This window comes from Amborella trichopoda, chromosome 13 (assembly GCF_054954075.1).
Source record: "Amborella trichopoda isolate Santa Cruz 75 chromosome 13, AtrichopodaSantaCruz75HAP2 v2.0, whole genome shotgun sequence".
Lineage (NCBI taxonomy): Eukaryota > Viridiplantae > Streptophyta > Magnoliopsida > Amborellales > Amborellaceae > Amborella > Amborella trichopoda.
Window position 1 is genome coordinate 2,733,034 of NC_142348.1, and position 72,089 is coordinate 2,805,122.

Sequence of the window (72,089 nt, forward strand, 5' to 3'; positions counted from 1 at the left end):
ATAAAGTCCCCAAAAAATATAAAAAAAATAAATAAAAAATGAAAGAAGGGTTCATGGATTGTGATTTTTTTATATTTTATTTTGGTTAAGTATAATGATTTTTTAATAGACCCAAGAAAACATTGAAAATCCTAAAGATAGAAAAATATCAATTTAGAGATAAAAAAAAAATTGGGGAGGGGGTATCATAGAAATCAAAAAAAAAAAAAAAATTTGGGGTTTCAGTGTAGGTGGGGTGCCAAGCCGTATCAATTCCTTCTTGAAACAGTTTCGGTCCTGGTTGATTCCCAATCCGAATCAAGTGATTGTCAATCCAAACACACTTTTGAACATTAATCTAAACACACACAGAGGAACTGGATGGTCTTAAAACACACACATGGAGACTGGATTGTCCCCAGAGAGAGAGAGAGAGAGAGAGAGAGAGAGAGAGAGAGAGAGAGAGAGAGAGAGAGAGAGAGAGAGAGAGAGAGAGAGAGAGAGAGAGAGAGAGAGAGAGAGAGAGAGAGAGAGAGAGAGAGAGAGAGAGAGAGAGAGAGAGAGAGAGAGAGATTTTTTTAAAACCTTTGTAAAGTATAACAATTATGTGAAGACTAATGGCGTTTATAACATCAAAGCAGATAGATGGTAGGGATTTGCTAATCCTAGAAAGTATAAGTGGAAAAAGAAGCATCCACTTGAAACATAGATACCTCATCCATCTCCCTCTGTCAAAAACATTGCTGGCAAATCTCACTAAAGATTCCTCATCAAAACACATGCTAAAAAGAAGCTCAAAAGCACTTTGCTTTCATCCTATACTAGTTGAAATTAAAGTCTCAAAAGTTTATAATTATTCAAAATGCACATACTGAAATACATTATTCCTCTATAATTAACATATAAAATGGTGGACAATCTAAAATTAAAAAGCAAAAGGAAAATATGTTAATATCTATTACAATTTGTAGTATTCAAAAAAGGATAAAGTTTATGTAAGGTCGTAACCTTAAAATATAGAATTAAAGTGTACATCAAAAATCCATCGGAAAAGGTTGTTTTGGTGTTATAAAACCCTGTAATTGATCATCTCGACATCAGATGTATGAATATGTGAAAAAAGAAAGATTTTGAGTCCCAAAAATAGTGCATCTTTGAGCATGTTATACGGGCCGCTCATTTTCAAGATTTTCATATTTTTATAAGTGTACTTGTTTTGATCTTTTTTTATAACTAGATATGAAAATGAATTATTAGGCCATCCTACAAATATTTGCACAAAAATTAGCTCTTATGAGGTGTACCTTATTTTGATTGTTTAAGGTTGCAACCTTATACAAACCATACCCTTTAGAAAATATTCAAATGTCTTTCATATTTATAGGTTAATCTACTATCATTTTTTGTAATTTTTATATTTCTGATACCCCTATTCGGTATTATCAGTTCTAATGAGCAGTAGGAAATTAATAGTTCTCATTTTGATCTATCCTTTCATCTTCACAAAGAAGGGAAAACCTTCTACGTTCCCCTTACAATATATTCCCCTTACAACATAGAAATTCTATCATCCTCCTACCATCCAGTTGTCCATTTTTTATCAAGGGAATCACTCACCGTTAGATCTTGGATCCATATTTTATTTTTAGTTTTTTTTAATACAATTTTTCTGAATATGAAATTTGGTATGTGTCATATTTTCATTGGGGTGCAACTATAAAAAATATGAACAATAATTTTTCGATAAAAAATAATGACCAAAATACCCCTTGAAATTTTCAAAGGTATTTTGGTCATTTTATTTATTTTAAATATTTTTTATATATATTTGTAGTTAGTGCGAGTTTAATAGAAGAATGGACATCCAAAATTTGGTATCAAAACAGTTCATAAAAAAAAATTTAAAAATAAAACAGTGTTGAGATGTGACATTGTGATTGGGGCAATCTTAACCCTCCATTAAAAAGTAGACGGTTGGATAAGGAGGAAGATAGAACTTCTATGTTGTAGGGAGAACATAGAAAGCTTTCCTTGCAAAGAATCATAGCGCTTATAGACTGCTCTAATTCCATTCAAAACAATTAATATTAGTTCTGAATTGCTTTTCATTCTCTTACAATAAGCGGTCCGATAATAGTTATAGTATGCTTTGATTCCTAGTTCATAGCCATTGAGTCCAATATATAGGTATTTTAGGAAAAATTTAAAAAAACAATAAAAGAGGAAAAAATATTAGGGCTTATTTCGTGAATAATAAGCACACACATATAGTTAGTTGCCTTCTAATTTGTATATTAAGAAACATTCATGGAAAGTTCATAATCAACTTTGTATCACTTTATGTGCTGGCAATTATTCATTTGTGAACCAAAATGTTACTTGAAAAATATTATGAAGGCACTAACCCTGTAGTGGGTAAGGGTGGCAATGGACTTGGACCCGACCTGGGACCTGAGGGGTAGATAGGCAGGGTCCGGGTCCGATAATATTTTTCAAATCCCAATATATAAAACATATTTAAATATAATTAAGTACATCGATATATTAATTTTTCAGTCAAGTTCCGTGAATTCAAGTTCGATCGGGTCTAGGTCTGGGTTTTTTGAGGTCCAGGTCATCCAACCCGACCGGTTGCCACCCATATATAGTGGGTGATAAATGCAAAGTAAAGTCTATGTCAAATTAAGTGGGGCCTACATATGCACAGTATAAGTAGGCTGACTTATAGAAACCCCATCCTTTTACTTAATGCACCCAACATTTTTGCAAAAAAATACTAAATTTTTTTTTTTTGTCAAATTTGTACAATGAGAGAGGAGCATGTAATATCAAATTTTAATAACTTCACCTCTCATCATTTCTCTGTGCTTTCTATGCCCTTCTCTCTTTTAACTCTTTAACTCCTCTCTCTCTCTCACCATGTCCTTATTCTATCGAAATTATGTAACCTTGCCCTTATTCTGTCTAACCCTTATCACTCTAATTGGTGCCCTTTCTCTCTCTAACTCATTTCCCTATTTCTCTCTATTACACCTCACTCTCTCTAACAATTTATAAACCTGACGCTTTCTCTCTCCAACAATTTATAAACCAGACGCTTTCTCTCTCCAACATGCCCTTTTCTCTCTCCAAATCCCCTCTCTATCTCTATGTAATCACACCCTTTCTCTCTCTAAATCCTCTTTCCAACAACATCTTTCCTCTCTCTAACTTCTTTTTCCCTTTTTCCAAGTCCTTACTCTCTCATTGTGCCGTTTCTCTCTCCCATTATTGCGCGTGGAATTTATGGGGTGCGATGAAAAGCAATTCTTTATCGGTTGCAAATGTTATCCATTAAGCGGAGCGAAATGGTAATAAAAATAGGGGTTTTTCTACAACATAGAAGTTTTATACTCCCCCTACCATCAAACTGTTCATTTTTTTATCAGAAGAGTCACTCACCGTTTGATCTTAAATCTAACATCTTAAAGTATTTTATTTTTATTTTTTTAATACAATTTTTTAAAATATAAAATTTGGTATGTGTCATCTTCTGATTGGGGCGCACCTATAAAAAATATTAACAATAATTTTTTGATAATAAATAATGACCAAAATACCTCTTAAAAATTTCAAAGGCATTTTGGTCATTTTTTTTATTGAAAATATTTTTTTTTATATTTTTTGTTAGTGTAAGTTTAATAGAAGAATGGACGTCTAAAATTTGGTGTCAACATAGTTTATAGAAAAAAAATTAAAAATAAAATAGTGTAGAGACATGACAATGTAATTGGGGCAATCTTAGCCCTCCATTAAAAAATGGACGGTTGGATAAAAGGGATGATAGAACTTCTATGTTGTAGGAGGAACATAAAAAGCTTTCCCATAAAAAAAACAGAAAGATTATTCTCTTAATTATTGTAAAAAGGGACTAACATGGATCAACTACATAGCCATCTAGCCATTAATAACTACATTATTTCTAGATAATAGTAGATGGAAGCAATGCTCACAAGGGTTCTATCAAAACCAATAAATGTAGGTGGGCCAGCAATTTACACCAGAATTGGAGTTTTTTTTAAATTTTGCTAATGGAAGAATACCTCGTAGTGATAGGAGACGGAGCTATCCCTCTCCAAGGCTTCTCATTCTCTAGATTTTTTCTCTCTAACCTTTGTCTCCCTTGTTTTTTTCTCGGAGCTATTAAGCCTAATCTCTGTGAAGCTTTGTTAGACAATGGTGGAGCTTGATCTCTATATTAAAAAACTCTTAGGCAGTTTATCAAATAAGTTTTTCAACAATTTTAGATTTTAACATTTTTAGCTTCCACAAAGCTAGAAGTTCCTAGAATCCTAGCTTTTGATTACCAAGCGTGCTTAACGTCCCATCTGTTTCATAAAGTCACGAGAGAGGGAGATATTTTCTACTGGTTTTTGTAGTTGTCTACACACACACATCTAGTGTGGCACCAATAGATGATAAGATGAGAGAGAATAAACTTATGTGGCCTAATAATATGTGGTGTATACCCAGTTAATATCTATTAAGAGGTACGAATTAGTTCAAGTCGAATGCTAAAAAAACAAAAAGTATACTTAAAAAATAAAAATTTTTAAATAAATATATATATATATATCGAGATCTAAGAATTTATGCATGGGGAAGTTGGTCGAGTGGTGTGACACTTTGTTTGGATAAGGGAGATGGCCCTCGTGAAAATCAAGCTAACCTATTGAAAGTAATATACTAACACATCAATAAAGTTCTTGTGTTTGCATTGCAGTCAAGAATATTGACATTCGATACCTAAAATTTTAACTTTTAAGAGAGAGATTTCTCTCTCTCTCTAGAATATGATCAATGGGAATGTTTCCTCAAAGAATCAATATTTTGGTGGGTTTGTAGATAGATAGAGGTTCGAATCTTGGACTTCTCCCCCGTGGAAACCAAGCTAACAAAAGGGAACATATATTTGTGGTGTTTATATTTATTAGATTTCATTGAAGAAATTTAAAAAGAAAAGAATTTCCAAACTTAGTTGAATGTCTTATGCCAAGAATATCTTATGCCAAGAATATAAGATGCCGGAGAGAGAGAGAGAGCTGTAAAGTATGAGTGGCAATGAAACCGGACCCAACCTGGATCCAGGTATGGGTCCAAAAGTTGAACCCAACAGGCGGGTCTGGGTTCAAATATTGGACCCAAATACTATTTAGGTCCGGGTCCAGGTGGACCCGACCGTGTTAATATTTAAATAATATTTAATGTACAATAGTTAAATAAATATAGGGTGTGGTTTGCATGATGTTACAACCCTAAACAATCCAATTAAGGTACTCTTCTAAATTTTATTGTAAATGTAATTTTGATATAAAAAATTCTTAGGATGGCTTGAGAATCTATTTTCATATCTAATTATAAAATTTTAAACTCTAAAAATGGTTCAAATCAAGTAGATCTATAAATACCTGTAAATCTTGAAAATAGTCAGTCCAAATAATGTGTTCCAATATACACTATTTTGTGGACTCGAAATCTTTTTTTCGTTTTATAGTCATGCATCTTGATGTCGAGATGATCAATTAAAGGGTTTTCCTATTGGAAATATGGCCTATCAGGCCCTTTATCCTGAAAATTTATTTTTCAATAATGGTACAAAAGTCAAATTGTATAAAATATGTGAAATCCCATGTGGTTGACATAAGGCAATGCCATATACTAAGACCCATTTTGGAATTTTTATAGGATATTGCATTGTAGGGAAAATCCAGTGTCACTGGAGGGAAAACCCAATGATATGTTTGGATTCTTTGTAATAATTGTTTTTTCTATATTATAGATGTACACAATCATTTAATTTGTAAATATTTTGTATCAAATTGTAGGAATATTTGAATGACATTCTATTATGTGAGTCATTAGTGCACTAATGACAATTTAACTCATTATATAAGATTAATAGTTTGGTGACAACTCGTTAATCCTAATTGGTTGCACTTAAGGGAATTAAAACGAAAGTTATACTTCGATCTCAATTCCTATAGACCATGAATATGAGAGTTGCAAAAGATGATTCTCTATAAAAAGAGGTTAACCCTTCAAGTAATATAACGAGAATGATGGAAAATTTGTGAAGGTGATTCACTAAGAGGACTCTCAAGGTAGCCTGTCACCGGATGGCTTGGTGTATAGGTTTTGGTATGGAACCTTAAGTCCCTCGTGTGATTTAAAGACAGATCCGAGTAAATTGTTTATTGTTTTTATTTATTTATTGATTTTCATTATTGGGACTAACATTTCCAACGTTCAAACAACCTTTTACAATGGATTTTTGAAGTGCATCTTTAATTCTACATTATAAGGTTGAAACCTTATGTAAACTTTTTCCATAAATATAACCATATATTGTTAGTTATAATATTTAAATAATACATGTATATATTTAAATATTTGGGTCAGGTCCAATCTGGTCTAAACCTGAAAATGACCTGTTGCCACCCCTACTTCAACGCAAGCCGTGATTCGAGAGAGTGTATAAAACTAAGTTCATTGCTTGGTTTTTGGTATAAGAATGATAAAGGAATGCTGATTGATTGAGGAAGAGAGACATTGAGATTACTTTCTTTGCCTATAGTTGACATAAGAATGGTAAAGGAATATAACAAGAGTTAGATAGAGAAAGAGAGAGAGGAATGTAATTAGAGAGAGAGAGAGAGGAATGTAATTATACTTAGAGAGAGAGAGGAATGTAATTATACTGTGAGAGAGAGAGATTGATTTTCAGTCCACCCCTTCATTTTTTCATCAAAAAGTGCTGTGAACACCTAAGGAAAAGCAAAGCACAATTGACATGTAAAGTAAAAGAATAAGAAGCTGCAAACACTTTTGGTGGAGTTATCCGCTACTCGCAAGGGTATGTCATAACTTCTTTGTGCTGATCCTTACTGTTCTACCACGGTGAATCATGCAAAATTAGTAGGGGTGTTGGAAGGTTTGAATATGATTTTGACAAAATTTCCCTCTATTCATTTTTGTAATAAAAGGGGATTCTCTTAATGTAATCTAGTGGTGCAGCAAATATTACTATTTTGGAACTATTCCAACACAATGCCATGTGTTATTTTATTGGATTTTTGAAATCAAATCAAAATATGTGGGCAAAGTGTTAAATCATAAACTCTTATGGATAAATCGATAATTTTTTGTTGATTTTTTAGCATTGATTGGATCGCAAATTCGGATTGATCGAATCAGATGTTGGAGTTGGGTTTATGTGGCTTTTAAATGTTTTATGAGTGTGTAATGAAAAACATTTATTATAGTGGAACATAAATAAGTGGGAATGTGATCCCTCGAGAACCATACTAAGCAAATGATATTTGCTGATACCGGACTGTGCTTGCTGATCTAGGCCAGACGTTAGAAAACCCAAAGTACCTGGGCATAAAGAATTAACCGATGAGGGTTTTGGGTTAGCCCTTGATGATGTCGGAGCTTATGCCTGGATGAGTGAGCCGAAGGACTGTGTGACCCTTGTGTGTGACGGTAGCCTACTGAGACGGGGGCCAAAACCTCATCCATGTTCCATCACACGGCATACATATTGATATATCGTTCGGGAAAGCCAGATATTTACCTTTAGGTAAATCGTATGCATGTGCTAGAGATACCCCTATGCACCATAGAGATGTGGTCGCATCAGGTCGTGGTGACCTTGACTCGTCTCTAGAGGAGGACTTGTAATCCACAAAATAGGATTGCGACCCTTTGGCTTATCTGCCAGACTTTGGTGACCCGCTAATGAGCATCTGTTTGGACTGTGGGTTATGGGAAACACTGGGTTGGTTTGATAAAACAAGTGTGGTCTGTAATCCACAGTTGAAGGTGGAGTACCACATGATCGTTGATAGAATTCTTGAACCATATGGATCCACTTCCAATCATATTAATTTAATTGTATTCATTTTATTATTAACTTATTTTAGGTTTAGTATTTGAATTCTTATAAGTCATTTGATATTTTATTTCTTATTTTTGGACTATAAAATGAAGTTATTAATTTACAAAATTATAATGTTTTAAAATTCATCGTATCTCTTGGAAGTTGAAATTGTTGGGCCTTCAAAGCTTGGACATTCTACTGTGGTTAACTCTTTCTTTCTAACATGTCTACAGAGAAGAAAATATGATGGCGGACTCGTTAGCTAAAAAAGGAGTTTCTCTTTTTGAGGTGGTTGTTGCTGATGATATTTCGGCTCTATTGTAATCTTCGTTGATTATTAATAAAGTTATATCTTTTTGTCAAAAAAGAAGAAGAAGAAGAAGCTGCAAAAACTTCTAACTCTAATAAAAAAAGGAGGAAACATGATCATTACATAAATTTTGTAAGGGTATTTTAGATGGGCAATGTGATATTATGGAAAAACATAACCAAAATATTTTATGTTCCCGAAGGAGCATATTTTCCATTCATCCCTTGGGTGAAAAGCACGTTTAAGTGACGCTGCGAATTCCAAAAGTGTAGCACTTGCAATGTTTGTTAAGACGGAAGTGCAACGTCGTTTTGAAAAATATGCGTTCTTGGAGAAATCATGGCTTCCATGCTACCATGTAGAAGTTGTGGCATTGGAGTTGGTAGAAGACGTTGCTTTGGCAAGGGCCTCTTCGATTAAACAAACACACTATTATAATACTTTAGGACTTCAGATTTTTAGGATGGATCTTTCTTGATCTAGTGACCAACCTCAAAAAAAAAAAAAAAAAAAAAAAAGATCACAGTTTTTTTTAATGTGTCTATGTGTGCCCAATAAAAAGCAGCCTCCCTATATATCTGATGAAAAGTAATACGCTAAGATTGAATAGAGACTGTCTAATTTAGAGTCAAGTTTCCATGTACTGAAAATTCATGCTTTTAAATACTCATCTTTCAAAAATAAATCCTATAATTTAATATATAAAAAATATCTTAATGTTTTCATTCGAGAGAATAAGTGTACAATGTGCTCCTACGAGAGTACATCTAACACCACGAAATATAATTCTATATTAGATCCTTTTAAAGGGAAGAGGGGCTTAAATGTTACAAAGTATTTTATTTTATTTTTTGAAAGGAAAGCATGAAAGAATAATCAGAATCGAAGCAATGGATAAAGAATTGCCCAATGAAAAAAAAATATTGTGCCCATTCTTTCCTAAAATTGATTAGTCTATTGAATGCGAACAAGAGTCCAATGCTCCAAGAATCGTAATTCAGACCTTAATGCTAGGAGATTGATAATTTCATCGCACTATTCATTGATCTAATGGTGCAGCTTATTAAAAACCCCAGAAAATAAAAAACATAGTGACTGTGGACATTACCCCTTGGGGTGACTTCTCACTGAGTTCTTTATATCACATCCTACATGCTCATGGACAATGGACCTTGGGGCATGTCCTGCATGGGATGCCATAGTCCATACTTCATAAAGTTCAAGCATTTTCCTGGCGTGGGCTAACTATAGTTATCAACGACGAAACAGACCGATCGGTCTATCTAGTCGCACTTTTGATTGATGCCTTGACGTGGTTAATTTGATCCAACACAAAAATTGAGTTTGGTTGAAAAACGACCAAAACCAATGCTTGACTGGTGAATTGGCTAGTTTTGATAGTTCAACTAGCTAAATAAAGTGAGGCAAATTGTTTGAATATATTTTATATATTCTTAAACTATTATGTCCAACCGATTTGACCAATGGTCAGATTAGACCAGACTCATCTCTGATTCATTGACTGGTTTGATCTTGATAAAATTGGAGCAAACTTCCAATTATATATAACCTAAGCAAGAGAGGCTTTATAATAACCAATACCTGTCTCACGTGTGAACATTTGGGGAGACTTGCAACTACAATGTTTTTTTAGTGAGATAAATTTGGGTTTGGGCCAGCCAATTTGTTCATTGGCCAAGCCCAAATAGTATGACAATGATGATGAATTTGCTTGGTTTTAAAAATCCGTAGGATGTTGCAACGATCTATTTTTATATCTAATTATAAAATTTTGATATCCAAAATATTTAAATCAAGCAAATCTATAAACACATGAAACATTGAATATGGGCAGTCTAGATAATTTGTTGCAATATGTATTTTTTTAAGACCGGAAATCTCTCTTCTTTCTCCATATCTATGCATCTTGATGTTGAGATGATCAATTATATGTTTTTCCAATATCAAAACCATATTTTTCAAATGATTTAGAGGTACACTGAATTCTACATTTTAAGGTGACCCTACAAAATTAGGGCATTTGGCACAAAATATGACCCGAACGCTAGGCCGATCGCAATTATGAGAATAATATGAGGGTGTTTACGGTATTTTGTATGCATAGACCAATAGTAGAAAATGAGAAGCAAATATTGAAAAGAAGGAAAAAGCGAGGGAGTTTAAAATTTTAAATTTTGGGAAAAGCAAAAGGCCGAAAGTGAGAATCAAATTACTGAGTCATACCCACGCAACTTTCTCTAATTTTCTCTCTCTAACTTTCTCTCATAAAAACCATTCATTTTCTCTCTCATCAACCATTCAATCTCTTCCCTCTCTCCTCCCAAAGCTTTCATCTCTCTTATCCTTCCTCATCACCCCTCTTAACTTTCTCTCTCCTCAGTATCATTTTCTCTCTATATTACCCCCCTCTCTCTCATCCTATTATTTTCTCTCTCTTTTCTTTAATTCAAAATTTTAAAAAATTGTTCGGCTTGAATCGATCTTACTGGATAATCGATTACCGATTCCAATTCTATGTATATTATATAGAAAAACGATTGAGTTTATAAAAAAAATTAATGGTTTCAGTAGTTTCGTAAATAAAAATTGTGATTATTTATAGTAAAACATTGATCTAGACCTTTTGATTTACTGATCTGATCAGATCCGATTTGATTGTTTTCCTTGTTCACAATTTTTTGATTTGTTTTTTTTTTTTTTTTTGCTCAGTCTCCCAACTGAGCCACTTGGTCACTGTTCGTTCCCCCTCTCTTCTCCAACTAAATTCTCCCTTCTTTCTCTCTCTTCATCATCCAACTGTTCCCTCTGCCTACCCAAATTCCCCATTTTTTTCTCTCTTGACCACCGACCTTTACTCTTTAAGCATCTCTGCTTCTCTCTCTCACTCCATTCCCATTCTCTCTCTATCTCTAACTCTCTCTACAACTGTTCCTTCTGCCCACCCAACTTCCCCTTTTTCTCTCTCTTGGCCACCCACCTTTACTCCTTAAGCATCTCTGCTTCTCTCTCTCTCTCTACCTCTAACTCTCTTTCTCTCTCTAGATTTCCCATTCTCTCTCTTTCTCTCTCTCCCTCTCATTCTCTCTCTCTCTTTCTTCGTGACCAAGTATCCAATTTATGCTATCTTTCTCCTTTTCCTTCCTGTCCTCTGCAACTCATTCTTTGCGTCCAGCTCCATTTCCATGGGGACATCTCCTAAACGACTCGACTTCTCTCCTCAGCGATTAGTTTCAGACATGGCGTCTCCTACTCCATCTCAAGTGAAAAATCAGAACAATGGTAAGTACCCTCACTTCCTCCTCAAAGGCCTCTTCATAGCCGTAGCCGTTGCCTTTGTCCCCTTCCTTTCTTCGCTATCTTCTTCTCAATTCTCTGACCAATCCTCCCTGACCAGAAGCTGGGAGCTTCTGCACCTTGTTCTCATTGGCCTCGCCATCTCTTATGGCCTCCTGAGTAGAAAACACAGTGTTTTAGAGAGAGAAACTGAGACCCAACAAATCACAACTCAGAATTATGTCGCCAAACTCCTTCAGGTTTCACCTGTTTTCGATGAAGAGATAGAGAGCTTTCATCGTTCTGATAATGGCAAGGTCTCGACATGGAATTCTCAGTATTTTCCTGGTGAATCTTTGGTCATGGTGGCTGATAAAGACCAGGGTTTCTCTGACGAGACCAGGCCATTGCTCCTCCCTGTAAGGAGCTTGCGATCGAGCCTCTCAGACCCGAAAACCGTGGATTTAGATGATGGAGGTGCACACTTTCCGGGTTCTGATTTCGTGGGTTTTGAGGGCGGGTGCAAAAATGGTGACGTGGGTACTTTTTCTAGGGTTTCTAGTGGTGGGGAAAGTTGCATTGATGGTGAAGTTGGCTCTGGTTCTAGGGTTTTTCGTTGGGAAGATGGTGAGCTGGGCTCACGTTCCAGACGTTTTAGCTGTGACAATAGTGAATTGCGCTCTGGTTCTAGGGTTTTTAGCAGAGCAGATGGTGAATTTGGCTCTAAACCCAGGCGTTTTAGCAGTGACATTAATGAATTAGGCTCTGGTTCCAGGGTTTCTAAGGGCGGTGATAAGGTGAAAAATGGGGAAACTGGTTCTGATTCTAGAGCTTTTGGTGAATTGGGTCCCCCTTACAGGGTTTCAAGTGGTGGTGATAAGGTGAAAAATGGTGAAACTGGTTCTGGTTCTTGGGTTTTTAATGGAAATGGTGAGATGAGTTCTGGTTCTAGGGTTTCTGGTGTTGGGGAGAACGCCAAAAACGGTGATTCGAGCTCTAGTTGTAAGGTTCAGAGCAGCGTTGAAAAGAGCAAGCGTGGTGATCTAAGGCATTGTGATATGGACTCTGGTTTTAGGGTTTCTAGCAATGGTGATAAGATGAAAGATACTGATTTGAACTCTGGTTTTAGGGTTTCTTCCTCCCCCAGAGGCGATAAGATCAGAAATGGACAACTGGGTTCTGGTCATAAGGCTCCAAAGAATTCTGATAGGGTAAAAAGTGGTCCTTCGTATGGGGTGTCAAAGAGCTTTGATCCTCTGATCCTGAGAGAGAGACTAGAAGAAACTGTTCTTCCTTCTCCAGTTCCATGGAGATCGAGATCGGGAAGGCTCGAAATCACGCCTGCATCGATCGAACCGGAGTTGCAGAGCTTTGATGATCAACCCTTTCGATCCCCAATTCCATGGTCTTCTCGTCCTAGTTCCTCCTCATCTCCATCTCCTAAAAATCTCTCTCCTTCTCCCTCTGTCTCTCTGGATTTTGGATCCAAAAACACAGAGACCGAAGTGAAGAAAAAGCCACCAACCCCCCCACCCATGCCACCAAGCCTTGCTACATTCAAATCTCAAGCTTCTCCAAAACCCTCTCTTCCCAATAATTCTCCTCCATCTGCCTCTGATCTTTCTAAGAGCCCAAAAGAAGCACAGAAGAGTAAGAAACAATCATTTGATTCAGTAAATAGGGATTTCGAGACAGAACCAAATAGAGCCGAATCTCCACATGCAGGGAAATCGGTGAGAACAAGAAGGCTAGGTAAAAATGAAGCTTTAATGGAAGAGAGATCAGTGAGAAAAGCTGGTAAATTTGAAACTGAATTTACAGAGGAGGCGAAGAGATTTGGTGAGACTGAGTATGTCATGGTGGAGAAACCGGGAAAAAAATGGGACCAAGTTGGAGTTTCAGGTGGCTCAAAGCCTCCTCCTCCACCATTAGAGTCTGATATCGAGGAGGAAGAATTCAATTACTACGAGAATAGAAAGAGAGAGAAAGCGAAAGAGAAAGCGAAGGAGATAGAAGACGATGGTTTTGAGAGTCCCGGAAATGTTTCGGTTCGGAAGAGAGAGAAAGCAAAGGAGAGAGAGCAGGAAGGTTTACGTGGCTATTCGAGCGGTGGGATTCTGAAAGTAAACGCGAGAGACGAGATTGAGAGGGTGACAGTCGAAACCGATGAATCTGATGGCGAAGATGTTTCGAAACATGTTGAGCCTGATTCAAATGAGGTTGATAAGAAGGCAGATGAGTTCATAGCGAAGTTTAGGGAGCAGATTAGGCTTCAAAGGATTCAATCTATCAAGAGATCAAGTGGCCAACAAAGCAAGAACCAGAGGTAATTCAAACTCAAAAGAAATTGAAGGTGGGTCTCATATTTATTAGGCTGGATCCACCTGTGTTGATTTATTTTGATATGTAGTGCGCTCTCTCTCTCTCAATTGTGGGTATGTTGTGAGTGTACATGGAATTGCAGTTCTTTAGACATATAGCTGAAGACTGGAGAGTAAATCATCTCCATGAAGGGGAAAAATGTAGTTGTAGTTCAAGATGAACCAATCCCTGTACATTCAATTGATGTACCCTTTCTCTCTGTCTCAACTTTGGTGCTATACCAACAGGATCGGTCTCTCTATCTATCTCAACTTGAAAAATGTAGTTGTAGTTCAAGATGAACCAATCCCTGTCCATTCAATTGATGTACCCTTTCTCTCTGTCTCAACTTTGGTGCCATACCAACAGGATCGGTCTCTCTATCTATCTCAACTTTGGAGTTATACTATCAGGATCTCTCTCTCTACTTTGGCATTATACTTATCAAGGTCATTTGCACATATGAGGAGATGGGAGAGTTCATGATTTCCATGAATTATGAGAGAATGAAGTGAAGATTTTACAGATGCCATGTTTAAATCCATTTCTAATGTTTGCTTTTTCTTCCTTTGTTTATGATATGATTTGGTTCTCTTTCTATTTCTTTCCCCACCTATCCCATATTTGTGGGGACAATCATTCCCTTGTGTGCATCTAATGTCTTATATTGGAAAATGAATTTGAGAATTTGTTCTCAAAAGGATTTTGATTGCCTTTTTGTAATAGACATGGAAAGGTTTGGTTCTCTCTCAAAATGTTTTTCTAGGATTTTTTGAGAGAAGTTGACCTCTAAATGTTTGTCTAGGTTTGCTTCTCTCTCTAGATGTTTGTCTCAATAGATGGATGTGTGTGTGAAGAATAGCTCTGTGTTTGGCTTGGTTCCCAAGAGAATTTATGCATATAGATGAAAATTTGATGAACAATCAAGAGAGAGAGAGAGAGAGGGGTGCTCCTTAGCATAATATATTTTGGGTAAATTTTGATAATATGGTCAAACTACCTCAAAAAAAAAACTAGGGTTAAATTAAGAAATTTTTTTTATTTAAGGGCTCAAACAATTAAATTACGGCATACCTAAAAAATTCACTAGAAGATGGTCCTACAATGCCCAAAAATCGTCAAATCGATCATCTCAACTTCAAGATGTATGGACATGAGAAAAAAAGATTTCAAGTCATGAAAATAGTGCATCTTGTAATGTATTTTATGGGCCGTCAATTTTCAAGATTTTCAAGGGTAAATAGATATGCTTGATCCGCACTATTTTAGAGCTTTGTATCTCTTTATTTTTTTTGGAAAGGTTAATAGAGCTTCTTATCTTATAATTAGAGATGAAAATAAAATTTTAGGCTATTACAAAGATTTTTTATAGTAAAACATATACTGACACAATTTGAAGGTGTGCCTTAGTTTGATTATTTGGGGCCTCGGCCTTATACAAACCACACCCTTAAATTAATTAATTTAGGAGTAAAATGATTTTTGTTTGTTTCTTTTGTTTTTAAGGAGAAAAGATTCCATGAATAAAATGTTGTTTTTAAAAAAATTATTAACTGGGTACTATCTCAAATATTTTATTAAAAAATGCTTAAATTGAGTTGTTTGACATTGGAACCTCAACAATTGAGAGCATTTTGGTAATTTGGATACTTACATGATTTGATTTAAATGACTTAAATTCCCCTTCTTTTTTTTTTTTTGGGTCTTAGAGGTGGAGGATGGGTTTTTCATAGAAATACTTTTTATGGGTTTGAAATTTAGAGTAAGTGTGGGATTTAGGTCTTTAAGGCTCCAGTGACTAAAATAAGGCCAAAATATTTGAAATGCTCATGGTGTTGAAAACGTGAACAAGTTTTTTGAATTAAAAATTTAAAGCCTTGTATAGGTAGGGGTAATTAAGTCATTTAATTCAAAAAAATCAAGTCGGTTAAATTACTAAACTGCGATAATTTAAAGTTACAAACCTGGACTAAGGGTAAGTTAGCATTTTGAAAAAATCTTGAGGAGGTAGTTAAATGAAACAGATTTTAAAAAGCGGTTCATCATCATCAGATCATTTTCCTAATTATTTGGGGTCAGCTATACGAATCTTGGTATGCCATTTTGATTTATCAATGAACATATCTTCAGTGAGGCCATAAGTTCTCATGTATATTTTTTTCAATATTACCAACCATCTCTTTTTATGCTTATCTCTTGCCCTTCTTGAACTTTTTACTTGAACCAACTTGCTTCTCCTAATAGATGTTATATTGGGTCTGTGCTGCATATGTCCAACCTACCTAAGTTTACTTTATTTCATCTTATCCCCTATTAGAGTCATATTTAAGTTCTCCTTAGTGTATTCATTTCACATTCTTATCCCTTCTCGCCTTGTCATTCATCCATCCCAACATCATCATCTTGGCTCTACTCATCGTATAGTTGGTTGTTTTTTGACCATCCAACACCGCAACGCTAGTCTTACAACTATCCTATAAAGCTTATTTGTCAACTTCATTAGTATGCGGTGATCACATAAAACTCCGGTTGTACATCTCTACTTTGTCCATCCAGCTCTAATTCTGTATGCGACATATTTTTTAATCTCTTTAATTTATTGAATTATCAATCCAAAATATCAAACGTGCGATCTTTTTGGTATTTTTTGACTGTTAATATGAACTACTTCATTGTTATTATTAAACTTGCATTTTAAAAGTGACTATCATCTCATTTATTTTTTTCTAATTTTTTTTTAAACTGATGATGTGTTGTTCTAGCAAACATTTTTTTTTAGTTTGGTTATCCTTGTCCATGCACTCTGGCCACATTTTGGTTGGATATATGCACATTGAAAGGCATAAAAAAGAGATGAAGTTTATAAATGATATTAATTCCAAGAGAAAAGAAAGAAGAGAATGAAAAAAAAGAATTATTAGGGAAATGCAACAAAAAGAAAGATGATCCATTATGTGATTGGCCTAAAAAAATATATATACCCAAAAAAATGACCCACCTTGTTGTCTTTATATGTTTTTCTTTTGTATTAACCGTGGCAGGACCATTAAATTGGACAAGTGCCATGCATCCATGTGTAGTATGAAACAATGCTATTAAATTCACTTTGTTTCGATCGCTTTCGGATTTAAGCATAAACCGAAGCAAGGATAAGCGTAGTGCTACTGCTTCGGTCAGATTTGGGTCGCTTTGGGCTGCTTCGGTTAGAACATAAATACCTATATATATATATATATATATATATATATATATATATATATATTTAAAAGTTGATTTTTTTTATTTTAAATATTTTTTACTTTTTATATTATATATATAAATATTTAATTTATTTCTCTTAAATTAAAAAAAAAAAATCTGAAGTCTTCTCTAGAATCGGCTGAAGCACTAAATCGTTTCATTTTTCTCACCAAACAAAAAAAGACTCTGAAATGCATCCGACAACATTGGTATGAAAGATTGGAGTGAGTTTATGAATTATTGTTTCCAAGATGTCAAAGGGGGGAGAGTGAGAGGGAGAGAGACCCCCCCCCCCCCCAATGTGTCAAATGAGAGAGAGAGAGCTCCCCCACAATTGTAATGTATGCCATTCACAAAGTATTCAAGAGTTCAGAGAGGGAGTGAGCTCCCCATCATCAATGTATGCAAACAAGGAGAGAGAAAAGGGAGCAAGGATTTAGAAGTTATAACTAGAAAATTTATTAAGGGGGAATTTGTCAAAATACACTTACTACATTAACTATTTAACACTTTATTTATATGTTTGATTTAACTTCGAAATGCCCATCAATTATCTAATATTTCATGATATGTACAATTTGATAAATTTCAAAAATTCATAATATGGGTTATTTGGTGATCCATTTGATATTTGGAATTAAATAAAAATAGATAAAACATGTTGTTAAATAGTTCAACTCTTATGTGTGATTTGATAAATCTTCTATTAAAATTATCAAGCTAATTCAAAGTAAAAATTAGATTTGATAATAAAAGTATAAAATAACATTTTGCTAATCTGACTAGGTGATTCTGACAGGCTAGAATGGCTAAATAATACGAACAACCATTTTACATTTATTATTTTTGTGTTATTTGATTTGTTGAAATATTGTCAAACAAGTTTGACTTAGGGCTAGATTGGTTTTTGGGTTAGATAATTCTTCACCAGTTCGACAACGGGTTAGCCGCTTACTTTGGATTTTATAAAGGCATTTATGTATGTTAGGTATAAGGCCTAGCTATATGAAAACAAAATAAAGCCTCACCTCAAATCCTTGTTTAGAAAGCACTATTGGTAACAAAGATATGTAAATCAAGTTATAATACTGAAAATAAAATTTGAAACTAAAAAATGGTACGGATCTTGCGGACCGATGAACGTTTATTTTAAGGATGAAATGAACGGTTTAGATAATTTCTTACATTATATACAATTTTTAGAGCTTAAAATCCTATTTTTTTAAATAACTAATATGTTCAAGTTGAAATGAACAATGTAAAGGTTCTCCAATATTTGAATTGTGGTTTTCAATGAATTATGAGGTGAAGATAGGCGCAGATTAAACTAATTTTCTTTCATGCTATTACATAAAAAGAAAATAGTTCGATAGGGTTGCAATCCTATCAAAATAAGTAAAGCATCACTTTGTAACTCGTTGAAATTGCAATTCAAGTATTGAAAAACTTTTATATTAATCATTTCGACTTGATCATTATGACTGTGAAAAAAAAAATCTTAAGCTCGCTCAAAATATATTATATATTGCAATAAATTATCTAAACTATCTATTTCACCCTAAAAAATAGTATATATTGCAATAAATTATCTAAACCATCTATTTCACCCTAATAATAAGGGTTCATATATCCACAAGATTTGTATTATTTTTTTAAGTTTAAAATTTAATTATTGATATTGGAAATTGATTTTAAAACCGATGCCGAAAGCGCTTAGACGAGGAGTTTGAGGTGAGGGTTTATTTTGTTTTCGTAGAGGCTAGGTCTTATAGAACTTCATCCTATAGAAAAAAACTAAATAGTATTACATAAAACTATCACTCTCCGCCTCGGTCTTTGCGGTTGGTTGCAGAGGAGTAAAGCAACCAACAAACAACTGCTTCAAAATTAGGGTTCCATTTCTGAAAAGGGAATTAGGTTCCCATAAAGGATCATCGCAAAAAGGGAAATTAGGGTTCCGTGACAGCTTCTTAAAGGGGAGATTAGGGTTGTAATAAAGCTCCTGGTAAAGGGGCGTCAATGAAAGCTTCTTGAAGGGGAAATATAGGGTCTGTGAAAATTTCTGAAAGGGAGGAATTAGGGTTTCACGAAATGGGAAATTAGGGCCTCGGTCTCTTGAGAGGCTTCTTGAAAGGAGAAATTGGGGTTTCATGAAAGCTTCTAAGAATGGCAGGAGAAGAAAGTTTTGTGGAGGTGGATCATGCAGAGGCGATCATAACTAGGATAGAGCACAAGTCTAGGCAAATTGAACGCTTACTCAGACTGTAAGTCTCTTTTTTAAACATTTTTTTGTCTCATATTTTCATTCAAAACTACAGTTCTCTGACCGTGCAAAAACTCCATTTGAATCATTACTTCTTTTTTTTTTTGCATGTTTTCGCCTGAAAGCAGTAATTTCTATAAAATTTATGTTTATGAAGTTTTATTTTGTTCTTTTGTTTTTTTCTCCATTTACTTGTTTGGTTATATTTGAAATTTCTATTGATATAAATAGATATTATTGATTTGTTTATTTGTTAATGTCGGCACTAGATCTAGGCCTGTTGAGGCACTGAAAACAGCTCTTGAAGGCTCCCCTCCAAAGACCATAGATGAGAGGTGCAAGGTAAGTGATAATTTAAACTCTTTTTGCTTTATTTTTGTTTATTTATTTTATGTTATAGAGTTTTCCTCGGTGTTACATGGCTTAATTTTTAATTTTGATAATTTTACTGGTCTCTCTTGCCTTGAATCTAGAGGTCTTTAGAGAGTTAGAAAGCTCAAAACACACACCCCCCCATACTCACTGATGAAGAGGAAGACATAAGTTTCTAGGTTCATTGACAATTGGAAAAAGAACACAGCATCATAAATTCCTTTATTGAATTTCTCTATCTTGTGATCCCTTTTTCTTAAGTATAAGAATGATCGTTTTGATTAGAGTGCCTTCAAATCAATGTGAAGCTGCCTCATATTTTTGAATTTGGTGATGGTCCATGTTACTTAGACACAGATGGATGTGTGTATCTTCTGACACTGATATGAGTTTTGGAAACCACAATGTCGAAATTAGCCTTTCAGACATGACATATCTGAACATAATTTAAAGAAGGTGGGAGGTGGGACTTTACGTGTCATTAAGTACTTTTATTGTGAGATTCAAGGAGAAAGGCTAAAGAAATGTGTCTAGGTTTCTCAAGTGTCATACATGTGTGTAACATTCTTTGTGTGTTGACATGTGCAAAAAAATGGATACGTCGCATCCATGTTAAATAGGTTAATACCTGTTTGTCCATTTCCTTTTTTTGATGATTGACCCATTTCTCCTTTTGATGAAGGAATTTATCGATTGGTTAATTCAGTGGTAGGAATTAAAGACATATTTATTGCTGATGTTATTTGAAAGGTAACATGTCATCTGTGAAACAAAAGTAGATATCTAGTTGCACACATTGCAAACTAACAAAAGCATATACAACAAATTCCTCATTTGATTTGAAGCTTTAATATCAAATCAGATATTTGTTATTGATTTTCAAGATTCAAAAGAAGATTATTGAATTTCTCTTCAATCTTGAATAATAAATTCAAGGATTAAAAAAAACGGATCGCCTGGCGCCTAGGCGCCCACCTAGGGGCCCAAGGCCCTAAGCACTGCACGAACGGATGTACCTGGATGGGCGCCCAAGGCCGTGGGCCCTTTTCCAATTTTTTTAAGTGGCCCAAAAGGGCCAATGGGGTCATTTTGACCCCAAGACAGTATGAAAATGTTATGGGGGTTATTTTTAACCCCCAAAGTTAAAAAAATACCCTCAATCTCTTTGCTATACATGAGAATCGAAAGTATTTTTTGTGGATTGAAAAAGTTTCCTAAATTTTTCTTTTCTCATTGAAATTATTTGTAAGGTGCTATTGGACCATCTTGGTTTCTTATTGATGTCCTCTTTCTTCTTTTGTAGTATCTTTATTGCACCATCTTGGTTTGGGCTTTAGACGTTTGGATTTTGGATGTTAAACAGACTTTCTTTTGCTTTTTTGGACTATTTTGTTGTGTGGTTTATACTTTTGAAAGTCAGTTTGTTGAAGAGTTAAAGACTTGGATGTTATTATGGTTTATTTATGGACATGTAATATGGAGAATTGGAGAGTTGGAGACTATCAAACTATTACTCTTACATAGCTTATTAGGCTTCTAATTTCAAAAAGCGCTAGGCGGCTCCTAGGCGGTCGGGGGGTCCAGGCCGCCCAGCACCTAGGCGGGCGCCCAAAACCTGAGCGGCCCAATAGAAATATTTTTTTTTGGGTTTTTTCTCTTTAAATTAGCCTCTAATGGGTTTTAGGTTTCAAATGAACCTAAAACCCACAATTTTGTCTCTTTAGTATTGAAAAAATGACCCAAAAATACCCTCAAGGAGCCGCAGCTCCGCCCCTGGGTGGGACGCAGGCCCTTGGTGGCTGCCTAGGCGGGTTCAGGTGGGCACCCAGGGAAATCCGCTTAGGCGGGCGCCCAAGTGTTTTGCGGTCCGCTTTTTGAAACAATGCTTCTAAATGTTATGTATGGTTTGAATTTTGAAAATTTGAACAAGTTTATTCTCAACATGTGATATGTCATATGTTTGTATATAAAAAACGTATGTTACGATATTTTCAAATGCAATAAATGCCGAAATTGATACAAATATATGCATATATGTGCGTTTGGACAACAAATATATGTATATATCTTAAAATTTGTAGTGCAGAGCACTAGAGGTTCTGAGCGTCCACCTGGGCGCCGCCGGCCGCCTAGGGGCCACCTAGCGTTTTTTGAAACCTTGAATAAATTATGAATGGGTTGGAATGAGTATATGTTTTTTGATGAAATTTATGATCTTTATTCTTTGTTGTTGAGAAGATGAATGGGTTTTTGCATAGTCGGATTGCAAAAGAGGTCGACTTCAAGTCTTTTTTGCATTGATGATTTTCTATTTCCTTCATTGGAATAAAATGAATGGCTTTCTAATGGCAGTCTGCAAATTGGATAGTGGTTCACCGTGCAATGATGGCAATTAAAGATGTGGATGCCTTGTTTTCTTCTTTGGATCCCGAGTACTATGACATCTTAATGAAGTAAGTACTCGCTTTTGCCTCTTTTCTTCTATAGTTGATGTTTATTTTTCTTAATTTACCTCCCCTCAATCTTATGTGAGTTTAAATGGTTTGCTTTAGCTTTGAGTGATATCTTTGTTTTGCATTGGAGAAATGAGTGCTATGGTTACTGTCACAAGATATGCTATAACTTGAAATTTTAATTTTGGAATAAATTGGTTTAATATATAACTTTATATTGATAAATCTATGTAGTTAGTTGGAAAATGATAGTGTTTGAAAGCTTTGGAATGAAATAGTTGATATATTATCATTGCTTCTTTTTATGTCAGTGATAATGACTAGAAATTAATAGAATGATTTGTTTTTCTGTTTTTTTGAGGAGTAACCTTTGTTCATCCATTTCTTGGTAGTGCACCCGAGCATTGATACTGTTGTTGCTGTTATTATTGAATCGTAAAAATAGCTCTGTAATTTATATATCAATAGTAAATTGAGGGTTGCCGACTAATAGATAAGTTAAATTTTATTGAAATGAAGATCACATTCTGCATCTCATTGAAGAGAGATGAATTTGCACATATTTTCATGGCATCGGTAGAACCATTTTCTAATTTTGGTGGGTAGGACTTCTGAAAATGTCACCTCATCTATAATACGTGAGATGAATTGTTTGTCTTTGATGTTTGATCTCAATGTAAAATATTCTCTTCTCATGTTTGTCTTCACTTTGTAATTCAAGAAAAGGCACAATTACCTTTGAGAAAGAAAAAAAGAAAAAGCCTAATTTCTTCACTACGTCATTCTTTTGGGTTGGGAGAACCTCCTTCTTGAGCTTGTTGAATTCATTTCATCCTTTCTTTTGGGTTGGGAGAAGCTCCTTCTTGAGCTTGTTGAATTCATTTCATCCTTTCTTTTGGGTTGGGAGAAGCTCCTTCTTGAGCTTGTTGAATTCATTTCATCCTTCATAGGCCTTTCCAATAAATGTTGGTGATTCTGACCATCCACCTTGGTACCTTTTCCACTTCAGTGAACCAATTAATATGCAATTTGTAGTGGAGCCTTGGATACTGAGCATTATACTGCTTTCTCTTTGGAGCCCATTGGGCAATTCATTCCATTTGGAGACTTCTATAAAACTCAAGAAGTCAATAAAGCCCTTGATGTGAAGCTTATCATGAAGCTCTAGGAGTTTGACCTTGAACGGGGGTCTCGTGGATTCTCTCCCTAAGTCGTGGTTCTTGCCTCAAAATTTACTCATCAGTCATTACATATCAAATCGGCCCTCTAAGTGGGTTTTGGAGCTTGTATGGATCCCTTTTTTGAGTTTGGTGTCAAATCTATTGAATTACGAACATCCTTTTCTTGGAGATTGGTATTTTTTAATCATTGTGACCACTAATTTATTTTGTTGATCTCTCCTAGAAGTTCACTAATCTCTCCCCAAATTTAGACGATCGGGAGGCAAAAATCTTCAATAGCTTTGAGTTATGCTCTCTTCACATGGCTGGTTCCAAAACCCCATGATATGTAGTAGTGTATCCTTGAGCGCTAGTGAGGGCTTTGGCAGGTTTTGTAACAGATGAATCTTTTGAAGCTTTGATACCACTTGGTATAGGAGAAAGCAGAAAGAACATAAGCCAAACCAAAAAAATGAACATAAAAAAAATGAGTGAATATAAAATTTTTCTGAGCTTGCAAGGGAGACCACCCAAAAGGTCTCTTCACAGGGGCCCAAAAATAAATTATTCTCTCTTTGATTTTAAAGAGCACATACCTGTATTTATAAGAGAGAAACCTAATCGCTAACTTCACAATCGAGAAACATAATCACTAGTGTTTGAAAATTCTGCTACCTAGGCCCTAAGAGGCCTTATTGAACCAAATTGGCTTAGGCTGACGCCTTATGTGGACGTGTACGTGGGCGCTTGCCTAGATCCTCCAAGGCGGGTGCCTTGGCAAAAAATGAAAAGAAAAATAGCTAAAAAAGAAGATTTTTAAACAAAGATGATATCTTTCTACCTAAAAAACTTCTTCATGGACCATCAATGAGCATTTGATGAAAGGATAACTCATCCCAATGCACTAGCATAGAAACCTATCTGTTAATATAGGTGCGCGGGCGCACTAATATAGAAACCTAACCCTTTATCTATATAGAAACCTTATCTATCGCACATTAGCCATGACAAAAGGACTTCTAAAATTTGTACAACTAAGGACACAAATATCCCGGGGAAAGAAAGAAAAATCCAAATTCCTTGACGACATAAGACCCTCCATCGCAATCGGATAAAACTTAAATAGTTCCACATCTCCTTCGCAAAAATAGATTTTATACTTTTATAAAAATCATCGCCCTTTTTGTACACCCAATACCCTATCAAATTATGTTGAAGACGGCATAACTGAACCACCTCTAATTTTCTGTTTTCTGATTGAGAGTACTCTCGTCTTAAATTCTAGATGCTCCCAGTGGCTACAGATGGATCATCTAATTTTCATTTCTATTGTCTCGTTCTTTGAAAATGTCTCAACAAATCACTGTCCTGAACTCATCTAGGTTTGGGTCTCTTAGAACCTGCTTAGGGTGATGGGACCTAAGGTAATTTTTCAATTTCGACATTCTCGCATGATGATGTTGATTGCTGAATTCTCAAGAACTCGAAGGTGTTCAGTTTTGCAGACTGAACTATTGTTCTCCCCCATTTTCATACTCTGGGAGAGTTACTGTTTCATCTTCTAACATTGTCAACGTTAAGAGATACTTGGTTTATGGCCTAGGGATATAACCAGCAAATTAGGCATGGTTTTGAGGGATGCTAAATCTTGTTGCAATTTCCATGACAGTATGCCCGATCCTCCCCATTGCCGTTTCTTAATGTGCATCAAGTAGAAATCAAATATGCCTTACGATCTTCAAGAGAGACATGCTGAATACATAGTAGCACAGAATGAAAAGGGGTTATATATTGTGAGACCATTTACTATAACAAGGTGGTTACAATCATTCCTTGCCATTAGATTTCCAAATGGAGGGCTTGGGGTATGTTCAAGAGTTCGAGAATTTTTTTTTTTTAAAGTTGAGTCTAATCAATGACGCACTTACAACCACCTGAATCAAAATCTGATGGATAAAGCGTGATTGTGACCTTGTACCAAAAGTAAATGTCTCTTTGTATACTTTTCCCAACAGAAATGTCTATTTCGTAAAATCTTGAGGGTTCTCTCCTCTTCCTTATTAGTTGAGTTGGAATTGAAATGTGTCATGTTCTGGTGCTTTTCAAAATTACAAAAAAGCAAGAAGAATAAGGGCAACGTGGAGCATTCATGCATCCTTGACTTATGAAAGCTGAAATTCAATTTTTGTTTATGTTTCACTCGAGAGAAAATTTGATCGCATTTGGTATGCCTTTTGAAAGAAGATTGGATTTGGCATAAATTTTTGGTTGATGGTTTTGTTGCAGATATTTGTATAGAGGCCTGGCTACTGGAGATAGGCCGACATGTGATCAATGCCTCCGGATCCACGAGAGGCTGACTGAGCGTGCCGGTTTGGGATGCATTCTACGTGCGCTGGCTGACACTGTAAACACCGTCTAGAACAACCAACTACGTGAAACTTTGGTTTTCTTCTCTTTTCTTTTTCCTTTTGCCCTTTCTTTCTTAAGTGTGCACAAATGATATGTTTTTTCACCTCTTAATCAATTTGGGGAATGTACTTGTGCATAGGATTCATGTTTTGACAATATGAGAGTATGATAGAAAACCAAAACCCCAGCTCCCCAGAAATCTCTCTCTCTAGCACGGCCTTTCATACTGTAAAAACGTGATTTATGAGGCTATAAAAGCCGGGAGAGGGGGTTGGACAACTTCTCTCTTCCATCCCTCATGACCAGGCTCAGGACCCGAACTGTCTGCTCTTCCCCTTTTGGATCTGTTGGCTCGTGTAAGACGGTAGCAGCTGGGCTTTCATATTACTGTCTCAAGTTCCATTCTTATGTGACCTCGTCAAAAAATATGAAAGAAAAGAAACTGATTTTTGTTGAAGCAAATTAAATCGGAGTAAAATGTGTTATTCACTATAATAGGGGAAAAAAAGAAGAGAAAACGAGCTTTATACCTGTAAATAAATTTAAATTTACATGATTGTTTTAATTTTGTAGTTATTTTAATAATCCACCAAAAGTTTTATTATTCCTTGGGGTGACGATGTGTCGGGTGGCACCAGTCGGTTTGACCTGAGACCACTAAGGCCCCGGTAACTAAATTGGGCTTGAGATTTGGGCCATGGTCTGAATTCTGGGCCTGGTGAATTTGCTGGGCTGAGGGCAGGCCTGGGCCAAGTGTCAGGACTCATGCTTATGCCTTTTTCTTTCCATTTTGAATAAAAAAATTCTAATTTCTATTGACCTAGCCTAGCTAGGCCAAGCCTGATCCCAATAACAAGGCTGCAGCCCAGTGTACGGTTGCGACTAGGCCATGGTGCGTTTGGCCCCAAAGGACCTAAAGCGGCCCCTGGTGGGCCTTCTATGGTCTAGAGTCAAGCTTGGGCTAGTGCTGGCCCGGCCTAGGCCTAACCAATGCACATCATTGGTTATTCTACCAAGTGATTCAAACCCATCAATTTGGATTGGGAGTCTTCGATCTAGATCACGAATTGTTAGGCACCAACGTGTTCCAGATCAGAACCAGGCAAGATCAATCTTGTTCCCCCAGGCAACCAACCGAATAGGTCACGGCAACGGTCAATCTGGATCGCTTGGTTATCATGATTTATATTTTTTATTTTATTAAATTTTTTATTTTTGAAAAATGTTTATATAAGGGGGAGTTCATAAATAATCAAATTAAGGTGCACCTAAATTTTTTAATAGAGGTTCTTTTGGTGTCCAAAAATATCTACAAATCGATCATCTCAACTTCAATATATATGGTCATGAGAAAAAATGGATTTCAAATCTTGAAAATATGCATCTTGTAATGCATTTTGTAGATTGGTACTTTTCAAGATTTTGAAGTGTTCATAGACTTGCTCAATATGCACTATTTTTGAAGCTTTAAATTTTATTATTAGAGATGAAAATAAATTTTTAGGACATTACAAAAATTTGTAGTACTTAAACAACATCGTTCAATGTTATTTGAAGGTTGGCCTTACTTTGATTATTTCGAGCCTCAACCTTATACAAACCACACTTTTTATTTTTTATTAAATGATTGTCAACTGAGAGAACCGGTCGGATTGCCACTAGTTTTCCGAATGGCCGGTTCACCCGGCCTATCCAGGTTTTAAAACGTTGATTCTACCTATATGTTAAGTGGAGTTTTGGAAAAGGACTTGGTTTAGTAGAAATGCGGGCCTCTTAATAAATCTATTTTTGAGATGGATTTTAAGACTTAATTTTTAAGGACATGTAATCTCTAACATGGAGATCATGAATATGAAAAAATAAATATATTTTTAAAACTATAAATAATAATTCTGGTAAAAAAACATTTAGACTGTTAGTTTCTATTGTTTTTGGATGGAACACACTTGAGTTTTCATTGTTTTTAGATGGAACACATACTTGCATTAATCTTTAAGATGGATGTTTTGCACTTTCTAGATCGCAAACGTACAAATGCGGTCCAGCCGTATGAAAGAATTTTCCTTTGGAAAATCAGGTAGAAATTGAGTTTTGAGTGAAATGAGTCGACACAGACTAGGTCTAGGTCAAAGCCCTTTGATCCCGGGTCTGAATCGACCGTAGCCCGACCCAGTCCTGGTCTGCTTGCATCCCCACAGAGGATGCCCTCCTCCCTCTCTTTTGCCTACAAAATTAGATACAGCTCGTCTCTGTCTTTTGCCTGCATAATTATGTCGTATTTAATTTTGTATAATTTTTTTGCGGTTTAGATGGAAACATTTTTTGACAATTGACAAATGAATGAGGTTTTTATAAAGCCTAGGTTTTATGGAAACAAAATAAAGCCTCACCTTAATCCTCATCCAGACTTTTGGTAACTGAAATATGACTTTAAAATCAATTTTCAACTTTAATAATAAAATCCAAAACACAAAAAATGATACAAATATTGCAGATCTATGAACACATTTTTAAGGTGAGATAAACAATCTAGATAATTTGTTACCATTTTTTTTTTTCACAACTATAATGTTCAAGCCAAGATGGTCGATGTAAAAGTTTTCTAATGCTTGAATTACAATTTTCGATGAGTTATGACGTGAGGCTTTACTTGCTATGATAGAGCCTCAGCTCTATCAAACTATTTTATTTGACAAATTAATGAAAAACGAGCATGCTTAGGTATGTTTCAATGTTATCATGGTTTAAAACTTTAAATAGATCAACGACCGGAAGATTTAGGTCATAGAAACCAGGGGGCGGTCTGTATAGAGCCGGGGCTCTAAACAATCAACGTAAAATACACCTTCAAATGATGTCAAGACAGGTGGTTTCAATATTGAAAAACTTTGTGATAGCTTTAAATATATTTTCACCATTAATTATAAAATATAAAGCTTCAAAAATAATGTTCATCGAACAAATCTATAAATACTTAAAAATTGATAGTAAAAAAAAGTATTACAAAAGACACTATTTCCAAAACTTGAAATCTATTTTTTTTCTCATATCCATAAATCATGAGTCAAGATGATCAATTCGAGAATATTTAGGCATCAAACCATCCTCTTTTGAAATTTTTCCTTGACATCCCGTTCAAATGGTTAATTATTTAAATGCATCAATCGACTCATCTCATCATTTCGTTTAATAATGATCCTAACCAAAATCGATATCTTGGACATAGCAAAAATTTTTATTTCCAAATAATATCAAAGGGCTTTGTAGTAATTGTGGAAATTCCATTATTGATACCGTCCCTAAAAAAAAAAAAAATCTGAATCTCATAATTTCCAATCCATCCAATATTTCGTACCTTCCCTAGAAAAAAGATTGGAATCTCATAATTTCCATTCAATATTTCCCCATCTAGGGGACAAAATTTTCTATCGTCTCTAGGATAAAAGGCAATAGAATTCCCCAAATAGAGCTGTAACAGTTTTGTCTTTTATCCTTGTTTATGACTTTCAAAGAGGAAAAAATGAATAATCTGCTCAAGGTTGGAGAGAATAATGTTGACAGTGCATTATACCCCCCCCCCCCCCCCATCCCCCCCCTTCTCTCTCTTCTCTCCCTCTACACATTGCATTTCCCAAACATTGTGGCTACACTACATACTGCTCCCATTCTATCTATCTCTTCCTCTCATTAAAAAATACAGCACCCGTGCCCCCCTTCCCTCTCCCTCTAAACACAACCATGTGCTGCACCATCGAGACCTGGCCGATGCGCCCTCAAAGGGGCGGGGGAAGGCAAGCAGGGCAGGCGCTCGCAGGAGGGGCAGATGGTGAGGGTGGTGGGGGGCACATGAGCATAGGGCCTGGGGCCAAGCTTGAGGGCCCTCAGCTCCTGCAACTCCTTGTGGAGTCTCCTGTTCTCCTCTGTCAGCCTCTCACAGCACCTCTTCAAAAACTCACAGTCCACCTCTGTTTGCTTCAACTTTGTCCTGTTAAAAACCCCTTCCCATGAGAAGTTGATCTTCAAGAGAGAACACGAGACAGAGAGGGTCGAAATGAAAATGGGTTCTACTGGTTACAGTGGCATGGTGCCACAATTTGAAGCCTAGAGTTCCATTGTCACCACATTCCAAGTTTACACATTTAAAAAAGAGAGATAACTGCTGAAAGGACCCGTCTAACAACTTCTGTTGTAGCATCCGTGTTGTCTTTTTTTTTTTGGTGGAGGTTTTAGAGTGTTGTAGCACCCAAGTATTACTATTGTTGGAGATATTTTCTCTCTCTAGAACTTAGTTTCTGCATGAGATAGAAAATGTCAGAGGAGGAAATACCTTCTCTATTTAAGTTTCTGCATGAGATAGAAAATGTCAGAGGAGGAAATACCTTCTCTATTTATTGTGCGAGAGAAAGGAAGGTTTGAAATATAGCTTTTCTACATTTTTTTTTTTTACAATGAATTAACTTTTCTACTTTCCCACCAAATACGTTATTCTGGGAGATAATTGCTCTGTTTAGAACTCAGTCTTAGAGAGAGAGAGGAGAGAGACTAGAGGGAAATAATTAATTTGATTGGATTGTTTAAAGTTGCATCCTTATAGAAACCGCACCTTTTATGTAATATGCATATAATTACTTTTTATAGGTTCACGGGATAGATTCGGGTCCAATCAACCAGGACACGATTGGGCCTGGGCATCCCTTAGGACTCTATGGTCTTGGGCCCGTACCTGGACCCAAACACCATTGCACTCGTACGAGTTATCATAATTTAGAAAATTGGTGTATACCTTGCTCTCCTGTTCTGGAACCAGACTTCAACTTGTCGCGGCCGGAGATTCAGCTGCTTTGCCAATGCATGCTTTTGCTTCTGATCACAGCAAAATAAAAAATAAATTAGGTAGTCCATTATGAAAATATAAAAGACATAAGAACAATAACTTTAATTCTCACAAAGCTTGATTTTCAGACAACAATAACTTTAATTCTCAAAAAGCTTCAGTTTCAGACAGTAGTTTCTATAAATTTAACTATCTATTTTGTACTTTTGATTCTATAAATTTAACTTTCTACTTTGTACTTTTGAGCTCAATCTTTCTATACCTGAAAGGGTTTCTATAAACTTATATTCAATGAAAACCGAGGAAAAAAGATGGAGAAAACAAAAAAACTCACAATATCAGCAAAAACACCAACTTTTTTTTGTCCTTCTTTGATGGTATTTATATTTCTAGAAAGCATCAAAGTCTGTTTGGTGGTATTTAATAGCAACCTGGCGAAGAAAACCAGATTGAGGTGTGTAATACTCACCGGATTGAGAGTGTTATGCTCTTTAAAGCTCTCTTCCAGCACAGCTGATTGCTCCTTAGAGAGTCTCAGCTTCTTTCTCCCTGTGTCTCCATCCTCCTCGTCGCTTATTCCTCGAGAGGAGGCTCTCTCACCCTCATTCTCCTCTCCAATGGACTCTCTCTCTCCTCGCTTTGCACTCGCACTTGATAGCGCGCTATTTGGCGAAGAAACCACTGCTTCCTCTTCGCAATCTACAGGGGAAGAAGGCATCCGATTCACATCGATCCCTCTAAGAAATGACCTAGTCTCTGAGCTCCTCTCTGCAAGGAACTCAATGAGAATATTAGTTTATCACAATGAAAAGAAGCGAAAATTCTTTTGTATAGATATTTAACAATGCTTTCCCTTAGAAAAGTCCAATTCACTTCTTTCAGGAAACTTATAGAAAATTTAGTGTTTTGAATTTTACAAAGTGTTAATTGTAATGACCAGACATTAAATGGACAAATAAAACTAATGATAAATAACACTAACAAAAATCAATTCGTTTAGCAACATAGAGCCAAAATCAAAATTTCAAATTCTTTGAGAAGATTTTAATAGTTGTAAAAACCAGGTATGAGACATGTACCACGTTAGTGTGATCCAAAGAAGTAGGATATTGATTTTCTTTGCAGTTATGTTATATCTTGTTTAGTAACAGCTCAAAAGGCATTAAGAGAGTCTCCAAGAGTATTAATGCCCATAAAAGCACTACAAATTCAATAAGAATTAGGAAGTGAAATAGGCCAAAGTGTGATAGATATGCAGTGAAAACGCACGTAATAGGAAAATCAAATAGAAAATAGAAGAAATAAATACATGCATAAACCAAAAGTTTAAATCCAGAATCCCCACTAAGAGAGGTTCTTCGATTGGTAGGGATTCTAACCTCAAACCTCGGAGCCATAACAAAGAGTCAAAGAACACTTCAATCAGTGTTTTAGAAATCCCCAGGCTGACTCAGGACCAGACAGCGTAGCCTGGATCAGGAGATAGCTGATTCTAGGCTGACAAAACCCAAAATGACCAGTCTCAATTTTTATTTTATTTTATTTTTTGACAAGGTTACATAGAAATGGAACTTGAGATGTTGGGGTATGAAAACTTAACCTCCACCGTCTTGACTCAACCCCGTTTCGTAGCTTCAATTTCTCTTATTAAAAATTGCCCAGTTCAACTGAGACCTGACCTAGCCAAATCCCAGAACTGGGGCTCAGACCTGGCAAGCCACAGTCCAAGGTGGACTCTTTTTAAAGAATAACTTGAATAACCCCAAACTCTAAACAAGTGAAATGTAGATTATTATTTAATGGGCTTTTGCCTCTTGGCTTAGTGGTCCGGCTGTAGGGCCTAGGCACCATGGTCAAAGTTTTGAATTCCAGCTCAACCACCTCAATGAAAAAGAAACAAAAGAAAACACTCATTTAATAAAAGGATAGTATCCCATGAATATTGATCAAGGCATACCTCATTCACGTGATTGTATAAAAATTAAGATGCAAACAATAAAGAGCAGACAATGCTACACGAGCATAATATAACGTACAAATCAAATCACTTTAATAAGACCATGGTTTCAAATTAATATATAGCTAAATGCCACAACACCCAATGCGAGTTACAGCTCACAAGAACAAACCTAGTAATAAGACTATAAGGAATCAATAAAAAACAATTGAAATGCCAAACTCCCTAACTGCTATAAAATTGCATGAGCAGAATTGAAATGTAAAGTTCAAAAAAATAGAAACTAAAGATCTATGGATAACTTTTACAGAAATAAAGCAATCCAACCAATGAAAAGATGATAACCAATCTAGCTTCCATATGAGGAATAGCGAAGATCCCATAAGTTCCAAACTATGGTTTAAAAGAACTAATCAGGTCTGAGCTAGCTAGGGTCTGTGCCAGAGTCAGGAGACTCAAACTCTGTCAAGTCCAAGTAATAACGATAAATATTGAGAACCGGCGAGACTCAACAGGTTCCCATGATTTTGCTTCCTGACTTAATGGGATGCCGGGTCCCAGTAACTCGGGTAACTCTGAGTCGAACTCGCCGAGATTTGATCCATTGGTTCCAAATGGTAAGATTTAGTAGGTTGCATAGAAGAAAACCTTCATATTGCAAGCATTCATGGACTTTGAGGAGGTTGTTGAGTAACAAATAATTCATATCATATCTCTCAAAATCATAAAGCATCAGAACAAATCATTGAACACCTTTATATTTTGATCAATGGGGAAGGGAGATGGCAAATAAAGAAAGAACGTGAAAATGGAAATTTTTAGACCAAGAAACAGGTAACACAAGAGGAGAATTAACATGGATCTTTAATTATAAAAAAAATCAACCCAAATTTAAATAAGTCCCCATACTTGGATACATATAGATAGAGAAAGAAACACAATAAGTCAGCTGATAACTACAATTAGATATAATATAATAGCATCTGTGGTTCAATATTGTCAACATAGCCCATCATAATTCAACAACAACAACAAAAAACTAATAATATATCCAAAATCAGAATAAATAAAACTAAAATTCGAACATTCTAAATGAAGTTTTAAGGAGCTGATCAATCCTTACTAGGTCAACGATCAGAAGATATCATAAGACGTTCAGATACCTATATGGCATCCATGAACAGGAAAATAAAAAATTCCAAATCGTATTATGCATGGTCTGCATTAATGCAGCATGAAATCGGTAACGAAAATTAATAATCTAAAAATAGAAATTACATTAAGAGCGGGAAAATGTTCGTTAGCGAAGACGTTAAAATCTAGTTCAATGACTTCTAGATCACCACATATCTTTACTAATCAGAAAATATCTCAAAAGAACCTAAACGTTTCGTAAAATGAACAGAAAAGGGGGAGAAACAAAAGAAATAACAGGAATAGAGGAATCAAGCATAAAAATCTACTAACATTAATAAAGATATTGCTAATTTTGAAGTGAAGGCAAGACTAAAGCATGCGAACAATCAAATTATCAAAACACCAATTTTTTTGCATTGATAAGGAAGTAAAACAAATCATGCAAATAGGAATTTTGTTGGTTAATGTTCAGGAAATGAAAACAAATCAAATCTATCCTCAAATGCCGAACATGATCATGGAAAAAGTAATTTAGGTGTTAAAAAAAGGGCAAAAGAGCTGTGAACATCAAGATCGTCAAAAATCTGATTAAGAAACAGATAAATCACCACAGATCATGGAAGATATGAAGTTATAAACTAGAATCAGTTCACTCCATCATAAGACTACATGTATTGCTTTTAAAATAAGTAAAAAGATAAAAAATAATATAAAATGCATCAAGAGTATATCACAAAAGAAACCAGTAAGAATGCCAAAAAATAAAAGAGAAAAGGAAACACACCCAACTCGTGCCTTCACAGTGTAGAAACCAGTAGGAATTCCAAAAAAAAAGAAAAAAGAAAACACCCTTCACAGTGTGTGCGAAGAAGCAGGAAAAGAAGGAAGCAAATGAACCAGATCTTTAAAATCATACAAGTTTTTGCAAAGACTAACACGAAATGCATACAAGTGATTAAATGAACAGCAAATTCAGACCCCAACTTATTTTTCATAGATCGATCAAAGCTCGGATGTGTTTCCACTTTCCACTGTTGAACAACAAACAGACTGAGCAAACCCTCGAATAGCTAAACATCTCGCATCAAAATGCAGGAAAAATAAAAAAAATCTACAATACACAGACGATTACTCACTAAATCACCATCAAACTAAAAATCCTGCACATTTAGCACCAAATGCATCCCCAAGCATGGGCATTTTGCTGTAACAATCAATACAAAGGCATGCAAACTCAAAAAAACCCTAAACCCCTCCATATTTTGAATCAAAATCAAGAAAAACAGCAGGAAAACAAAACAAATCTATCAAAACCTACACATTTTCACCACTTCATAAGATTCAAGAAATAAGCAGAAATTTCAAGTACCAGAGCGATAGGCCTCACTCCAAGCAACCAAAGCATTAGAATGGAAGGGACTGTCTAATCTAGGGTTTATAGCAAGAGCAAGACTTAGCCCTAAATCTTCCCTTTCCACCATTGCTGGACTCCGATGAAGTTTTAGAGAGAGAGAAAGGACAGTTTAAAAGAGTAGAGAGAGAAAATCCCAATCTGTTTTGCACAGTTAAGATGACGAAATATGAGGGGTTACTTATAGGAGAGAGAAATCCATAAAATTTTATTTGTGACGTAATTACCCCGATTTTTTAATAAAAAACTTTCAAATCCAATTTATTTCTACAGTATTTCGATAATGCCCTTATGCCGGGTCTTAACTTTTATTCATGACGAAAATGACACCGAGGCTTTTATTGAATAACAAATAAGTTATTGTTGTCACGGTAAAATTAAATATCAATTTGGTGGGAAGTTTGGTTCAATCAAAATCGATTCGAGCAACGGTCTAAATTTTAAAAATATAAAATAATAATTTAAAAATATAAAATATATTAAAAAATAATTTTTAAAATTTGTTTAATAGGACGAACCGAACAAATTGCACAATTGGATCGGTTAAAATCAGTCAAACAATAATTTTGTACTTTTTTTTTATTATTAAAATAAGTTTTGTTTTAGTCCGGATTAGCCAAAGCACTATCAGTGGTTTTACCGATTAGACTCGAGTGGTCTAATCTGGTTTTGATAACTATGGTATATACATACAATGACGAGCAAAATAATTTGAGATTGTATACAATAAAATCACTCACTTATCCAATGAAGTCAGAATTACTCTCGACCATGAGATGTGAATTCCGATTGATTGAATTGTGTCTCGTGCATTTTTTGTTTATTAAGAGGATTGTGCAACCCAATAAAAGAATAGCATTATATCAGCTTTTCTACAACATTTATTGAAGGTTCTTACTCGAGCTCGGACTCGCCGGCGTCCTAAACCTAAGTCATGCTTAGAATCAATCTCAAACAGAGGTCTGACTCAAGCAATTCTCTGAGAAAAATAGAAGACAATATTAAAGGCTCGGGGGACTCGCCGAATTTCCGCTTCTCCAACTTAAATCACCAGGGTCTCAATCACCGATCAAACCAACTCGGGTGATTTGTGAGTCCGAATGTCAATTTCTCAATCTTTGTGCAGAATAAGTGGATTTAACCACAAATATATAATGGTTTGCTGCTAAATGTCTAGAAAATGAAATTCTAACCAAAATCTAAGAAAGTTCAATAGTTGCTTTAGCTTTGTGTAAACTTGGGTGAACAATTTAAATTAAAATTTCCATGCAATCTATATGTGGTTAAATGAGATCAAAATGACTAATCCTGTCCTCTGGTTTTGTAGCCTTAGTGTCAAGTGGCTCATAGAATCTAGGGCCAATTTTGTAACTAGGAAATCAACTAATCAAATGCCAATTTTGAAACAAGTCATATAGTTGCTTAGAAAGGTGAATCAAAGGATCTAAATTAAGACAATACATAATTTAGAGGTCAGTTATGGCTTCTCAATAATCAAAACACCCAATAGTAGGTTTGGGAATGTAGACTAGGATGTCTAGCTTAGTCAAACTCTTAGGTAAGATAGGTTGGTGTGTTTAGTTTTAGGTTAGCAATGATTAACTTTATATTTTCTTTTTTTATTTTTTTTAAAGTAGTGTTTTAAAAATCGCCGATCGGTTACCAATCACATCAAAGTTAAGAGGTAGGCAATTCTGGTGTGAGGAACCCCAAAATCACAAAAATTCTCTCTAGTTTTTATAAAAAAAATTTATTCCAATTAAAATCGAACGCATGGTAATTTAGTGCCAAATTCAAACCCTTAACCTCTCAGCCCCCAATTGAGATATCATGCCATTGAATCCAAGAGCTTCATTTTGTAATGCATTTGGTTTGGTCCATGTCTTCTACCACAAAACAAGAAAAAAATTTAAAGAAAAGTTTTTGCCTGTTCAAGTTGGCTGCTTTCGTCATTTGAGAGCCTCATATGTGTTTTTTTCCTCTTTGTTTTTGGTGGGAAAATGTTTTGATATAGCCCATCAAAACAAGCAAAGTCTTACCTCAAAACTCAAGTGAAAATTGTAGGTTGGGTATCGGAAAACCTTCAAATAGATTATTTCCGTCTGACTATTATGTTTGTAAAAAAAAAAAAAAAGATTTCAAGTCTTAAAAATAGTATAAATTATAACACATTATCTAGATTATCCATTTTATCTTAAAAAAAGGTGTTTACGGATCCACAAGATCTATACATTTTTTTAGCCTCAAATTTTATAGTCGCTGTTGAAATTTGATTTTAAAGCCATCGTAGAGATTTCTAAAGCACAAAGCCTTTTTTGGACAAAGATTTTAGGTGAAGCTTTACTTTGTTTTCATAAAGCCTAAGTCTCATAAAAAGGACTTTTTTTTTTCTTTTATTTTTTTTGTCATTTTCCATAAGATAATGGTTTCAATTTATTCAATTCTTGGTCATCAATCATGAGGGGTGTCATAAATTGCCATAATGTAATGATATACCTCACCAGATACCTACCAGATTGTCAACACCATTGTTCCATGGTAACTTGAAATAATATATGTACCTTTTATCTTTCTCTTTTTACAATAATTTATGTGCAATATCCCCAATAAAAGTAAAAAAAAATGATATATGACAAGGAAGTAATACCCAATCTTTCCACATATGCAAGTAAAGCATATCAAAAGCCTTTCACACATGAACATTTTTATAGCCATGGTTTTTTTAATTTAAAATGAAACCTCTTGATGGTTAAAATGAAATTGGGAAATTTACCGGAGGTAAAAGTTTATACAGAGCCGAGGCTCTGAGCAATCAAATTAAAACCCACCTCAAAAATTTCACTAGAAGAGGCTATTTTAATGCTCAAATATCCTCAAATATATCATCTCGACATCAAGATGCATATGGACATGAGAACAAAGTTAATTTCAAGTTTTAAAAGTAGAGCATCTGATAACCCATTTTTTGACCTTTAATTTTCAAGATTTTCAAGGTTTCATCGATCTGTTCGATCTACACTAGTTTTTAAGTTTTAAATTTTATAATTAACAATGAAAATATATTTTAAGGCGATCACGAAGATTTTCGATATTAAAACCACATTTCTCGACTCTATTTGAAAGTACGCTTTACTTTGAATGTTTAGAGCCTCGACTTTATACAAACAACACCTTTTACCAAATATCCGAGCATTTTAACACCTTTATCCATATTCTTTTGTTTAATTTAAAATGCCTATAAAAACTCTTCATCTTCCGTTGAAATTGTTGTAAATAGATGGAAATGGAAAAAGTTTATAAAAATGACACCTTAATAGTAGAAGTAAAGTTGTATTAATCATTTTTTTTGACAAATAAGTAAAGTTGTATTAATCTACACTATTTATTTTGGCTAAATGGTGGATTTGATACCATATCAAAAGATGTGTTATTTTTTATATTATTTTAAAAAACGTATCAAATCTATACCATCCAACTGAAATGAATGATTTAGAGCACTGCAAATCACCTTTATAATTCAGATTGCATCCTTATTCAAAATGCACCCTTAAGAAGTACATGAAGAAAATTAAATATCCTTTCTTAAAAATTAGTGGTTTAAAATGAGTATGTTGGTTGTTAAATAAATTTTAACAACCTCAAAAAGGGTAGACAAATCCTTTTAAAAAAAAAAAAAAAAGTATCACCTTAGGGGGGGGGAGAGCGAGAAAAAAAAAAAAGAAAAAGAAAAAGAAAAAGGGTTAAGATAGAGAGGAGTGAAAAAAAGAGAAGAAAGGCTGGCTGAGTGAGAAAAAAAGAGTAAAATGAAAAAAATAAAAATAAAAAATTCAAGACAGGGTAGACATGGGAGAAGAGTAAAAAAGAGGGGAAGCATAAGAGAGAGAGAGAATAGTAAAAATAAGAGAGAAAAAAAATAAAAAAAAAAGGCAAAAAAAATGATTTTTAGGGTACCCGACAAGGCCTGATGGCGGTCACGTGGGGAGGCCACAAAGGCGCGAGACGAAAAGCCTGCCCCTCCTCACGTGGCCTGCCACGTCGAATCGTCACGTGGCACATCATACTGAACCTCGTGCACCCAATGATTCTGTGACCGCCACGTGGCAGAGGGTCGGACCATCGGCCGACACTCACGCCACTTAATGATTGGAATGCACCCTCTCTCTATCATTTGTTATCCCCTCCGCTCTTGGAAATTGCCATTTTGCCCTCACAAAATCTAAGAAATCCGCTATTACCCTTGTTTTTCTGACAATCCTAAACGTGCCCTTAAGACCAGTTTCGATCATCTTCCCCTTTTGCTTCAAGGGGTTCGACTTTTTCTTCAATTCCAACACGAGTCTACAAGTGCAAAAGTTTTTTTTTTTTTGTTTTGTTTTGTTTTTGTGAATGTCAACAAGTGTAAAACTGCCATGTACTGTGGTTTGGAAAGTCAGTAATATGCTAACATTATTTTTAATTCTAAATAGGAAAATTTATAGAACTTTTTTATTTAGTGGGATTATCTGCCAAGAGGCCATTTATCATGTGGGAAAATTGTTTCATCTAGGTTGGACCGCATTTTTACAATAAGCGTTTATCTTAAAGATTGATACAAATAAGTGGTCCATTTAAAAACAATTGAAACTAATGATCCAAATATTTTTTTAATAGAATTATTGTTTTTAATTTTTATTTATTTATTTATTCATATTTATGATCTTCATGTTAAGGACTACGTGTCCTTAAAAATTAAGTCAAAAAATCCATCTCAAAAATAGAGTTTTATGAGATGATTCATTTCTATATGGACTCACAAAAACCGTGTCCTTATTTTTTATTCATAGGGGTCACAATGCATTTGTTGTGGTCTAGGGTGTGTTACAAATAATTTCTCATGGATTTATTGGTGCTACATTTTTTTTTCTTGATAGGAACAAGTTACGATAGAATACAGTTTCTTTATCTCGACGAAATGGGAGGAATAGCCTTATCAATGCCAAAAATATTTACTATGTTCAGTATCTTTTCGATCGCCTCTCTCACATTGCCATGAATGAGTGGTTTTGTTGCAATTTTTTTCGTCTTTTTGCGAATAATTATTAGCCCAAAATATATTTTCTTCCCCAAAATACTAATTACTGTTGTGGATTGATGCACCAACTGGTAGCTATAAACTTTTCTAAATAAAATTATTTAATGGGTTTGTATACAATGAAATCACTTACCTTTTATACAAAGAGGTCACAAGTACTTATAACCATCTGATGTGAAATCTGATAGCTTGGATGTGTTACAAAGATCGATAAAATTTCTTTTGAAGTTTGAGCCTGGTCAATGCAAATAAATGTAGCCATCCAATTTCACATCCACTAGTCAAGATTAATTGTTACCACCTTATACCAAAGATAAATGATCTCTTTATATATTTTTTTATTATTTGTACAACTGTTTGGTCTATGAGAGCGGGCTTTTGACAAACAAGCTTGCAGGTTTCACAATATGAAATCTTGAATTCTATTCTCACTCAGTGTCGAGTTAAGAGTAATACATAAAAAGAGTATTGGGATTGGAGCATAGAATCCCAATTTATCCTGGGAATGAAATGGAAAAAGAAAGAAAAAACGAAACAAAATAAGGGTTTGAAGCCATCATAACTCATCGAGATATGAGGCTCTTTTTGTCCTATAAATTATTTTTTAAAAGTACTTTTGAATTTGTGAAAAACATGGATGTCTTAAAGCAAAGACATGATTAGCTTTTAGAGGTGAGACTCTTTGGAAGCTAAGATTCCTAAAACAAAAGACTGTCATGTATTCTTCTCTATAATTTAAATTATTTGAAGCTTTTATTTATTTGCATCAATTTTCATATAGATTTTATGCTTTTTCAATGCCCTTTAAAAATAAAAAATAAAAAATAAATCTTAAAGCAAAGTCATCCCATGTTCTTATATAAAAGGATTTTTATTAGTGTTGATAATCAACATTATGTTGCCTAGACTTTGACCATTATGCATATGCTATGCAAGAATATGCTACAAAAATGTACAGATTGATGCATGTAAATTACAATGCTTGGCAAACAATCGCAATCCGGAGTGTAGCAAATAAACAGTATGGTTCAACATGCCATAAAAATAAAATGAGTCAAAGAAAAAGTGAAATACAATAATAAGGGTCTTTGGGGTGTCAGGCCCACATTAAACAATCAAACTATAACAATGGCCAGAAAATTTGATCTTAGACTTTAATTATAAATTTAAAGCTTTAAATATGGTACGGATCAAGCAAATCTATAAACACTTTTAAAAATTTGAAAATAAACAATATATCTAATGTATTAAAAATTGCATCATTTTTAGTTTTGAAATCCATTTTTTATTTTCATATCCATACATCTCAAGGTCAAGGTGATCAATTGAAAGGTTATTCAGCATCAAAACAACATTTTTTAAACATAATTTTATAAGAATACCTCATTTCTATAATATATGATTGACACCTTATATAAACTCTTCCATAGTAAGAAACAAAAAAAAGGGACATGGTATACTTATCTTGAAATGCTCAAAGAGGTTGGCAAGAATGGTGGTGACGCATGGACGGTTGTTGCAACAACAAATAAATGTAAATCAATAGCACACCAGAGAAACCCTTGAATAAAAGTGCATAGTTAAGTAGCACGACAAGAATTATTGTACTTGTACTCACAATTGGCCTGCAAACTTTATTTTTTACGTACATACTTTTTGAGATTAATATAATAAATGAGTTTTTATCTAAACGTATGTTTACTTACAAGCAATATTATAAGTCTAGTTGAGGGGTCTCGTCTAATCAAAATAGTCTAATTGTCAATAAAACGAGCTGGATCAGTTTTAAAATAATAATAAAAAAAAAACAGTTTAAAACATAAAATCCATTAAAAATAATTTTTTACATTTTTTAATCTGTCTAATTAACCAAAATCAATCAAATAGACACCGAACATCAATTTTTATCCGATCATAATTTTATTTTGAACCAAACAAATCAAGGTACCAATTTGTAATCACATTAATCAGACCCACTTGCAAATCTCAAATGGTTGAAAAAACAGCTCTTATGATGATAATGACCAATGGAATTGGCCGGTCCAATCAAATTTTGACAATCACTCTTTGCAATTGTTCCATGAATAATTGCTTCCTTTTTATGACAAAAGAACATTAAGATGGTCGTTAACTACCAGGTGGAAGGGTATACAGGCAATTATTATCTTTAAGGAGGGTTAAAATCCACCCTTAATTCTATTTTTTATTTTATAGGGTTTGAGGTAATTTTGGGAATGTGGGTGGGTCCCTAATTATGCCAGGTAGTGATTGGTGTCTCCACCAACGCTTGATAGCTCTCCACGTAAACACTAATCATACCGTCCATAATTAACCCCGACAAAGTCATTAAAAAATAATTAAAACCGATAAGCCCATCAAAGAGCCTCGCACGTGCTTCGCACGTGTTCCGTTTTGATATCACGTGAGAGTGCGATAATGAGTTGCAGCCCTCGACCCGGACCGACTTGGTCTAAGTGGGACGTGGACCTAAGACTTGACGCTGACCTGATGGGCTCAAGTCAAATGGACTCGTACCCAACACACTTGGTCAGGTCGGCCCCTGTCTATAAATAAAGAATACATTAAAACTTTGAATAAGATTGACACTTTAGAATGTAGAATTAATGTGCTTCTCAAAAATCATTGAAATAGACTGTTTTGATGTTGAAATGCATCTAATTGGTTATCTCTTGACATATGGATATGGAGAAAAGAAAGATTTTAAGTTTCAAAATAGTACATCTTGCAACAAATTATTTGAACCGCCTATTTTCAAGATTCTCTTTCGTTTATGGATCGGCTTGATTTGAACTTTTAAAACTTTATTATTAGAGATGAAAATGGATTCCCATGTCATTAGATGAATTTTTTACACCAAAAGTATATGTCATAACAAAGGTTGGAGGTATGCCTTACTTTGATTTGTTAAGGTTGCAACCTTATATATTTTATACAATATAATTAATATTATTTGTATGTAATATATGCTAATATATTTGGGTCGGGTTGGCCTCAACCCAAACACGACCTGATCCAACCCGATAAGATCCAAACTGGGCCCAAACCTAGACCAAGTCCAGTCAAGGCCAAATGGATCCAAACCCAGACCCGACCCATCCGGTCTTTGCAATGCTCTAGCAAAAGCATAATGTAAATTTTCCCACTCAGCTAAAACCATAGCTAGAAGTGCTTACTAAGTTAGAATCCAAACCTCTATATCCAAAAATACTCTCCAACCTAGCAACCAATCCGAAGACAAATATTTGATGTATAGTCCAGTATTTTAAAATCTAATGGTCTGGATTGGAAATCACGAAATCGAATAAAAAATCGGTCCAGACCTCAAGTTAGAACTTAAAATCAGTTTGGTTCCTATGCACTCATTTGGTTCCATCAAGCAACAAGAGTCTATTAGGGAATTGGGTGTCTGGACTCTAGATTCTAGATAGGGTGGATCACCTGTTTTCCACAATATATATATATATATATATATAAATTTATTTATTTTTATAGACCGATTCTCACACTAAAAAATGGCTAAAAAAAATCTGTACGTGTCAAAACCAACTAGTGGAACTAGTCAAATACTAGTTTTAACCAAAGATAAAATTAGATTTTGGAGTAATTATAAAATTTCAGAAATATAAACTACATCTCTAAACAACCAACTTTGCCCATGTACCGGTGAAAGCCTAGGGTGGCAACAGGTTGGGTCGGGTCCAGATTTGGACTCGAACCTGAATTCACCAAACCTATATCCGGACTAGAAAATATAGTGTGGGATCCAGAATAAGACTCGATCCAAAAATTAAAATATTTATATATTTAACTATATTTTAAATATATTGAGATTTAGGGCCCGAAAAACATTACCAAACCCAATCGGATATAGACCAGACCGGTCGGGTCCAATTTTGGACCCATACCTGGATCTGAATCGGGTCAAGTCCCAAGCCGGTTCCAGTCCATTGCGACCCCTAGACTGAAGCCATCATTAGCAAAATAAATTGCAATGGCCCGGACACTTTCGTCTTTTCCCAAAAGCTGCCAATGAAAGACAAGGGCAAATTTGACTTTCTCCGTCCTGATATCCCTGATTCCCTGCCCTTTCCGTCGTTTCTTCTACACGTGAAACTGCTACGTGGAAGACGCAGAGGAGAATTTCTGACCGTTGGATCATTGAAGCTAAGTTCTGATTCACCTTATTGAATCTTTGGAGTTTGGGGATTCAGCGCACGTGCGGGAGAATCTATATCACTGTATGAAGTGGTGCGCATGTGATGAGGTGTGTGAAATCTTTTATTTTGTTTTTCCATAAAAAGGTTGGCTACTGGATTTTGTTATCCTAAATATGGGCATGAGTAAGGCTGGTTTTGTTCTCTTGACTATCACCATATATTAAATAAAATAAAAAATAAAGAATAGTGGTGCCCATCTCCTGTTGTGAATCCACAAAAATCTATTTACAATCGGTCCTTCTCTTCAGTATTACTATCAAATCAATAAGGATTATTCAGTATTACCATCAAATCAATAAAGATTTGGTCTAGTCAAAATTAATCTAACCAATCGTAGACAAAATAAAAAAATAGTATCAAAAAATATATAATTGTTTACCTTAGATATGGTAAAAATAAGACTGTCAAGGTATGTAACTTAAAAGTATGAATAAACCTTGGATATTAGAGGTAAGAGAAAAGATAATGTGAACCAATACAATACATTAGTTGTTCAAAAGTGTGCTATGGGAACTTTGAAACAAAGCCTCAGTGTAAACTTAAATCAACATAGATGAAGAACTGGTGGGAAGTTGAGATCTGAGTGAATGGAGATCATGGATATGATTCGGAATATGAGTGTCACTTTCAAATATTTTCAAAGAGAGGGGGCAACGACTTGACAAATTCTTTAGCTAAGAGGAGTTTCTTTGTAGGCTTTGCTTATTTCAGATGTTCTTGGTTGAATGCATTGTAACACTTTTTTATCAATGAAATTATGAAACATTGTCAAAAAAAAAAAAAAAACTAGCAAGAAGTAGCTAACTTATTCGGATATCACTTTTTAAAAATTGCTTTACTTGGTAATCACCCGAGTTGAATTGGATTGAGTGAGAATCTAGCAATTCTGGGCCTAAGAAATCGAAATTCACTCAAGTCTCTTGGTTTTCTAGTATCTTTAGAAATTTTATCTTGTAAAATATGGCCCGGTCTGACTTCGGAATTGCCCAATTCCGGTTTTTAGAACACTAGTCAGAATCATCAACACAACATATATCCTCAAGACAAATCTAATGATAACTCCAAAACAAATAAAAAATTTGTGAAATCCAATTAACAATAATGCAAGTAAATGATAACTCTAGAACAAATAAAAAATTTCTGAAATCCAATTAACAATAATACAAGTAGTATGAAATGGATGAGGTTTTGGTAAGGCTGTTGCTTTACTAATTTTGGTAGATATAAACCTCAATACCCCACTGGAAAAAATAAATGGATACGAGGCCGGAAAAGTTTGTCATGACTTGCAAATCCACTTCCACCATAATCGCAGAATTCAATGTTCAAAAAATGCTTCAAATCTAGCATATCTATTAATGCTTCAAAAAGATGGTCCAAAAGCAAATGTCGTAAACCATTTTTAAAACTTGAAATCCACTTTTTAACGGCTATAAATAACAAAATTGAAATAACCAAAGTATACAGTTTTTTTGCATACCGTGACATTTAAAGTGCAACTGCCACAACTTTCCGAAATACTTCATGCATACCGTGACATTTAAGGTGCAACTGGTTAAAGCCACAACTTTCCGAAATACTTCATACTAAATTAATAGTAGATTAAAGACAGTTGGAAAACAATGTTGGATGCAGCCAAATCAAATCAATTGCCAAGAAAATGAGTTTTAATCAAATGATTAACAAACTAAAAAAAAAAGAAGGCCTGCTTTTCTAATAAACATTAACCATAAAACATTTTACTTTTCTAAGGAATGATTTCTTTCAAGATGGTATAGCGAAACTATCAACTGAAATTGTAATTAGTTTTGTGGGGTGGTTAATGTACTTAGCCAAATGATTTTATGCTCCTCCGGGAGTAAACTATCCATTTACTCCCTCAGGCAAAAACATTCTAGGACACCAAATTTTGGGGATGTATCATCTATTACCTAAAGACTGACTCCACAAAAACAAAACAAAAAGAACAACTCAAGTACACACTCTATGAGCCTGAAAAATTAGTCCTAAATTGAACAAACATCGCAGTAAGATCAAAGTGTTAAAAGAGCTCAAAATCCAATTTCTTTTCATTGAAAATAATCATACGATGATCTTGAAATGGATACCAAATTTTCAGATCTAGAAGATCTTTTCAAGTACATGTTTTACCTAAGGGACCAAATGAATACTTTGCTCTTGTGGGAGCATAATATACACTAAAGTTCTTATATGCCTAGGTTCCAAGACAAGCAACACTTCCATGGCCATTCTCAAATAACTGTTACAAAAAGGTTACAGGGCCCAATAGGTGCTTGTATATTTTGGTTACACAATTAATAATCTTTTATACAAGACAAGCAGAATATTATGGGTTTGTATAACAGTGAGATTGTCAACTTTTGTACAACAAAGGTCATAGATGTCCCAAGCTGTCCGATGTGAAATCGAAATGGTTGCAAAATGTCATTTTTTTTGCACAAAATTCGAGGAAAATTCTCTGGTCTTAAAGTTCAATCAATGGTACAACCCCAACTACCCAATTTTACTCGGATGACTAGGGATGATTGTCTCCTTTTTGTATCAAAAGAAAATGGTCTTATTTGTTACTTAACATAGTAACTAGTAAGGGTCCAAAATGCAGTAACGCTTCCATGCTCAAGCATGCATGACTATTACAAATGGATATAAGGCCTTATGTGTGCTTACATCTTTTGGGCACAAAAGTGCTTCGATTTTGTACATGAGTAGCAATTGATGAGGACTAGTAATGTAGAGTCATGCCCATCTCTGCCACAATATAAAGAGAAGGATGGGGGAAAATATGAGCATCAGAGTCGGAATAGATTTTGTTTCTTTTCTTCTCCTCTCTCTCTTTTTCTTTTTCTTCTCCTCTCTCTCTGTCTTTTTTGTTTTGTTTTTGGATAACCAACTTACCTGAATAACAGTGATGATCACTGGTTTCCAGACTTCCATTCCATAATGGCAGAGAGAAGAGTGAAATTAGGTACAAGGTTTTTGTGAGGCATGGGTAAATTAGTCATTGGTGATTTATCATTCATGCTTAGCCATTTGTCGATTGCTCTATGCTCGTAGGTGTACCCATCGGCTGCCACACATGGATTCTCCATCACATCCTACACACCGAATTAAAGAAAAATTTCAGCTCACAAAATTGAAGAGTAGAGAAACAATACCAACTTTGAGTGGAATACAATTTCATTTTAGTGTTAAAGTGTGCAAATAGTATTGGGGTACCTGTGCCACTAAACTATAGTTTTGTTTACTTGTTTAAGCAAGCTTTCTCAAGGGAAACTTTCAGAGTTTTAGGCTAGTGTTGAAGTTCAATAGGAGTTGTTCCAATGAGCTTAATTAATAAAATTCTTGGGGTTCACAATCTTCATAGATGAGAGCTTAATGATAATCCAACAATGAAGAAAAAAGGTGGTGGAGCTTAATGATAATCTAACAATGAAGAAAAAAGGTGGTGGAGCTTAATGATAATCTAATAAGGAAGAAAAAAGGTGGTGGAATCAGGTCAGATCCTATATAACCATTAAGCAAATTTCATCAGGCAAGTAGCATCTTTGTTGCTTGGAAGGGGCGTGCCATTTTAGCAAAGCACATGAATGAAAAATCGGCAGGCTTAAGCAGAAAGAAACATTAGCACAAGCAAACTTCCAAAAAAACTTCAAAGTTGAATAAAAGAAGACAGAATTTGACAGATGAGAATGACAACGGATGGCTTAAGAAGGAAGAAATATTAGCACCAGCAAACTTTTAGAAAAAACTAAAAAGTTGAATAAAAGAAGACAAAATTTGACAAATGAGAAAGACAACAAACCTGAAATATGGGACAGATGAAGTGGCTTGGAGGCACACAATGGACTTGGGGTATTGATCCACGAGAAAGATCAGCTTTTTCCTTGAGTCTTTCTAGCACAGGAAAAACATTGGTCTTCAAATCAGGCCTATCTCTACGCCTCAATTCTGCACAACCCAAAGCCAAAAGAGCCAATTCTTGTGTTTCCTCTAAGGGCCATTTCCCAGCTGTTAAGTCCAAAATCTCTTCAAGCTTCCCACCCTCCAATGCTGTTTCAACATAGTTGGCAAGAGCCATTGCTGGTTTTGCTGTTAATAGTTGCAAAATTATGATACCAAAAGCATACAAATCTGACTTTGATGACACTACCCCGGTCCTTACGTATTCGGGATCGACATAGCAAAATGTACCTACGAGAGATGTCTCCTTATAAGCAGTAGAGATGGTGGAGATATTAGAAGGAAGCAAAGTAGAAAGACCCACATCGCCAATTTTGCTAGTGAGGTTACGATCAAGCAAGATATTCGCAGGTTTGAGGTCACGATGAACAATGGGTGTTGGTTTTGAATTGTGGAGAAAAACTAAGGCAGAGGCCACTTCCCAAGCTATACGAAAGCGATCAAACCAAGGAAGAGGTGGAGTGCCGTTCTTTTGAAGTAGTCGGTCTTCAAGGCTCCCATTCTCCATGTATTCGTATACCAAGCAACCCTCGTCTGGGCAAGCACCAAGGAGAAGAAGCAAGTGGGGGTGGCGAATGCGGTTTAGGATATCGAGCTGTAAAGCCAAGATAATGAGAAAATATGTGAGATCAAGAACATAGTTTGCTCTAATGCTCTCATTCAGTTATATGCTCTAAATTTGGAACTGGTAAGGGGGAAAAGAAGAAAAAATATACTACCAAGATAACTGATATATGATTGATATTGATTTTTAATGCAATGAGGAAAATCAACAATGGGTTTTTCAACAAGACCAATAAGTTGTTCTTTCTCCTGAAAAGAACCAGGGGAACACCAGATTTTCACAAGGGCCAGCAGCCTCTCGACACACATATTTTAGGCTCAACATGTGAGTTCCATATCATTCCTAAAAGAACCAAGAATTCAGATCTCCTTACTACATTACAGATCTCAATAGGACCAACCATACCAGGGCTTTGCTTTCTATCAGCATAACTTTTAAGAGGAGAGCTTTGAGCCATCTTACTATACCATAATCCAAACAATCTCTCTGTGGAAACTGAGTATGATACCTATGGAATTCTTCCCCAAATCCCATAATGGTTCCAACCTGAACCAGTTCAAGCACCACCTTATAGACTCAGACACTTGCAATGTCTTAAGGGATTAGCAGTTTCTGAAAACCGGGTTGTGGGACATCCAATCTTGGAATTCTCAAAACAATAGAAAAGTTTCAAAAGTTAATGCTTTTTTTGGAAGGCAAATAGTGCTTCCTTTTCTGGGTTCATGAAACATACAGTTTGCTTGAATAAATATTTTAATGTTTTAAGGGATTAGCAGCATCTGAAAACAGGGTTGTGGGACCTCCAATCTTGCAATTCTCTCAAAACAATAGAAAAGTTTCAAAAGTTAATGCTTTTTTTGGAAGGTAAATAGTGCTTCCTTTTCTGGGTTCATGAAATATACAGTTTTCTTGAATAAACGTTTTTTTTAAAAAAAATTTGTTTGAATAAATCATATTTAGCATATTTTTCTTTCTTTTATTTTTTCTAACAAATTAAAATTTCTTCGTACCTCTTGTTGAAAGTGCTTGGCTTGGTGACCCTCATTTGAGTGAAGCACTTTTACAGCTGCCATCGTATGGCGCAAGCTGCACTTATAAACACTTCCATAAGCTCCCGAACCAATTTTCAGAGAATCAGAAAATGAAGAAGTGGCCGAAACTATCTCTTCCCATGAGAACTTCTGGTATTGATGCTCTAAGCATGCAATAAGGCTCTCAATCTTATGCTTCACTTGAGCCTCTCGTAACGCTCTATTGTCAGCATCTCTTCTCTCTGAAATTTCTCTCTCAACACATTCCCTTGCATATTCAGCTTCTCTATTAGCAGCTTCACACATACCTTTCTCTAGTTTTGCCAGTTCCTGTGCTTTCTCCTCTCTGAGTCTTATCTCTTTAAGTCTATTTACCTCCTCCATTTGTCGGTTCCTTAGCTCGATTGCCTAATAAAATAGCAAGAATTTGAGAACATTTAGCAAAGTTGGTTGCCCTGCGTAATGGGATCTTAAGATATTTAGTAGTTGGTTCTTCCAGTTCACAATTCTACTAAACCATGTGATTTTTTCTCAAAAAAAAAAGGGACTCCATGTGATTTCTCTCTATCTTGTATCAACCTGTGAAAGTACTAATGGATCTAAAACTATTAGAGAAAAAAGAGAGAGTACCTTTCTGGAGGCATCGACTGCCTCATCTCTGGCCATGGCATACATCCCTTGAGCATGCCTAAGCTCAATTCTTAGCCTTTCTACCTCAAAGCTTAGGTCCTCCTATCGTAAGAGAAAACCATCACATCAAAGAAGAAAGATAATAATGTAGAAGGCTGAGGCAGAAACTAACATATGTATAACTTTCTTGCCATCCAAATGTTGTTCTAAGTTAAAAATATTTTTGCACTTGTTTCAATTCAAAGCCAGTTAATGGGGGAAAACCAGTGTATGGAAACAAGGACTTGGTTTGGACTTGCTAGGTCCTGCGTCCAAGCCAGGTCCAAGTCTGTCAGTCCCTAGTGGGAACTTGATAAACCATATTCAATTGTGATCATCACCATAGAACACAATGCTGAAGACAGTGATGGACACAATTTCTCTTCCTCGCTATGCATCACTTCAATGGATGGTGGTGATGACCCAGCACTTATATAATACTTTCCCAGTCAAAAATTATTATATCACTACAATATTTAAGAGTTCATAGCTTCATACCGGGCATTCTGATAATGAGATCTCAGTTTGAGTATCTGTTGCTGACATCCTATTGTAAAACCAGGACTCATTCTCAGCCTGAAAAGTTCTATAGCTAGATGTCTCACTTGCATCATCAGTAAAGCCGTGAGATAAAGTATCCACCTCACTGCCAAGAGAGACACTATTATGAGGGCCAATTTCTGTTGAACTTGACAAACTGTTACCACTCGAATAGTTCACAGTAGAAATAGCCCGATGTCTCTGAAGTGGTAATGATGAAGAACGAAATTGTCGATGCTCTGACAAGTAGGTATCACTGCCTCCTGTATCGCAAAATATATCAATAGACCCATCTATAGTCTATACGAAGATTGCTGCCCATGATGTGTGTGTGTGTAGAGAGAGAGAGAGAGAGAGTATAGCGGGTGTGACCATTCAAACTTTGAATAAATAATCATTTACCACCACCAGTGTTTCAAAGACACAAAAGTGGCTGTCTCTAGTATGTGTCTTAAGTGTCTAGCTTAAAGGCCAAAAACCAGTGTGACACAACATATAAGTGGCAGTGTCTAGTATGGTCTTAGGTGTCTAGCATCAAGGCCAAAAATTAGTATGGCTCGACACATCAATACAATACTTTTATAGTAATTTTGGGAAGAGAAATTAATAGTACCATTATTCATGTTCTTTTATTTTTTATGTTTGCAAATAATTCTTATTTTGAGATCTTTTAATATCAAATTTTGCACAAATAAGTAACGTTACGGAATGGTGGTAGAAACCTTACTTTAACCTTGAAAGTTAGTGGGTTCAAATCCCATGAGGGACATTTTATTTCAATAGAAGGAAAGATGAGACCGTATCAAGATCCCTAAAGAGTTCAACATGTATTCTCCCCCTCTCATACATGTGTTGTGGGGTGAGGACCCCGTGACGGGAATTGTTCACATGAGTAAGCATGCGACACAGAGAAGAGTAGGAGTGTCTGTGTAACACTGACCACCACGACCAAAAATATCTTGTAAATTTTTATGGAGGGAGAGCAACCAATATCAAGAACACAACACTTGTACCTGTTACTGTTCTCAGTGGATAGCTAGAAGAATTACTCTCTGAGAAACTAATTGCTTCATCACTGGCTAACTCGGTGCTTTCTTCGGGAGATGAAGTGGCAACTCGCACAGATGATAGCTTTCCTCTTGACACAACATAAATGGTGCAAAAGCTTGGAGCACATTCTGAGATTCTTGTGGCTAGATCTGGGCCTTTAAATTTCCTAAAATAAAAAATTACCCATTTGTCATTCATAGACACATAGTATGGACATTAAGTAGAAACAGAAAGCATACTATAGTCCAATTGACAACAGGAAACAACCCTTATGAATCATCACCATCCAAGGAATTGATGGACGGTGATAGCGTGACCAACGATCGACGTCATGTCCTGCTATGATGGTCCCATTCTCTCTCTCTTGATGTACAGAAAGTCATTGGATATTGATGACCCCAATGGACCACGATTTTCCATGGTCAATTGGATCATAATATACTTTCCAAAATAGAAACTGCTTCCTTCAATTATAATAAAGAAACTGGTTTACAAATTGCATTCTGATTGTTGCATGGTTTTGATATGTACAATAATTCATTATACATAGAATTAGGAATTTTTATATATGCAAACATGTACACTAACCCAATATTATACAGTGGATAAAGCATTTTTTATTTCAGTGATGTGATCTCCGCATAATCCAAAATACATGAAAAAAATCAGCATATTAGTTCTTTAGTTCTACTACTTGATGCCTCACGCATTTTTTTAGATTTTTATAAGAAAAAAGCAAGAAAAGAAAACCTCGTAATTGCATTACGAGATGATGCTCCCACGACTAGCTTGCTAAATGAAGACTTATTTGCTTCTTCTGAGATTGCTTCAGCCACATCATCTCCCTCGATCACCAAAGGCTCTACTTCCACCTGCATTAAAAAATTCCGCATTTCAAATCTATCGAAAAAAGGGATTCAAGAATTATTATTGCATGCCTTTTGACTTTGATAGAGCTTCTAAACTTGAGAAAGCTTACCTGTCTTTGAGCACACATTTGCCTGAAGGGGAGAAGCATTGTGCTAACTCGCCATTCTATTTCTTTTCTATAAGCATCTGCCACATCCTCTCGAACTTTTGATATAGGAATAAAATTCCCCACTACAAACAATTAAAAACAACACTTTCTTCAATATAATCACATGACTACAATTTGTTAAGGTTACTTGCGTTACCATGAGTTCTATCAGTCAATGTGGAAATAGAAATATACTAACCGGATGCATTTTGGAGAACCATAGTCCATCGGGGTCATCACTGTCCATTATGATAGATGGTGACAGATGGAGTGAGACACAAACACGTTCCTTTTTTTGGTGGGTCCCACTCTCCCTCCCATCAATGTCCACCATTTCATTGAACAGTGATGACTGAATCAGAAAATGGTGTTCCATTGACCATAGTCCATGGGATGATAATATATTTTTACAACTCGAAAACCATTAATCCAAGGGAATTGTATACTAAGAGACCATTTATTTTTCGTACAAGGAGGTCAGAATCATTTTTATCCATTGGATGTGAAATCCAATAGATGAAAGTTTGTCACAACATTCCAGAAATTTTATTTTGGACTTCGTGCCCCAACAATGACACATATTCAACCACCCAATTTCAAATCTAATAGTCATTGATGATTGTGACCTCCTTATATTAAAAGTAAATGGTCACATTGTATACATTTCCTAATCCAAGAGCCTGAATCCCCCTCAATTATAATCTCTTTAAAGAAAATGATTTTGAGTAGGACTCAAACACTCTACATTCTCTAGATCATCCTGTTCACCAAACAATCTAGAGATCTTCACTTGTATCATCAGGAAAATATAAGAATGCATGGTGTATGATAATTAGCATAGTTGGCACTTGAAATATTGGAAACAATTGATGTTCTTGGTGCTTTGATGTCAACTTCCTTGGTTTGGTGATTATGGTGATAGATTATGTAACTGTTGCCCCTTAATCGAAGCGGAAAATTATAGATCTGTACATAATTTAGTCTGCTATATTGATCAATGATTTATTTCATTGCTTGTTTCTGTCAAACATTCACTCTTTCTTAGTGAATTGCGTATCAAACAATGGTATACTCGCTTACAACTCACAAATAACATTTGGGCTTTGAACTAGGAAACTTCAATTGGATATCTACTCTCTTTCATGGAGTATCCAATCATTTAATAATGAAATCACAGTGGACCAACGCATAATTTTTAGAGCCCAAATTGAGTCAGTTCAACAGGGTTTCTGAGTTAAACAAATAGAAAACTTGTGCTTTCTGATCATATGCAAAAAGCCCAAGTTCTCTAAGCAAAAAAAGGTATTAAAATTTTATGTAACCCAAATATAAAAACATTTATCCAAAGTTAGTTAAGTGATTCTATAACCTCAACAATCCCACAAACAAGAAGGTTACAATTAGAACCAGCATTGGAGAACTCGGTGATTCCGAATCAAACTGGGCCACTCCTGCTGGGCAGGCTCTGAATTGTTTCCAATATTTTATTTATTTATTTTTAAATTTTTTGGGACTTGGCCAAGTCTGTCGGCCTGTCTGGGGCTTGAGTCCTAGTGTGTCCTGAGCCAAGTCCTTGGGTTTTAACACTGATTAGAATGGATTATGAACATAAACCATAAGACAACATAAAACTAGAAACAATATATGCATACTTGGTGTGGGGATCCTTGTGATTCTTGGCCTGACATGTAACAATTTGAATGAAATCCTTCCCTCTGGAATGAACTTCTCCAAAGCCCACTTCACTGCATATTTGCTGTCTCTGTTTCCATTAACTACAATTGCTACAGTCAATGGAGAAAGAGGCTGAGGTATGTGGGTTTCCTCCTCTTCTTGAATCTCCATAGCTCCCCCTTGAAAGGGTTAAAGAATCAAGGCCTCAACGCTTTTATGTCCTAAACCAGAGGAACAAAAGAATGAGAGAGAGAGAGTGTGTGTTTGGGCTTGTAATCAGCTATGCCTCTTAAACATTCAGTTTCACCGTTTCTCGAGAAAAAGCACCATCTTTAATTTGCCTCAACAAACTAAGGCCAAACCCAGGTGCTACTATTGTTATTTTTTATATATACAAAGGAAAACAATGGGTTTTGGAGGTGCACCTCATGAAAAATGCATGAAACACTGAAGTCTGGAGTTAAAAATAAAAGAGGTAAATAAAAGAAATTTCATTTAAGTCAATCATGAGAAGATTGCTCTGGATAGGAAGAGCCCCAGGGGGAGGAGAGAATTCACTTCCCAATAGGTCTTACCAGAGAGAGAGAGAGAGAGAGAGAGAGAGAGAGAATTCACCTCTCAACAGGTCTTAACAGAGAAAGAGACTTCTCGTGTAGAAAAAGAGGGAGTAGAATTTTTTTCTCAACAGGTCTTAACACACACACAAAGAGAGAGCACTCATACCAGACTTTTCCCATGAAAGTTGAAACCCAAAAAAAAAAAAAAATCACCAGAAATGGCAAACAAAGCAAGAACAGAACCCACAATTCAAATACACAAAATGAAGCAACCCATGAAAATTAAATCAAAGAAACACCTTTTTACCTGTATTTTCCTGCTACAACTTCTTCTCCAACCCACCCTGTTTCAAACTACAAAAACTTCTTTCAACAATTAACACCACAACCATATTGGAAAACACACACAAAAAAAAATCTCTCCCTAAAAATACTCTCCCCTCTCATAAAAAAAAACTGTTCAGCAATACCCAACACAAAAATTCTCCATTTTTTTAGTGAGAGAACCACAGAAAGAGAAGAGGAACATTCCCCCATGTCCTTATCCAAATTTAGCTCTTTTTCCTTGAAGCTCTCTATTGACGTCAATGAGGTGGGTAGTCAATGTGGGGTCTAGCAGAGTGGAAATTTAGAGGTGATCTGCATCTCTAAAATGAGTAATCATTGTACGAAGTATGAACTATGACAGCAAGCTTGGTACACGAACCTCATGTCCAAGGTTTAGAGAGAGAGTCTTGGACGCAAGTAAAACGTGTTCAAGTTTACAAAGAGAGACTTCCTAGGTTATTTACGGATCTGAAATGTAGAGCTCAAAATTAGTTTGACTTTCTGTCGATGATCTGAAAAACGGATGGGGCATAACAAATCGGTGTGCATCAGTGAATTCGCGGTTTGGATCGTCATTTTACTGCAGCAAAACTACATTTTTATTGTCAAAATGCCTTTTCACGGTCGCAAACTGTGGCTTCTTTTATAGACCCGGACAATTTCTTATATATATTGATAAAATCGGCAAGGGTGATCAATTCTCAAGTTATACTGAGCGATTTCGTGCCGCCCCCAACATTTTTTAGATCATTGGTTTCTATTGTATAGAAAGATATATATTTCCCCATCTAGCCGTTCAATTTTGAACAAATGAGCTATTGATCATTGATTTAGATATGACACTTCGTAGTACTATTTTTAAGTTTTTTTTTAAATAATATAATTATGAAATTTGATATGGGTCATCATCTCAATGAGCACAACTAAATAAAATACTAAAAAATAGTTTTATTAAATAAAATAACTAAAATACCTTTAAAACTTTAAAGGCATTTTGGTCACTGTGTTTTATTAAAAATAATTGTTTTACATTGTTTATAGTACGAGTTTAATAGATGAATGGATGCCCAAACTTCGGTGTCAAAATGATTTGTATAAAAAATTTAAAAACAAAATAGTGTAGAGGGATGACATTGTGATTGAGACCATCTCAACCATCATTTCAGATTAGATGGTGGGATAGTGGAAAGCATATAAGTTATAACATTAGGGGAAACAATTTCTAACTTTTTGGCATTTTTCCCCTCAACATTTTTTTATATCACTTTATGAACTTCAACATTGTTTATTTTTGCTACTACCCTGAAGTTAAAAAAGGCGTTTAAGTTACACCAAAATACCTCCATTTGATCCAGGTTTACGTCACTTTTTTTTTTTTTTGGTGTCATATTGATGCAGAGAGAAAATAAAATTAGAACAATAAAAAAAAATTAAAAAAAACGTTGAGAGAATAAACCCTCTCAATGTCTCCAAGAAAATCCATCCCAAAAAGTATGCAAGGGAATCTACCTAAAAACAAAGTTTATAAAGGAATTCACCTTAAAGATATCTTATCACAAGATCAAATTTATTCAACTCTCATTTTATTATCATTATCTGATATGTTTATAACTCTCTCCAATCATTCTCTAATGTGTTTATAACTCTCTCTAAGCTTTCTCTTATTTGTTTACAATGAGAGACATATTCCCTTTAAATAGACTTCAAAACAAATAACTTTGTAAAAAAACTCACAATAAATCAAACCCACCAAAATAACTCTCTTCCATGTTTTTTCTTCCCTCCCTAATTTCTCTCTCTTCATCCCCCTATTTTGGCTCTCACCTACCATCCGTATTTTATCTCTTTCTAACTTCCACATTAGAATAAAAGATAACTACCACTTATTATTTCCTAAACCAAGATCTTTACCTTATCTATATGTTATTTCCTAAACTAAAAAAAGGCATTTTCAAAACAAAACTAGGCTCTCTTAACTTATCTCTTCCTATCCCTAAATAAATAAATAAATTCCCATTTTTATTTGCATCATTCTCTTGGGGTTGGGAGAAGCTCGACCTCGACCTTGAAGCAAATCACCATCTACTAATTGATGATGTAGTCCCACTATGCGCCTCGGCACTTTTCATTCAATTTCTTCAGTAAGCCAATTCATCAAATGCTTCATGCTTATCTCGAAGTAAAACATAATGCTTTCGAGCTCAATCTTGATTTTTCCTTCAAATTTACTTGGTTGGATTTCGAATATTTCATCACACATATCTTCTTTTTCATATTTGATTTTCAAAATTTCTTCTTTTTCTTCGTAATTGATATTCAAATTTTTTTGCAAAAGACCTACTTCTTCATATTTTTCTTCCTCTTGTTTCGATTGTAATCTATTAAAGAAATCTAGTAGACTTTCTTCTACTATGCTAATACTCTTTACTAGGTATTTTTTTATTCTCTAAAATATTTGATCCAATCGATGCCACTGTTGATTCATGTCACGAAATTCACCCTGCCACTGTTGATTCATATTATGAAATTCACCCCAAAAACAAGTTGGGAATCCACCCCAAAAAGATCTTATCACAATATCAACCTTATTCAACCACCCAAAAAACAAGTCTGAAATACACCCCAAAACGATATCTCTGATGTGTTTAGAAATCATTCTCCTATCTATTTACAATGAAAGACATCTTCATTTAAATATACCTCAAAACACATAATTAAAAAAATCTCTCAATTAATAAAACCCACCAAAATAACTCTCTCTCTCTCTTCCATGTTTTTTCCTCCCCACCTATTTTCTCTCTCACTTTTCTCATTCCTACTTTATTTCTTTCTAACTTCCACATTAGAGTAAAAGATAACTACGGCTTATTATTTCCTAAACTAACATATTTTTACCTTATCTATATGTTATTTCTTAAACTAAAAAGATAACTAAATTTTTTTTACCTTATGTATATGTTATTTTCTAAACTAAAAAGATAGACATTCCCAAAACAAATCATGCACCCAATCTATTGTATATGGAGAGAGAGAGAGTTTTACTAGGAAATTGATGATAAATACCAAAATTTAATTTGTATCTTAAAATGGCTAATGAGAGTGAGTACAAAAAAAAATGACATTGTAGAATTAAAATGTACCTCAAAAATCTATTAGAACATGCTACTTTGACATTGAAAAACCCTCTAATTGATTATTTCGACTACGAGATGTACAAAAATTTTATATATATATATATATATATATATATATATATATATATATATATAAATTTCGAATCTAAACAATAATACATCTCACAAAACATTATTCGAACCGTCTATTTTTAAGATTTTTATGTGTTTATACATCTACTTCATTTGAACCAACTCTAGAGTTTATAATTTTCCAAGTAGAGATAAAAATAGATTTTTAACACCAAAATTTCATCTTATTATAAAATTTGGAGTTAACACCTTACTTTGATGGTTTAAAATTGCAATCTTATGCAAACCACCCATGTGATAAGGACCGAATTCCCATTTATATTTTAAAATGGCTAATGAGAGAGAGAGAGAGAGAGGAGAGAGAGAGTGTGTGTGTTACTCGGCAATTTACAATAAGACCATATCCCATTTGCATATTAAAATGGCATGGGGAGAGAGTGTGTGTTACAAGGAAATTAGTAGAGAGAGAAAGAGTCATATTAGGAGATTCGGATAACAACCAAAACTACCATTTGACATCTAAATTGGCTAAAGCGATTCCAAAATGACTTAAAGAACTACTTGAGCTTCTCCCTATTGCAAATACATTTTCGTTTTTTTTTATGTATAGAAAAAGTTTTTATAACAATGAAATTAAGACCCACCTCAAAAAGCGGTTGTTTTCATGCTGAAAAACATTCAAATTCTATTATCTCGACATCTAGATGTGTAGACATGAGAGAAAATAGATTTCAAATCTTGAAAATAGTTTATCTTATAATGTATTATTTAGACCGTTAATTTTCAAGATTTTTAAATATTCATATATCTGCTCGATCTATAATATTTTTTAATCTTTAAATTTTATAACAAAATATAAAATTTAATTTTTAATCCATCATAGAGATTTATGATACCGAAACAACATATTTCGACACTCAATATATTTCAGTACTATTGGAAGGTGTGTCTGAAAGAAAGACTTATGTGATCTTTTATCGAGGAATACATCTTCTTTTTTTTTTCTTTTTGTTTTTCACCTTTTTCTTTTGGCAAAAGAAAACTTACAGGTAATCTTTATTATAATAATAGAAATTTCAAAATAAAATCAACATAACAATAAAACCAAGATCTTAACAACTTGATGTCATTGAAACAACTATGCACTATGCTTGATAATAAAAGATAATATTGCAAAAAACTATGCTTGGTAATAAAAGATAAGATTGCAAAAAACAAAAGGAATAGTTTCGGAGATTACCTCAACCAAACTTATTACACCCCATACTGAATCACCACCATCCAATGGCGCGGGATTAATGATCAACCTTCAATCTCAATCGGGAAAGCAAGTTTAGGCCAAGCCACACTAATAGAACATGAACCCCTTTGATCACAAAATCAAACTCTAAGTGAATTCTCTTAGCAACCTAGTTTGAGAGATATGGATTATTTTTTTGCTAAACGCTATAAAGAATCATATGCACAATGAGCCCCCATGATATTTTTATATATTTAAAATTAACAAAAATATTTTATAATATCATTTAAATATTTAAACCATTGTAAAATCAATATATTTAATTTTATAAATCCAAAAATTATAAATAAAATATCTAGGGGTTCATAAAAATTCAGTTAATAATCCTAAAATAATTTTCATCATAAAACAAACACAATTAAATTAATTTGATGGGAAAATGATCAATATGGTTTAGGAATCAACAATCATAAGGCACACCACCTTCAACTGTAGACTACATACCACACTTGCTTTATCAGACCAACTCAGTGTTTTTTATGACCTACAGTCCAAGTAGGGGCTCATTAGTTGGTCACTAAAGTCCGGCCGATAAGCCAAGGAGTCGCAATTCCAGTATGTGGATTTCATGTCCTTCTCTAGAGACGAGTCAAGGTCACCAAGACCTGATGCAACCACAGCTCCAATGGTACATAGGGGTATCTCTCGCACATGCATACGCTTCATCCTAAAATGTGAATTTTTGGCTTTCCCGATCGATCTATCGATATGCATAACGTGTGATAACACATGGATGAGGCTTTGGCTCCTATCTCTGTAGGCCACCATCACACACAAGGGTCATACAGTCCCTCAGCTCACTCATCCGGGCATATTATCCGACCTCATCAAGGGCTAACTCATTAAAACCCTTCCTGATTTGTTCTTTATGCCCAGATAACATGGGCTTTTCCCAATCGACTGGCCTAGATCGTCAAACACTTCCGGTATCAGCAAACATCGTTTGTTTAGTATGGTCCACGAGGGACCACACTCCCACTGAGTTCATGTTCCACTATATCATGTTATTTTTACAAGCACTCAAAAGACCTTTAAAGGCCACACAAACCCAACAATGTCTTACTTTGATTGTTTATGGCCTCAGCCTTATACAAGAATTAGGTTTTTTTTAAGGGTGTTATTGGTTTTTGAAGGTGTTATTTGCATGGTGTCGGTGTGAATTCAACCACAACGTCGTGGCTAGGGTGTGGGGGTACTACCACCACAACCCCAACGCCTTTCCCATGTTATTTGTCTATTTGGTTGTTCTATTCTCCCCTTTGATTTCTTAAGATATATCCAAGTGCTCTTAAATAATTTGAAATATCATTTTAAATTTCAACAAAAAGGAAGAAGTCAAAAACCCTACTTAAATTTAAGTTTTCCAGTTTGAGGGAAGTCTACGCTAACATCTCTTTTATTTTGCAGTATCTTAACAATGTCTCATATTTAAAGTTCCAAACCCAAATCACAGTCATGGGTTCAAACCTTGAAGTTTCTAGCTGGCAATTTGACTGGATGACCTATTCAAAACTGAAGTTTTGAGCCAACTATTTCACTAATTTGCCGGTTCAGATCTTGAATTTCTGAACCAACAATTTCAAATAAACCAAGCATAGAACCAAACTTTTTTAATAATAATATAAAGAAAAATATGTTTATATCCTCTTTTTTTTTAGGTTTTATTTCTTGATAAATTCAAAGTTTCAAAAAATATCTTCAAACCCGTGGCAACTTTAAACTTATTTTTTAAACTAAACAAATGGGAGAAATATGCTCTTTCTAAACCCAATCCTTTCTCTCTCTTCACTCACATATCCCAAACTTCTTTTTTTCTCTCTCTTCATGCATCCTCTCACTCTCTCTTTCCTCGTGTTTCTCCAAACACCTCTCTCTCTCCTCCCGATATCCTCTCACCTCCATGAAGCCTTTATCCTTCTGTAGAAGTTTGAGATATGACTTTTAGAAAAAGCATGTCTTCTAAGATTTGTTTGGTCGAAAAAAACAAGTTTAAATTAGCTCAAGGGGGTTAAAAGAAATAAAATCTACAAATTTTATGCCTCAATATATCTTTTAAAACCTTAGTCTATTGTAAATAGGAAAAGTTTATATAAGGTTGCAACCGTAAAATGTAGAATTACAAATGCACCTCAAAAATCTATCGGAAAGGCTGTTTTAATATTGAAAAACTCTCTATTTGATCATCTCAACATCGAGATGTATGAATATATATAAAAAGGTTTTTGAGTCTCATAAATAGTGCATCTTGTAACACATTATCTAGGCCGTCAATTTTCAAGATTTTCATATATTTATAGATCTCTTTGATTTTAACTATTTTTAGAGTTTAAAATTTTATAATTAGATATGAAGATAGATTTTAAAATAATCCTAATAATTTTTTACAACGAAATTACATGTTAGGAAAAAATTTCTATGTGCGTCTTAATTGAATTGTTTAAGGTTGAAACCTTATAGAAACCGCACAGATTGTAAGATGAAACTTAAAAATATAAAGAATGGAGGTATTTTTCCCTAAAATAAAAATGCCAAAAAGGAGATAATGGTAAGTGGATTTACGTGTGTGTCGGGGTCAAGACTTTTTTTATTCCTATTTTATAAAGTTTTCCAAGGGCCATCTAGTGGTGACTATCTGAATAAATTTATTTGTTCAATCGTAATAATTAAACCTTAGTCGATGGGATCTTCAATAAAAAAATTCAAGATACTCTCCCAAGTCCCAGCCAAGATATTTTCAATACTTTTCAAATCTGATCATTTGTTTCAGTTATAAACCACAGTGGTCTTTGGTATCTGGTCAATTTAACTTGGTTATGAACCTGTATTTAAAAGTCGGACTCGGGATCCGAGTCAACAGAGCCTGCGACAAACGAAGGAACTTTTCATATAAAAATTAAGGAGACTAGGCGATTCTAGGGTTTTTCGGCCCTAAATACCTAATTCGTGTGGACTCGAATAGGATGGGTGAGTTTTAAACACTAGTACAAACTGGTGGCCGTTAAACCACCCTCTTCCATTTTCAAATTTCTTTTTGAGGGGTCTACGTCAAGTATTACATTATATGGTTAGCAAGTTTCAATCTATTGGACTGTTTCTATTAGTCATGGTCTTTGATGGGAATGTGTATCCTTACCCTTGCAACTTGCCACAAATAATAATCTTAATAGAAAAAATACAAAAAAATAAAATAAATAAATAAAATCTTACTAAAGTTATCTTTACCCCACTATGACTGTACTATGAAAGAAAAGTAAATCTTTCTAAAATGTTACAAGTGAAAGTAGCCAAATAAAAATGTTGTAGGCAATTTATATCTTGGACAGCAAAAATATTTCGTGCTCCCATGGGAGCAAGCTGTGCATTTGCTCCCTTATGACAAACCCAATTTAGGAGCAAAAATTCCGTGATGTAACCTTCTAGACTAAGCACATTTTTTTTTTTTCATGTGCATGAAATATACGATAGCCCAAGATTGAACTTAGTTCATCTAATTTTTAGCGGGTACGATCCGAGTATTGAAGAACTCAAAATTCAAAATTGTTTCGTGAACATAATCATATGATGATTTTTCGGTGGAACCCAAAATTTAAATTCAAAAAATTCTTCTGGGGTTTGCCTTTCTCATGAGGGAATAAGTGTACACTATGATCTCGTGTATACCTGCGCTTTGGAAAACGTTAACCATTTGAGTGGGTCCAGCCTTCCAAACTCCAGCTTGGCGAGGATCATAGGTTCAAATTTTACGGATCTTGACTTGACTTCTATGATCATGGGCATAAAGCACGTATACTATGCTCCCTCGGTAGTATATTATATATTTACTCCCTCGGGCAAAACACTAACTTAGAGATTGTTTTATTTGAAGATTCGGGAGCCATCTAATTTTAATTAGATGACTATTTTCAAAACAAAAAAAAAAATATTTTGAGTTAATAAAGATCTAAATCATTCCCTAAAAAAATTGGACTTCCACTGCAATCTTGGGATGATTCTTTTATTAGGCACATAGCAAGTGAGCTAAATTTATTTATTTTTCTTTGAGTCGTTTATAGACTCTAGAGATCACATCCCCAAAATTAGAAATAAAAAGGATATCCCTAGACTAAGTTTTTCTCGAGGGACTAAATAGATAGTATACTCCCGGACACATGAGCCAGCCTAATCAACTGAATATTTCCATTTTAAAATGTGTAAAATATTTAACCATGTGCATACATTCTGTAACTTAAGAGAAAAAAGTGAAGGATATTCAATGACAGATATCTGATTTCTTCAAGCTCATAAGTGGACTTTATCATTTAATTTATAAATTATGCATAGAATAATGACAATTTATAAATCCTTCTTGACTTGACTTAAGGTGCTCAATATGGCCATTTATTTTTTAAAATTGTTTCACGCAGGCTTGACAGCATTTCTACATATGTGGGGCTTGGCCCACATCTCTACATATGCGGGTTTGGCCTCATAGAAACCAGGCCCTTTATTTTTTAAAAGAAAAATTAGGTAAGAAACTTTAAATGTTATTTAAAGCTCCTAAATACAAAGAAGAAAAATGTAAGATTACGTTTTACTTGTTTTAGGTAATAATAATTTTTTTTAAAAAAAAAAAAAAAAAACAACCATTATCATCTAGGTACCTTATAGTCAATTTTATATGAAAAATACCTTTTAAAGAAGGGTGCAGGTGGCACACGGATGCATCTGTAGCTGTAGAGGTAAGGTGCACTTTCAAGTTTTATCATGGTATATAATTTTGTTGTAAAATGTTCTTAAGATTATCTCAAAATCTATTTTTTTATCTAATTATAAAATTTTAAATTTAAAAAATGGTTAAAATCAAGTAGATCTATAAACATATGAAAATATTGAAAATGGATAGTGTAGATAAAATATTGTAAAATGCACTATTTCTGATACTTAAAATCTTTTTATTTTTCATGGTCATACATCTCGATGTCGAGATGATCAATCAAAGGGTTTTTCAACATTAAAACTATCTTTTCCAATGGATTTTTGAGGTGCATTCGTAGTTCTACATTATAAGATTGCATCATTATATAAACTATCTCTTTTAAATACATAAGAGTTTAGGTGTGCGCCTTTATGACCTATTCTAGTGGATCCGGCCCTGGAATCCCCCTTGGAGATGAATTGAGGATACAAAAGTTCTTGCGTGTATCATCTTGACCATCACCATCATGAATCCAAAAAAGAAAGAACTTTGAGCTTTAAAATATTTCATTTTTGTTACTCTTTTCTTGGACGATTAATTTCAGTTTTGGAAAATGTTGATAATGGAACTTTGGATATCATATTGTAACACTCGTCACACTTCTGCATTATCTTTAAATCTTCGAATTCATACATATAAGACTAAAATGGGCTACAATAAAATTAAAGTGTATCGATAGGTGCCGATCACATAAAATTCTCATTGCATATCTCCACTTCGCCCATCTAGCTCTAATTATGTATGCAACATTCTTCTTTAATCTCTCTATTTTCCTGGAAAGATTGATGAATATGAGGATGTTGAACTAGATGAGTAGCAAAATGAGAAGGGATAAAATTCAAAATAAATCCATCCAAAAAAAAATTTAGGTGTGGCACCAATAGGCAATAAGATAAGAGAGAGCAAACTTAGGGGTTTGCCCATGTATACTGTAGACCCAATATAACGTATGTTAAGAGGTGCAAGTTGGTTCAAGTGGAAGGCTATAAAAGGACAAAGGTAGGCCCAAAAGGATATGATTGGAAGTAGTAAGCAAAAATATGGGGATATATGACGGATATAACCCCTACAAAATCAGAATGGCGGACCAAGATTAACATAGCCAACTCCAATTAATTGGAAAAAAGATATGATGATGATGATGGTTGGTTTTAAAATGAGTTCACCATAAAAATTTTATAATTTCATTTAAAAAATTACACAACATAACCAATTTATTTCTTACAAGATTCCAAGAGTGGAAGTGCAAAAAAAAAAAATGGAAATCGTTCAGTAGCAATAGTGAGTTTTACTGAATTTTCAAAGCCGTTTGTTAGTTTGAACTTTGAACCGAGATGTTAGGTGTGCTTCAATCCATGGTCAAGCTTTGGAAATTTCATACTGGACAGGAAAGTCACTTCAACAACATTTCCTTAAAAACTGTGAAGTTAGGTAGCTTTAGAAAATCTCTCTCTTTCTCTCTCTCTCTTTCTCAGGTTGTATTTCTCTTCTTCTCTCTCATTAAAATTAAATACGAAAGAAGTATAGATACTGCAAGGTCACCATTATACTTATATGTTGGATATTGAATCGGTGACTGTAAGAGTGGGCTCAAAGTGAAAAATAAATAAAAATTTAAAATTTTATGACACACCTAAGCCATCCAATTTTGACTAAACTCAAAGTGAAAAATAAATAAAAATTTAAAACTTCATGACACATCCCAAATCATCCAATTTGACATTCAATGGCTAGGAGTAAATGTAACCTCATTGTAACGAGATTAATAGTCTCATAATAAAATTCTTGTTTTTTAAAGGTCATACAACATCTATTTTAGTTAGCGTACATCTACCACGACTTTTAAAACAATGTCAAAAAGTTAACACATCTTTTAAGACTAAATATAGGAAAATGTTTAAATAGAGTCAAAACCTTAAGTGTATTGCACCTTAAAAACTCATTGGCAAAACTTGTTTTGACGTTGGAAATTCTCTAATTGATCAGGTTTAGATCCACTTGATATTGGCTCGATTAGGGTCGAATCTAGGTATGGGTCCACTTGACCTTGGCTCGATTAGGGTCGAGTCTGGGTCTAGGTCCAGGTTCAACTTGGACCCTATCGGGTTGGGTTGAGGTCAACCTAATCGGACCTCACGCAGCATATATAAGACCCCATTTTGTATATATAAATATGAGATATATGGAAATATAGATAATAACACAATTTACTTTGGGTATAAAGAGACCACAATCATTATTAACCATTAACTGTAAAATCGGGTGGTTGAAGTGCACAAAATCCAAAATAAAATATTTCAAAATGTTGTTACATAGTTCATTCCGTAGGATTTCACATTCAATAGTTAAGATTGATTGTGACATCTTTGTACAAAAAGTGAATAGTCTTGTAGTATGAAATCCCTGTGTATATATACATAAAGAAAAATATATGAAGAGATCATTACTTTTGATGTAAGGTCAAAATCACTTTTATTCGTCAAATTTAAAATTGGGTGGTTGTAAGTGCTTCATTAACCTTATATACTTTTTATTTCTAGACCTAGCCCATCCCAATGGATTGCGTTTTGGGTCCAATTGAATTGACCGAACTCATCCCGAACTTGATCGTTTACCGATGCACCCAAAACACAAAGAAACCTAGTATTTGGGCTGTTGGAAATTATGCTCTCCTAAGGGAGCATAGTGCCCATGTACTCCCTCAAGTAAACTTTATATAGAAAGGTTTATATGCTTCCCCTAGAACCAGCGTTTTAAAAAACGCCGAGTCGAACCGGACTCGCCCGGTTCGACTTGGAATTCGCGAAAAGGGACCGGATCGGTAAAAAAATCGGAAATCGTTCGGTTCTAGAGAGAACCGGCCGATTCCGCACAGTGACTCGCCGATTCACTGTGCGAAATCGGCGAGTCCGTGAAGAACACGAGTTGCACAGTGTTCTTCACGGGATTCTTTGAAATTTGTCATTTTTTAATCATTTTTCTTGTTTTTTTTGGCATGTGATCTGATTTACAGGCTGTAAACAGCTTTATTCAGCTTTTTCAAGGATTAAATGGTGGAAAAATTTGTTGTTTTTGGATCACGAAAAATTCGGTGTTTAGGGTTTCCGCCTTTTCTGAAAGTTTCATGCCAAATAGGGCATGAATCTTTCAAAATTTGTAGGCATTTTGATCTTAAATCTGTGAATCAAAACCTTTTGTTACTAATTTGTGATAATCGTTGAAAAAAACAGAGTTTTTTAGAGATTGAAGGCTTCGGTTCACAAAATCAGGTAAGAACTTTGGGTTTTTTTTTTTTTCCGCCATTTGATTTATTTCACGGCATATTTTGAACATAATGAGTTCAATAATTAGGGTTTTTAATCTTTATTGTGTCTAGTATGATTTAAAATTTTCAATTTTACGTAATCTGGTCAATTACAACAAGAAATTTGATATGAACACTGAGATGTCTGTGGAACCAAATTCCGCTGTTTTTTTTTTTTTTTTCCGCCTTTTGATTTTGTTTTCATGATATATTAGAAATAATGTGTTAAAAATTTAGGGTTTTGATTCCTTATATTGTTGTTTATCAGAAAATATACTCAATTGGATGTAATTTATTCACTTAGAGGTGAATTTTTTAGTTAAAATCGCTTATGTAAAACGACTCTGTGAAGAACATAATTTTTTTTTTTTTTTTTTTGTAACCCATGATAGAATTTTTTGTAATCCATGATCGAATTTTTTGTAATCCATGATCGAAATGTTTGTTTTTTTTTCTTGTAATCCATGATCGAATTTTATTTTTTATTTTTTATTTTTGTAACCCATGATAGAATTTTTTGTAATCCATGATCGAATGTTTTGTAATCCATGATCGAAATGTTTGTTTTTTTTTGTAATCCATGATCGAATTTTTTGTTTTTTGTTTTTTATGTAACCCATGATAGAGTTTTTTGTAATCCATGATTGAATTTTTTGTTATCCATGATGTAATTGTTTTTTTCTTTTTTTGTAATCCACGATGGAATTTTTTGTTTTTTTTTTCTGTAATCCATGATCGAATTTTATGTAATCCATGATCGAATTTTTTGTAATCCATGATAGAATTTTCTGTAATCCATGATCGACTTTTTTGTAATCCATGATCGAAATGTTTGTTTTTTTAACTTGTAATCCATTATCGAATTTTTTGTTTTTTTTTTTTTTTTGTAACCCATGATTGAATTTTTTGTAATCCATGATCGAATTGTTTTTTTCTGTTCTTGTAATCCACGATCGAATTTTTTTTTTTTTTATGTTTTTTTTTTTTTTGTAATCCATGATCGAATTTTATGTAATCCATGATCGAATTTTTTGTAATCCATGATCTAATTTTTTGTAATCCATGAGCGAATTTTTTGTAATCCATGATCGAATTTTTTGTAATCCATGGTTGAATTTTTTGAAAATTTGTAATTTTTTTTTTTAATCCATGATCGAATTTTTTTTTGTAATCCATGATCGAATTTTTAGAAAATTTGTGATTTTTTTTTTTAAATCCATGATCGAACTTTTTGAAAATTTGTTAATTTTTTTTTTTAATCCATGATCGAATTTTTTGAAAATTTGCTGTACTTTTTTTTTTTTATTTCTTTTTATCCATGATCTAATTTTTTGAAAAATGATGATTTTTTGAAAAGATGTGAAAATCGTGATAAATTGTATGTTGATGGATTATTTATGCAAAAAAATGCATGTTATTATATTTTTAATACAAAATTGTATTTTTTTTATCTGTTGTTCATGGATTTTTTAGTTGGAATGACTGATGTTAGCCGGCTCTTTGAAGAATTGTTTTTATTATTAATTTTTTAATACAAAAAATGTATGTTCTTGATAATTGAGTTGTAGCCATGTTTGGAGCTTGCATTTTGTATTATTCTAAATGTTTGTAATTGATATGTACGAAAATATTATTGTCAAAAAAGGTATTTTGCAATAACAAATAACAACGAATATGACTACATGAACTACCGCAACATATTATCACTATATATGGTGATTATTTTTCTTTTTGAACTGTCAGGTTAATTTAAACTTTTTACATCTTAAAACAGTTGAATCATGTCAAGATCTACAGAAGACCCTGCATGGCAACATGGGGTCAGACTTGATCCCAACAAGAAAGACAAAATTATTTGTAATTCCTGTCAAAGAGTGATAAGTAGTGGGGTACATAGGTTCAAGCAACACTTGGCAGGGGTTAAGGGAGAAATTTCTGCATGCACTAGTGTCCCTAGTAATGTAAAAAAACAGATGGTGGCAATTCTTAATGCTAGCAAAGGTAAAAAAATTGCCAAACATAGGATGAATGAGGAGATAGCTAGTTTATATACACCATCAAGCAGGAATGATACAGAAGAGCAATATAATTATGACCTAGAAGAGCAATCTAATAATGAGCTGAACATGGCCACAAGATTGAGTTTACATGAACAATATCAGAGGGAACGTGGGTTTAGAATGCCTGGTGGGTCTAGCTCAGACATGCATGGTGGGCCTAACTCCGATATGCATGGTGGGCCTAGTTCAGATATGCATGGCGGGTCCAGCTCGAGCATGTATGGCGGGCCCAGCTCAAATATGTATGGAGGGGTTGGTGGCAATATGTATCAAGGAGAATCAGTTGTTGAAGAAATTGTTTCTAAGTTACCTAGTAGTGCCAGTATTGCAGGTCATGGTCGTAAAGACCCATTTCTCTCAAAGCCTAAGTCACAACAGATGACCCTAAAATGCATGGTTAAAGGTACAAGAAACATGTTAGGGAGATATGTTAGTAAATGGTTCTATGATAAAGGGATTCCCTTTGATGCAGCCAATAGCCCATATTTTCCACCTATGATTAGTGCAATCCAGAGAGTCGGGCCCGAGGTAAAACCCCCGACGGCATATGAGCTCAGTTGGCCAATATTAGATGAAGAGGTAGAGGAAGTTAAAAAGTGGAATGAAGAATATAAACAGAGTTGGCCAAGGACAGGAATTACTCTCATGAGTGATGGTTGGTTGAATAAAGTTAGCAAAAAGGAGTTTTTAAACTTCTTGGCCTATTCCCCAAAAGGTACAGCTTTTTTGTCTAGCAAAGACGTATCAAGGACGAAAAAGGATGCAAACTTCTACGTACGACTATATGATCAGATAGTGGGGGAGGTGGGAGATAAGCATGTAGTCCAGTTTATTACGTACAATGCGCGTGCATGTGTTTCTGCGGGCAGCAAGTTGATGGATAAGAGAAAGCATCTAGTATGGACCCCGTGTGCTGCACACAGCATCGATCTTATGTTAGAGGAAATCGGTGAGATCAAAATTGTGAAGGAGACTCTAGATGAAGCAAGGTTGGTGTTGAGATTTATATACAACCACTCTAAAATATTATTTCTGTTTAGAGAACACTCTAAGAAAAAAGAGATAATCAGGCCTGCCATAACCCGCTTTGCGACCTATTACTTAGCTGTGGACTCCATTCGACAATCTGAAGGTGCATTAAAGAGATTGTTTACTTGTGAAGAGTGGTTAAATGACCGCCTCTCGAAGTCCAGTACCGGTATAAAAGTGGATAACATAATCTCAAATAGGCTGTTCTGGTCTCGATGTTCCAGTGTTGTAGAGGCCACTGCCCCTTTGGTCACGGTGTTAAGAATGGTGGATGCTGATAAGAAAGCTACCATGGGTATCCTTTATGAAGGTATTGAGAGGGCGAAATCAGCTATTGGGGAGAAGTGTAATTTTGCTAGCAAAGTGATCGAGATTATAGAAAAGAGGTGGAACACCAAATTTGGACGTCCAATTCATTATGCTGGTAAATATATATTTATATCATTACAATGTTTCAGTTTAAATCATTTTTTTATGAAATTGTAAATGACATTTTTCTACCTATATATTTTTTAGGTTACTACTTCAACCCAAAATTTTTCTATTTGACACCTGAACAACCCCACAAGATTATGGAAGGGGTCAGATACATTATTGCAAGGTTGGAGAAGCCATCGAAACCAAGTAGCA

The 72,089-nt window shown here is 34.7% G+C and overlaps 4 protein-coding genes across 6 annotated transcripts; 2 read left to right on the forward strand and 2 right to left on the reverse strand.

The window, feature by feature from the left end:
* The first annotated feature begins 10,567 nt into the window (after positions 1–10,567).
* On the forward strand, positions 10,568–14,565 carry LOC18428233 (uncharacterized). The gene has a single exon (XM_006837269.4). It carries the CDS (start codon positions 11,414–11,416, stop codon positions 13,832–13,834), a length of 2,421 nt encoding a protein of 806 aa, XP_006837332.2. The 5' UTR covers positions 10,568–11,413; the 3' UTR covers positions 13,835–14,565.
* Positions 14,566–19,109: 4,544 nt separating this feature from the next.
* On the forward strand, positions 19,110–26,064 carry LOC18428231 (ARP2/3 complex 16 kDa subunit (p16-Arc)). The gene is made up of 4 exons (XM_006837268.4): positions 19,110–19,369; positions 19,638–19,710; positions 22,093–22,193; positions 25,640–26,064. The coding sequence occupies exons 1-4, from the start codon at positions 19,272–19,274 to the stop codon at positions 25,773–25,775; spliced, it is 408 nt and encodes a 135-aa protein (XP_006837331.1). The 5' UTR covers positions 19,110–19,271; the 3' UTR covers positions 25,776–26,064.
* Positions 26,065–29,126: 3,062 nt separating this feature from the next.
* Positions 29,127–35,262, reverse strand: HB-2 (homeobox protein 2). 2 transcript variants are annotated; one of them, XM_006837267.4, is made up of 4 exons: positions 35,063–35,262; positions 31,069–31,367; positions 30,549–30,628; positions 29,127–29,750 (listed from the first exon to the last, which is right to left on the reverse strand). In XM_006837267.4, exons 1-4 carry the CDS (start codon positions 35,172–35,174, stop codon positions 29,492–29,494), a joined length of 750 nt encoding a protein of 249 aa, XP_006837330.1. In that variant the 5' UTR covers positions 35,175–35,262; the 3' UTR covers positions 29,127–29,491. The 2 variants fall into 2 exon arrangements, with proteins under 2 accessions (XP_006837330.1, XP_088712339.1); XM_088856213.1 differs by having other exon boundaries at positions 31,069–31,298; positions 35,063–35,261.
* An 11,705-nt stretch (positions 35,263–46,967) lies between these two features.
* Positions 46,968–55,923, reverse strand: LOC18428229 (U-box domain-containing protein 35). Of its 2 annotated transcripts, XM_011622876.3 has the most exons (10): positions 55,806–55,923; positions 54,920–55,162; positions 53,229–53,350; positions 53,000–53,121; positions 52,213–52,415; positions 51,158–51,462; positions 50,621–50,722; positions 49,970–50,398; positions 48,237–48,989; positions 46,968–47,529 (listed from the first exon to the last, which is right to left on the reverse strand). In XM_011622876.3, the coding sequence occupies exons 2-10, from the start codon at positions 55,110–55,112 to the stop codon at positions 47,347–47,349; spliced, it is 2,412 nt and encodes an 803-aa protein (XP_011621178.1). In that variant the 5' UTR covers positions 55,113–55,162; positions 55,806–55,923; the 3' UTR covers positions 46,968–47,346. The 2 variants fall into 2 exon arrangements, with proteins under 2 accessions (XP_011621178.1, XP_020519318.1); XM_020663659.2 differs by lacking the exon at positions 54,920–55,162.
* Between the last annotated feature and the right edge of the window lie 16,166 nt (positions 55,924–72,089).

Bases quoted from the DNA above. Each gene is read 5' to 3' on its own strand.
- HB-2 (XM_006837267.4), bottom strand. From the start codon at position 35,174: ATGGTGGAAAGGGAAGATTTAGGGCTAAGTCTTGCTCTTGCTATAAAC. The intron at 30,629-31,068 runs GTGAGTATTACA...TGCTGTGATCAG, and splicing joins AGCATAACACTCTCAATCCG to AAGCAAAAGCATGCATTGGC. The intron at 29,751-30,548 runs GTATACACCAAT...GGTTTTTAACAG, and splicing joins TTCCAGAACAGGAGAGCAAG to GACAAAGTTGAAGCAAACAG.
- LOC18428231 (XM_006837268.4), top strand. From the start codon at position 19,272: ATGGCAGGAGAAGAAAGTTTTGTGGAGGTGGATCATGCAGAGGCGATC. The intron at 19,711-22,092 runs GTAAGTGATAAT...TTCTAATGGCAG, and splicing joins CCATAGATGAGAGGTGCAAG to TCTGCAAATTGGATAGTGGT. The intron at 22,194-25,639 runs GTAAGTACTCGC...GTTTTGTTGCAG, and splicing joins TACTATGACATCTTAATGAA to ATATTTGTATAGAGGCCTGG.
- LOC18428229 (XM_011622876.3), bottom strand. From the start codon at position 55,112: ATGGAGATTCAAGAAGAGGAGGAAACCCACATACCTCAGCCTCTTTCT. The intron at 50,723-51,157 runs GTATGAAGCTAT...CTCTTACGATAG, and splicing joins TCTCATTATCAGAATGCCCG to GAGGACCTAAGCTTTGAGGT. The intron at 48,990-49,969 runs GTACGAAGAAAT...TTGGCTTTACAG, and splicing joins CCAAGCACTTTCAACAAGAG to CTCGATATCCTAAACCGCAT.
- LOC18428233 (XM_006837269.4), top strand. From the start codon at position 11,414: ATGGGGACATCTCCTAAACGACTCGACTTCTCTCCTCAGCGATTAGTT.